Source organism: Nymphalis io, chromosome 10, assembly GCF_905147045.1.
Source record: "Nymphalis io chromosome 10, ilAglIoxx1.1, whole genome shotgun sequence".
NCBI classification, from domain to species: domain Eukaryota; kingdom Metazoa; phylum Arthropoda; class Insecta; order Lepidoptera; family Nymphalidae; genus Nymphalis; species Nymphalis io.
Genome location: NC_065897.1, coordinates 8,973,574 through 9,034,521, shown reverse-complemented (window position 1 = coordinate 9,034,521; position 60,948 = coordinate 8,973,574). Strand labels below are relative to the sequence as shown.

At 32.5% G+C, this 60,948-nt stretch overlaps 1 protein-coding gene across 1 annotated transcript; it reads left to right on the top strand.

Annotated features, from left to right (window-relative positions):
* The first annotated feature begins 3,710 nt into the window (after positions 1–3,710).
* LOC126771135 (pituitary homeobox homolog Ptx1) lies at positions 3,711–54,489 on the top strand. Its single transcript, XM_050490878.1, has 5 exons — positions 3,711–4,042; positions 13,371–13,690; positions 33,065–33,193; positions 39,363–39,601; positions 52,395–54,489. Exons 2-5 carry the CDS (start codon positions 13,495–13,497, stop codon positions 52,986–52,988), a joined length of 1,158 nt encoding a protein of 385 aa, XP_050346835.1. The 5' UTR covers positions 3,711–4,042; positions 13,371–13,494; the 3' UTR covers positions 52,989–54,489.
* The last annotated feature ends 6,459 nt before the right edge of the window (positions 54,490–60,948 follow it).

The window sequence follows — 60,948 nt, the reverse complement described above, 5'->3', positions numbered from 1 at the left end:
TACTAGGATAGTACCTATTATTTACTTTCAGAAAGTAAATGTGTTACAATAAGTCAAAGCTGGTAACAGACATTTCTTTTTCATTGGGAAAAATTCAGTTTTTTTATAACAAGGCTTATTCCAGGACCTTATGCTATAATATAGAGGTTACCTATCTATTGAGGGTTGTGATATACCTATGCATGTTTATGAATTCCGCTTTTACTATTAAGAACAAACAGTCAAGCCCTGTCAAACGAAGATGGTGATCATCTCAGTGGCTGGAAATTAAAACTGTAAGAATTTTTATTAACATTTATTTTACGTTAGAGGGGGACAAACGACCAGGATGCTCACCTAATGGAAAGTGTCTACCACCGCCCATGGCCTTTAAATAATGAATACGCTCTTTTTTTGAAGGTTTCTATGTCATATCGGTTCGAAAAAGTCAGTTAAGCCATCGAAAGCTGATTGCACAGAGTGGTTGTGCGAGCCAAAAAATGCTTTAAAAATCGCGCTGTTGTGGATTTTCAGACATCGAGGTGGTGAGAATGGATTCTCATTGGATCAATTGGTAAACTCCCATTAAAGCTACCAGCTTTTATGGGAGTTTTTTTTTTTGTTTTAGTAGTGCAAACTATCTGATGGAAGTATAATCTTCACCCAGCTTTTGCAGTGCAAGATATATAAACCGCATCTTAGCCATACATTTGACGTGTGTCGCCAACCATAAGAGCTATGGAAGCTATGTCTGATGTGACCCTTGTGTTTCGATATCTAACCAGAACAAATCAATACAAATGAATGTCGTTTAAAGGAGACATTACTGATGACTTAAATAGGATTATACAAAGTACAATTTTTTCATCATTTAACGTAAGCATAAAGGCACTTGAAAGTCCAATGTTTTTTTTTCATATAGTACGAGAATATGGGCCACCTGATGGTAAGTGGTCACCAACGCCCATAGACATTGGTATTGTAGGAAATGTTAACCATCGCTTACATTGCCAATGCCACCAAACTTGGGAACTAAGATGATATGCCCTTGTGCCTGTAATTACACTAGCTTACTCACACTTAAAACCGGAACACAACAACACCAAGTACTGCTGTTTTGCGGTAGAATATCTGATGAGTGGGTGGTACCTATCTAGACGAGCTTGCACAAAGCCCTACCACTAGTAAATGGTATCTTAAATTGATTGATTCAGCTACAGTTTATTTGTGTAGAACCTTACATGTTCCATTTATTAGACCATCTTGGCTCAAAATAAGTATGAGTCGATCTGTAGATGTATTATCGTCGGGGGAATGCATCATAGACAAAAGGAAAGCTTAATGTGATATCATTTTCCATTGCTGGAATATATATACTTAGGTCATATACTAAGGTAGGTACATGTTTTTCCGTTTCTTTTCACGTTTTTCTCAATATCTAATAAAAGAGGTCGAGATGATACTTTAAATAATATTTGTATTTATGTTGCAGATATTCGTAACTAAAAATAAATTTTAGGTTAAATGTAAAAAAAAATTAAGGTTTTTTAACCGTGTGAAGGTATGTCTTAGTAGAACTAATTAATATGTATCTAGTGACAGTTCCTAAGCGTCTCTTTCTTAAATCTCTATATTAAAATATTCCTAATTATTAACTTGGTAATTATAAAATTGAGAAAAAAATTATATGTTATTATTTTTAATAATTATCTATAAAAGTGTAGGAATTAATATATATCTATCTATTATTTAAAATTTACTAAATCGGCTAAAATAATAAAAAAAACAATTAGGAAGCTAAATTAGGATTATTATTTAAATCTCAATGTTATCATTAGATACCTTGTGGAAAAATTGAAAAAAATAAATTGAAATTGAAGGAATGTCGACTGCGCTGGTACGGCCATATCCTGAGACGTAACGATGATCATCCTATCAAGAAAGCCTTAAATATCCCGGACCGACCGCGGGGATGAGGGCGATCGCCCGCAACCTGGTGGTCAAACATACAAAAAGAGGCCCAGAAAGAGAATCTGACTACACAGACAACCCAGAACAGAGCTCTCTGGCGCAGATGTACAAGGAGACCCGACCCCAGCTGAACTGGGAAGAGGGTTTGAACAAAGAAGAAAGAAGAAGAAGTTATCATTAGATACCTTAGTTAGCAACCTAGGAGGATAGAGTGAGTGTGCTATATTACCTACTTACCTACTGGTTTACTTAATTCTAATAAGGTATATTTTTACCTCAATGTTATCTACTTATACAAGAAAAAATTTAATTTATCATATGTTCCCTACCTATCTTTAAAGATAATCTGTTATCTGTTAACTATTACTCATTACAGTTAATATATTTTTTTTTATAGAATAGGAAGGTGGACGAGCATATGGGCCACCTGATGGTAAGTGGTCACCAAACGCCCTTAGACATTGGCATTGTAAGAAATGTCAACCATCGCTTATAGCCAATGCGCCACCAACCTTGGGAACTAAGATTTTAATATACAGGTTTACTTACAATGGGAGAAAGTATATTTGGTGACGTAAATAATTGATCTTACCTATATAATTGTTACCAAAGCATTGTTTCACTGAAGACTGTCTTCAGCCGTCGGGAAACTCCCGTCGGAGCAACTTCGGCGAGGATACAAATAATTGTAGCTTATTGCTTGATGAATTTTCATTTTGACACCGAATAATTAACGGTGGCGTTTAATTAAGCACCATTTAGCACATGTAGTTGACTGAGTAAAACGTAGCACTCGCAGCGTCGGCGAGTTCCCGACGCGTTCGTTTCAAGAAGGTCGCCAGTCTGTCCGCCATATTGCTGAGCGCCCCTCCCACCGCACCGCGCCGCTTTCCAATTGGGCCGTGGATACTCCGTGGGCGGAGCCGCACGCGCCTAAATGTTGCCAGCTTTTTGAATAAATAATTTCAGTAATTTAAGTAATGAAGGCAATTATGGCGTTGTTTAGCTAAGTTTGCGCGGCAGCGAGTGGGAACTTTATATTTATACCGCTCTCTTTATGTACGCCGACGCGCGGTTAATGCGCTCGATCTGTTTACGTTGCGAACACTCGTTTATTTATTGCGGGCGACGCTGCATGGAACGCGATTTAAACTGCAATTATTTGTGTGCTATAAGGAAAACATATTGCACGATTTAAATGAGCTTTGGACGTTGAATAAATTTAGATACATATATTAAAGTATAATCTCATCTTAAGTCTAATTGTTAAGCTTTTTCGTTTAAAACTTAGATCTAAATAATATATCTACCTAGTTATAAAAATAGCATTCTATTTAATACAAACAAAAGCTTAATTACTTATAAGTTAAAAAATAAATTAATTGTAATGCATTTGCTGTAACATTTACAATTTTTATTTAAATTGATTTTTTTCTTACAGCTTAAGCTTAAGAATAATTTTACTACAAATACACGTCCATCCGAAGTAAACAGTGACGTCACTAGGCGTCACAGCAAGCCGATAAAAAGTCGATTTTATCCGCATAAGTTCGGCCAGCTGACTGCGCCCCCCTCGCCCGCACGCACTGAAAACTCAGCGCGACGAGATTTCAGCGCGAGTGAGATAGTCGCAAGCGGGAAACATACGAGCGTGACAGAGATGAGAGTATAGGGCCGCGGCGGCGCGGTGGGCGGGCGTCGCCGGATGATGTATAGAGTGGTGGAGTTAGGTTCAAATTGCGTCGGGAAGTGGCCGAGATTAGAGCCAGTGCGGGCCGTTCCGCGCCGCGTTCGTAAGCCCACTTAAGACTGTTTTTAATACTAGTATTTTTTACGCGATCCCGCAAGGATTTAGCGGATTCCCGTCGCGGATCGTGCGCTTTGATTTATCGGTATCGGTCTGTTCTTGTGTTTACGTTAGTGGGTGACGGGCGGCCGCGTGGACGCGTAATCCAGCGGCTTGGACGAGATTATGACGGATATCATCGGATTTCGTGCACGCACACAGTGACCGTCTTCCTAAGGACTTCCGACTAAATAATCTTATACTACAACCAAAACGAAACAACAGCACTAATATAACACTTTCAAGGTGAGTACTTCGAATGGATGAACTGTGAACTATTTCAGTAATTTTGAACGCACCACGCACTACCTCCTACACCGCTAATAATTAAGACAATGTTTTTCATCGCATAAACGTAAAATAGGTTGCTGCTTTCATTTACTATATTATACAGTAACAGCCTGTAAATGTCCCACAGCTGGGCTAAGGCCTCCTCTCCCTATTTGAGGAGAAGGTTTCGAGCTTATTCCACCACGCTGCTTCAATGCGGGTTGGTGGAATACACATGTGGCAGAATTTCGATGAAATTAGACACATGCAGGTTTCCTCACGATGTTTTCCTTCACCGAAAAGCACGAGATGAATTATAAACAGAAATTAAGCACATGCAAATTCAGAGGTGCTTGCCCGGGTTTGAACCCACATTCATCGGTTAAGATTCACGCGTTCTTACCACTGGGCCATCTCGACTTGTGTTTACTATATTATAGTAAATATATATTACATAAAACATTACATTCAATGCAAGGAATTTATTTCCACAAATACTACCTGATAGCGAAATTATTGAAAAACAAATGACCAAGGAAGTTTCTTGCTTAAGGTATTTCATTACATTTACTTGTAATAAATATTTTGTTCATTGCTCTCTTTCTCTCGTGTTATTAAAATTCTTAAAAATACAAAAATCATAATTAAATTAGCTATAGGTAATATTTTTTTAATTATTTAACCCCAAATAAGCTGCTGGTAATTACGTACTTATTTTATCTTCTCTTTAGTAGGTTATTATTTAATTGATTTTTAAACAACTTAATCATTAATTATATAAATATTTATTTCTTACCAAATAATAACTAATATATACTAAAAAATCAAATAAAATATAAGACTGTTAAAATATAATTTAATTTAAATTATATAAAAAGATATACTTAAGTACCTTACTCAAAGTAAATAATAAACTCAAAAGTAAGTTTATGTTATATTCTATAAAGTAATATTTTCATAATCATCATATTCAACACATTAATCCACTGCTGGACAAAGGCCTCCTCACAGGCGCGCCAGTTCTCCCGGTCCCGTGCTAGTCGCATCCATTGAAGTAATATTTTACATAGTAAAAATAATGTACCTATGGGGTAAGGTTGCCAAGTGTAATATTGAGAAAAAATATTGTTTGGAATTGGCATTATACCTACCTACCTTAGTGAGTAAGTTACTCACTAAGGTAGGTAGTAAACTACCTAAGTTAGTGATAACTTTATGTTTAGCTCTACAATGGACCGCTACGATTGAACTGCTCAGTGCTGGTCCATTAAAAAACCGTAAGCGTATATATAAAAAAAAAAAAGTAAATAAAATATTAAAAAGCATGTTAAACGAATTAAATTTTAATTTATTAACAAGTCGGATGTATATACTTAGGATATTAACTAAAAAATAATTTGTAAATAGATAGAGTAAGCCGAGATGGCCTAGTGGTAAGACCGCGTGAATCTTAACCGATGATCGTGGGTTCAAACCCGGGCAAGCACCACTGAATTTTCATGTGCTTAATTTGTGTTTATAACTCATCTCGTGCTTAACGGTGAAGGAAAACATCGTGAGGAAACCTGCATGTGTCTAATTTCATTGAAATTCTGCCACATGTGTATTCTACCAACCCGCATTGGAACAGCGTGGTGGAATAAGCTCCAAACCTTCTCCTCAAAAGGGAGAGGAGGCCTTAGCCCAGCAGTGGGACATTAACGGGCTGTTACTGTAGAGTGAAGTCGTTTTTTGCATTTCATGGAATTTTGTCTTATGTTAAACTTCTGTAAGGCTAGTTTCATACTTTTACTGCAAACGTATGTGCCCCATTTTCGTCATGTTTAGTATTCAATATAGATTAATAAAATCCATATATTCGTAAGTGCTTATAATTGAATCGGTTCCATCAAAGAGGCTTATATCAATCAATTGATAGCACTTTCGCTTAGTACGTACGTGTTATAATGAAATCACTTTATAAATATATCATTAAATATAGTAATATCAATGAATATGTGATGATATAGAGACGAAACATTTTAAGAATCGTGAATGGATTTTTCTTTTTTTAACCCTAATTGGAAATATTTTTCAATTTTTCTCAACTTACCAAATTCACACTGGCCTCGTGTGCTTAAAATCCCGGATGAGGGATCGTACAAATCATTTGAAGATAACGAAAATCTTCTGAAATTAAACGTTTTCCAAATTTTGCGGACGTCCAATAGAGGCGCTGATACAAAGATCGCTATAATACCCGATATTTGATATAACAAGATACTTTAAATTTTAGCCTAAAATTATTCAAATATTAGCACTACTTTGATACTTATAAAAAAAAAAAATTTTTTCTTATTAATTTTATTATAAGATTATTAATATAACTAGTTATTCAATTGTTTAGCTATATGATAATACTTAATGTCTATTTTTACTTTTTGCCGACGGATATAATTTATTACCAATCATTATTTAAAAAGTAATTAATTTATATTATAAAGCTGCAATAAAAAAAAATAACATGTATCTGCATAAATAATATTTTGATTTTATCTAATTAATTGTTACATTTATATATTATATTTTTTTATTGTTATTATTTTTAAATAAAGGTATTCATTTTATTATTTAAATGAATACTATTATCAAATGTTTAGTGGACTATTAAAACAAAAATAGTGTATATTCATTATTATTTGTTTTCCATTCAAAACCTCATTAAGAAACTGAATAATGGATACATTACATTCATTATATTTGATTTTAAATTCATTAAATGAACAAAGGCGCGCGTTTATTTCAAAATTTAAAACAAATATTACCTACCTACAAAGTAATTTAGGCTACTGTTGATAATAAAAAGTTGATTGCAATGCTGTAATTGTAGATATATTTATCAAAGAACGGAAATCGAAATGATATTGTAATCTAATATAACAAAATACACTAACATATACGTAGGTACTAATCGAATTCGCTTGAAATCATACGTATAAATAATATTTTTATAGTTCTTTATATAATTTGTAGACTAATTGAGAAAATCTTAGGGATAAAAAATTGTCGCGAGATATTTCAGTGTTACCTAATCACTGAAGTCTTATCTACCTCTAATTTTTTAATATGTGGCTGAATAAGAAATATATTTCTAAGCCTAAATCTAATCTACGGCATATAGGTAGGTTCTTATGTACATATAAATAATCTGTAAGTAAAATATTTTCTATAATAGTAAAATTGTATAATGTTCACTTCTCAAATCATATAACTATGTTCATTTGAGTTTTTTTTTTTAATTAAATAATAAGGTTAGCTACATGTGTATAATGTACATTAATGATAAAAATTCAAATGATGATGCTTCTAAATAACTGACGTAGGTTACCTACCTACTCGTAGTAAGACGACATTCGTTTCAATGAAAATTTAACAGGTGCAAATATAAGTGTAAATAAAGTAACGAAACAAAATTCAAAATTAGAATGAATAATAATTTGACAGGTAATAATTGTGTCTTTTTTTTTCGTCGTTTTATTTATTAATATTACTCGTATAGCATATGCCAATCAATTAGGTATTCGATAAATATGTATGTAAGTTATACACACTATCAATGTTTAATGAATTTAAACAAACAAAAAATAATTTTTTCAATTATGTTTAAAATGATAATGATTATAGCGTGTAAGATTAAACTTTTTTAACAAAAAATATAAATATGAACTAACTGTCAGGAACCAAAGTAATATTAAAGAAAAACAAACTTTAACATATAATTATAATGTATAATTTATTTAACTTTTTTAAATTTAATATAAGAAGGCAAAGGGGCAAATAACTGTCGCTTATAGGAACTGACACTAAGTTTGAACTATCATTTCACTGCCAATGCGTCACGGATTATGGGACAGAAGTTCTTATGCCTTATGATTCAATTGCATCATTACACTGGCTTACTTACTTTTTATATTAGAGCACAAATATTGTATTGTTTGGCAGAAGAATAACTAGCCAGCGTGTAATATAAACCTAAAACTTAACACTACCACTATCAAAATATCTTGGAGAATAGATTGATTGAAATCTACACTCCATTGTTGGCTTACACACAGCTACAATACTACACTAAGTAAATTGTACGTAATTTGGTCCGTTGGAAAGTTCTTCAAAAGGATAAATAATACTAGTTGTTATTTTGTAGGCAATAAGTTAAAAAAAATTAAAGTTTTATTAAAAAATTCTCATTACTACTTAATAAAAACAAAACAATAATATAAAATAATACAAATACAGAGACCTTTTTAATGTAAACAGTTACACACGTTTAAAATATCATAACATATAACAAAATAAAAATAAATCACTGAATTTAGAAAGTCCTCCTTCGGTCGGCTAAAAATAAAACAAAGTCCTTAATCATTAAGGTAACTTGATTCTCTGTCAGAGAAAGCCGTAAAAAAAAGCCGAGATGGTGTAGTGGTAAGAACGCGTGATCTTAACCGATGATCGTGGTTTCAAACCCGGGCAAGCACCACCGAATTTTTATATTGATTGAATTTAAAGTCTCGGCATTTAGTAAGTCTTTATAAGTATTAAATATATAATATAAAATAAATGATAAATTTTTAGTTCAATTTTGTTAGGCGAAAAAAAAAAGCCGAGATGGCCCAGTGGTAAGAATGCTTGAATCTTAACCGATGATCGTGGGTTCAAACCCGGGCAAGCACCACTGAATTTTCATGTGCTTAATTTGTGATTATAATTCATCTCGTGCTTTACGGGGAAGGAAAACATCCCGAGGAAACCTGCATGTGTCTAATTTCACTGAAATTCTACCACATGTGTATTCCACCGACCCGCACTGGAGCAGCGTGATGGAATAACCTCCAAACCTTCTCCTCAAAAACGGAGGGGACGCCTTCAGCCCAGCAGTGGGACATTCATAGGCTGTTACGGATTCTAGATTTGTCATGGCCGCATTATAAATTATTCAGGTTTTTTAACCATTTTCAAGTAATTATCTCAATAAGTCATCTAATAAGTGCATAATTGCTCTATGCTTTTGGATACAAAGATTTTTGGGCTCTTAGAAACATGACAATTAGAAAACTGTAATGCGATTTTTCATTTTCGGGCCTAAACCATGGTAAGGTCTCGACTGGACATGCAACTAAACTATTAAATTTATGACAATCGAACGCTAGATTTTGTCGAGTCTTCGTTAAGTGGTATATATGTGGTGGTAGTGGTATATATTTTATATCTGTGGTATTATCTATAGTATTATAATAATTATCACATTATTACAATAAAATGTAGTAATGATGGTTCTATGTGTAACCGGTATAGAGATAAGGTTAGAGCGTAAAGAGGCTTAAATTAAATTTAATTAATTCAGATAGGTTTAACTATTTTAACATTACTGGCCTTTTTTAGTTTGCAGATATAGACTTGACTTTATTAAAATAGCCTTATTAAACCACTGAACCGAATTTGATGATATTTAATACGAACCCCAAGGGATAAAGTTTAGTGTGCTAATAATTTACCTTTGTAGTAGAAAAATTTGAAATATATGACTATGAGGATTTTTTTTGGAAATGCCATTCATAATTTTTAGTGGTCATTGGGGATGACAAATGGTAGCGGTGTTGCGGTTGTCAATTGACAAAAGTCAGATATTTGAACAGTAATATTTAGGCTCTTCGGTACAAATAGCAGATGATTTCAAAGTTTATTGGAGTTGAGGCCCAATGTGTAAAATAGGAGATAATAAAATAAGTGGTCTACATTTTTAAAGAAAAAGTAATACAACGAGACTCTAAGGTTCATGCTACGAGCTGATACTTGATATTGTTGTGTTCCGGTTTGAAGGGTGAGTGAGCCAGTGTAATTACAGGCACAAGGGACATAAAATCTTAGTTCCCAAGGTTGGTGGCGCATTGGCTATAAGCGATGGTTGACATTTCTTACAATGCCAATGTCTAAGGGCGTTTGGTGACCACTTACCATCAGGTGGCCCATATGCTCGTCCACCTTCCTATTCTATAAAAAAAGAGCAATTTCACCACAAAATAGTTTAAATAGTGGATGTAAAGATAGACATATGAACCGTCATGACTACTAATATTCATTTATTATAACAATAAATACATAAAGATGAAGGGTAATTTCAATATCACGATGACAACATTACTATAATAATAATGTCAGCTTTGTTTATAAAGTGGTACAAGTGGGTTATATGGAAGCGTCTGAGGAATTTTTGTCACAAGCCGAATTTACTTACTTATTTTATATTGACTACAATCCATCGACACGGATAGACCGTATGTTTTTATATTAAAAAATATAAATAAGTATAACTATTTACATAAAAAACAATAATACATAAAACCTATTTACAATGAAATAATTTGAATCACTCGTACCTAAAATAACTGTAAAAATGCACAGACACACTCATGACGCTAAGACAAGTAGCGATAACTTGCCTATTTTTATTCACATTCATGAATAGATACATTGAATGTTTCTCACGGAACGCCAGTATCGTGCGTGTCAATATCGACACCGCCATAAAAACTGTTATCAACTGATAGGCCAGATACAAGCAAGATACACTCAAATATTTGCCGTGTTGGATGTCGTTACACATGTTCGACACTCACATTGCATTCACTTACATGTTATAGATATGATTTTTCTATGTTCAGTTTTTGATCGTGTTTGTTTTTTTGTGAAATGTGCCGTTTTGTTCTCGAAGTAAGTGACTTATTTATTTAATCTGTTAAAGTACCCATCTAATATAGTTAGTTATGAAGTTAAATATTCTATTATAGGACATTTTTATTCATGTATTGATTAACTTCAGAAAATAACAACTGTAGGTTGAATGTTACCGTCTACTTTTACAATCATATGATTGTTGTCATATTAGCTTATCTCATATTTATGATTTAGATTTTCAGAGTAATGTTGTTTTTTTTTTGTTTGTGTTGTTTCAGAGTAAAGTTTATGTTGAACATAATAAAGAAAAATAAGCAAACATTCATTTAGAATTTTCTATTTGTATGAAATGTTTTGTCTTGACAGAATGTGTCATATAAACAAAAAAAAACATAACCTTACTTAATTCATACCAATTGAAATTTATACTTGTAAAGAAGTAAAAACATAACTATTTTACAAGACAGAATTTAACTTTAAAAGCATAAATGCTTATATATAGATAATAAACATATTTTTACGCTATATATTTAGTAACGTTGTTTTTTTTTTTTGACAAATTAACAAATTTTCACTAACGTGTTCGTCTGTTCCGTGCCTTTGCTTTATCTTTTTATTATTTTGATGTGCCTTTATGGTTTTATTTCCAGCAAGTATCACAATCAAAATTCTGGGATTACTGATTTGATTTAGTGACGTTTAACAATAATACATTGTCGTAGACTCGAATCTTATAGTTGTAAGTGTAGTTAAAAAACGTTATATTGATAAGGTATAACAATTTTTGTCAAATAATAATGACAGCAACAACGTTTAACAGATTCCAATATATTAAAGGGAGAGTACAACGTGTAATTCTAATAAATAAATGTTTTTCATAAAATAATAACGATTTAATTTTTTTATAAAATGAACCAAGTAATAAGCCACATTGTCGGTACCTATTCTGTTATTTTGTTTATTAAGGAAAATCAAAAAATAATATTTAAATATGGTTGCATTTATAATTTTATTGATACGTTTTAATAAAGTTTTTAATGTTAATAATACTGATTACTAGTGAAATAAAATGGTTAGTTGCGCATTGACACAGTAGGGATATCCAGTCTGACGTAACTGCACTGTTTTTCTTGTCCATAGCAAATGTCTAAACGCGTGTCTTTCATTCTATACTTGTGATATACAATCCAATAATTAATCCATCCGTCAAGTTTCATAGATATTTCTGTCAGTTTTATAATACACCAAAGAGAGATTTAATATTTTATCATTGTCTCACGTGATGAGATTAGCAAATAATTTAAAAATATGTATATATATATATTGTATTTTTACACCAAAGTTTTTTCTCAATTTCTCTAGTATATATTTACAGTTCAATTATGTTTGACTGTACTTTGTAATTCATGCATTTTACTATTGTAACATTACTGACCAAATTAGTTTTAATCAGATATGAGAAAATAACGCAGTGTTATATTTAATAACGAGCTTTAATTTCCACATGTAATAGATATTTTTAAAAATGAATCCTAAATTATAAATCATCTGATTCACTTTTTTCAATTGCTTCGTTTTGATGAAATTACCTAAAAGTGAGTTCAGCATAGATACATAAATATTTTTGAATAAAATATAGAAACTTTTTATAAGCTCTCAGTAAAGTAAGCCTGTGAGTGTACCACTGCGTGACTAAACCTCAAAAGGAGAGGAGGCCTTGAATAAGTAGGTCTTGTACTAGCTTGGAATGGTTGTATTAATAATTATATAATTAGAAACATTATTTTATTAAAACTGTTATTATTTTTGTTTGTTACTACGATGCATTTAAGCTATAAAACATACAAATTTCAATAAACATTCAAAATAAAATTTAATTTCTAAAACATTTTTAGAAATGTTTAATCGTAAATGCCATTTTATCTTTATTCACCGGCACAGATAATAACATCGGAATAAAACTGCATAGGTCGGACAAAACGAGCACGTTAGCGCTTCAGCGCCGACCTTTGTTCTCTTTGTTGAATATTGAATTTCCGACTGAAGTTCCACGTAAAAAAGGCAATTAAACTCATAAATCACTATATTCGAGCATTTTCCACCTACTTCCTATTATTCCACCGAGTTTTATGATCGAAAAAAAACGTCCATCTACTGACATCCCCATTTGAAATATGAAAGTTTGTTAGGCCGTATATCTCCATCGTACGATTATTTACAACGCTTACTTTTTACAGCTTTGTGTACACGCTTTAAATCACGTTGATAATATTTTATATTACGTAGGTGTGATATATTGTCTTAGTTGGAATTTTTTGAATGAGCAACGCTGAGACTAGCAGATTTGTTTTGATAAAAATCTTACTATTATATTGCGTATTCACGACTGGATGATAAAATATGTTATAAATAAATATTAATCCTTTAGATTTATTTCAATTCGTTTCCTGTAAATTATCACTGTTGATACTGATAAAGTACCTTTTAAGTAACAGTCTTATTTAAGAAAATGTTTATTTTAAGAAAAATATTATTAAGTTTCCAAACTATGAGAAGGGTTCATTAGATTAAACCTATTTATTTTTATTTCTAGGTTCACTAATGCTTTACGCTCAATAAGCGTAAAACGACAGTCGCTAACGCGGCCAATTTGTCTAAAGTACGAAGAAAGCATCACGATTCACCTCCGAGTGTACAAGGAGGCGCTGGCGGCCGGTATGGAGCCGCTAAGCGAGAACGGGCTGTGTCTAAGTGAACTGGAGCTCCACGGAGGAGGGCACTTGCACGAGTCCGTTGCGGCGTCAGTTGGCTCAGCAATATCGAGTCTGATGGCGCCGTTACACCATGAACCGCAACACGCCCCGTTGCATCATGCTCCACCCTTACACCATGAGCCGCTTGAAAAATTAAAGCGTAAGTACACACAATTATTAATTTATTATTTATCTTAAATGTATCTTTCGGTATAAATAATATATTTGAAGATAATTATTTGGTAACGTTCGTTAAACCTATAGAATTACCTACTTAAACTTTATAGAAGCCTCATGGGCGTTGTTTAGAGAGCGACCTATTTTATTTAAACAATACGTATTTATTGCTTACAAATGACAATAGTACGAAGATGTATATTGTAACAGGTCGGTTTCCATTAAGATATAATTGTTAAATTCTCTTATTAATTGCATTTCACAAGTTCAATTTAACTGACCTAAAAACTAATTTATTAAATATTTTTTTTTTTTATAAAATCTAGATTTTTGAATACTTATTTACGTATTCGGTTAAGTTTTTTTTTGCATTAAGTAATAAAAATATCGAATCATTTACAAAAGGTCTACTCGTCAATATGAGTACGAAGTGAATATACTCTAATTTTGTATGTATTGATGACGCCCACATCGTCACGCTTGTCTGACAATTCATACTTTACATCTACATTAAATCATCGATCCGTACAGCACGTGCGTTCTCTACGAACACATATATTTCATAAAATGATAACATTAAGATGACATTGCGTTTAAAAACAACACGATCAAGCAAATGATAATAATAAAAAGATATCTTGAAATAGGAAATATACTATTGATGGCTCAGTGGATAAAGAAATGAGATCTAGACCGATGGTCGCGACTTCAAATCTAGAGCATCACTAGTTTTTCACGTTAATTTAATGAATTAATTTTATTTGTTTTTTCTGGTGCTCATCAGTAAAGCTTTTATAAAGTTGCCGTTGCCGCAGTAGAGCAACTCCGTAACATTTTCACTGTAAAGTTTTTAATTGCGATTTTAACCATTTACTTATAAAGATAAAGCAAATAATTATTAATATGATTTCATTTGAATATTTTTCTTATTGAAATACGTATTAAAAAAATAATAATTTTAAATTAATGTTTAAATTAACAAGTTCAAATTGTTTCTCTGTATTCATAATATAAGGTAAGGCTCTATAATTTTGATTTATTTTTTAAATATATTGGTAGACTGCTTAACAAACATTATACGTTTAGCTAACATTATCTTATAAAAAAGTATATACTGTATGTTTATCCATGAGAACTTTATCTGGTGAATGAGATGAAGTTGATAGAGTGTGAAGATAAAGTTTATTAATAATCTCCTGAAAACCTTCTATTTTGGTAACAAAAATATCAAACCGATAACTCAAATGTATTTATTATTTATGTATTATTAATTATATTTTGAAAGGTTGCATTTGTATCTTATCTATGAATATCAATATGTCAATATAAAAATAAATATTATATAAAAAGTATAAACAAACTGAGCAACAAATAAGTTCATCATGCACCTGTTTGATGAATTATTCAGCGAGAAACACGCGGAGGGTGAGAGGGTGCGATCGGATAGTTTTTACAAACGCATCAATATAGGATTACGCGCCCCTGCCGTTTAGTTACGCAATTAGTGTCGAACTGCACACAAATGAACGGTGCTCTACTAAAAGTAGAAAAATACGTAAAGTAAAAAAAAAAAACAAAATAAATGTAATTAATATTATTGTAAGTTATATTTATTAAGATTGGCTACTAACTCGTTCGTCATTTAGAGTTCCTAATTTATTTCATACTTAGCTAATTAATGACATGTAATTGTTCTCACATAATAAAAATATGATGTAAAAAAATATGTTTCATCGAAGTATCTTCTTAAAGTTATTTTTAACAAATACAAATATTATATATTTTTAACAAGTACAAAGCTATTTTTTATTGCTAATGTAAATAACAATAACACCATTAGTCACGGAAGTCCATACATAATGAATTAAGTATAATCGGTAAAAGCGTCATAAATAATGCTCTACTTAAAATACTTTTTTATAAATCACAAATGTGTTACGAATAAATTATGTTAAAGATATATTGTATTATCTTATATTACTTTTATATATATTTTTATATTTAAGTAGCTGAAAATCAAATTAAAATTACATTCCGTACCAATACTCACTCAGTTCTTAAATACTTATAAAAATCCTCTTAACCATTTTGTTTTAAATGTAATATACTCGTAATTACGGTAAAAAATAAATTATTTTTAAAATAAAAATGTAGATGCGATTCAACACACGTGAAGCTGGCGTAAACAAAATGATTCGCAATCCATCACCGACGAACAAAAAAGGCAATCATTTAAAGTCAATCCAAATGAATCGACTTTAACGTTATCTCTCTCTTTCTTTTTATAGTATTTTTGTACATAAAACGTGCGCTGTCTCTCTCACACAATAAAAACGATCCCCCTAAAATCGGTGAACCATTATATTGTGATGATTAGCCCCTACACTTTCTTCGCCATTGAATTTAAATGGGGGATTAAAAAGACTGCATTTTATTTATTAAAAAGCTATTGTGTTTTACTTCATTAGTCAATTGCTGTCGTTACTTTTTCCAAAGGTTTCGTTTTTTGTACAATTTTTTTTTTATCAGCAATGGCAAAAACTTTTTCCTATTACTAATACTTATTAATTTGCGAATCATGTGCAGAACATTATAATATATATTGTAATTATACAGTAATAAAACCGATATAAATAATTTAAAATTAAATAACGCTTGGCAAAATTCTTTCATAAGGAAGTATAAATTGTGTTTAATGTAATCAAAAATTGTTATTATGACAGATAAAAAAATACGTATAAAAATACCTTTTAAAAATGGAATCGACTATGCGTATGGCTTCAGCTTATCCATCGAAGATTGTTCCCATATCCCCAGATTTTTATAAAATATGCGAAAAACACGTTTCGTGGCTTTAATTTTAAATTGAGCTGGTTTTGCGGAATCTTGCTAAAGCCTTCGTTGATTTTGTAGGTTTTTTTTCACCTTCCCGTTAACCCCGCTTCTTATTAGGTTCTGGAGAAAAATGGGAAACTAATTATGTGGTGAATTGAAAGGCTTCCCGGGATTTGTCTTTAAATAATTTAAGGTTTTGTATCAGTTTAGCGGATTTGTCGATTCGAAAGTAAGTGAAAATTACAATGATTATTATTATTACTCGAAATGTCATCAAATTTTATTTGAAAAAATTATGCAATTATTTTTATTATCATTATTTTTATTTAATCCCTTGTTTCCATTTATAATACTTGTTATTTTTTTATAAATTAAACGACTTTTATTTAAACTAAATTCACTTACTGTAATGTGGACTTCATTGCTCAAGGGCTGATCCGTGAACGGCAGTAAATTACAGGGTGAGTGCGTATCTAATCCAGTACCAATATTTGTTTTGTTAGTTCGTGTCCCGGCTCAGATTATATAGTTTATCTCGACGTCTCCAAATCTAACCGGCAGATATCTCAGCCCGTGGCGTTAAGGGTCTCGTATTTTGTTAATGCTAAACGTTATACCTAAACGAAATTCAGTTTTAAAAGTTTCTATTTTCTTCAAAGAAACATAAAGGGACATATTTATTTATTTATAAATAAATAAATAATTATTTATTTATTTATTATATATTTTTTGTTTTGTTAAGTCGATTTATTTATTTAGTATAATTATTCGACTTGAAATTGCAAAGAAATACTTATATAATATATAATATTTTACACTTACCTGATTTGTTAGTGGAAACGAGTGGAATCTGTCACTGAATATTTAATTTATATTAACAACTGTCTTACAATCCACAAAAGCATAAGAAAAATAACGTTACTCTTCTGTACGAATTTCTCGTTATATAATATCCAAATCGAATTTCAACCGTCTCAGCCATCCGCTATTCGAAAATCACTCGCCCCCTTTATCGGAGACGGAGAATGCAGTCGTAAGAACGTTGTTTATCGTTTATTAGTTAAACAATGCTGGGTCTTCTTCTTTAGAATTTGAAATCAATAATCACAGAAGGAGTGAAATCACACGCTAAACAACCTTTTTTTTATAGAATAGGAAGGTGGACGAGCATATGGGCCACCTGATGGTAAGTGGTCACCAACGCCCATAGACATTGGCATTGTAAGAAATGTTAACCATCGCTTACTTCACCAATGCGCTACCAACTTTGGGAACTAAAATGTTATGTCCCTTGTGCCTGTAATTACACTAGCTCACTCACCCTTCAAACCGGAACACAACAATACCAAGTATTGGTGTTTTGCGGTAGAATATCTGATGAGTGGGTGGTACCAACCCAGACGAGCTTGCACAAAGCTCTTCCACCAGTTATTTACTTTTATAAGATAGGCCGTTAAAGTTTCGAATTAATAGTAATTATAAATTTAAGCACTTAATCGGTAACTCTGGAAGACGAAGGTATTCTTGACAAAAAATCACTCCCTCAATAAAATTAACGTAACTGTTCTGATTTATGTTGCAAAAAGTGACGAAAAAAGTTGGTGCCACACTGTCTGCTGCTATGATCCGCCGTTACTATAAAAGTTTTTGTATTAAAAAAAATGGCAAACCCTCGTGACACGACGAGACACGAGAATTTAACACCAGTGCCGGTGTCCCTCGCACGCATCAAAGCAAACTTTTTTCTGTATTTTTTTTTTCGTAACAAAATTGACAGCATTTAATGAGTAATATTATATTTGTATAATACATTCTAGTATTTTTTTAGATATAACCATAGTTTTAAAATATTTAGTTATTTAATGTGGTTATTTAAGTTGCATTTATTCAAAAATTATACTAAATTCAATTAATTACTAATGTAACTTTTTATTCTATGTTATATTTATATATCTAGAATAATAAATATTAAAAATAAGTATTCATATTAAATTTGAAACAATAAAAGCGACTTATATTTATATATTGGAGCAAAAAAGTATAAGAATTACACGCTCAAGATGTTTTATCTAACAAAAAATCGCCTACATCAATGTCAATATTTTCAAAACTCGCTTTTCGCGGAGGGCGTGTATGCATTTTCTGCACGACAGATGTCGCATCCGCCTAAAAAGCCCTGAAGAAGGCGTGGCGGTAATAAATTTTGTCAAAATACGCTTGACGCGTTCGCTTCCCATCTCGCCCTATTAGAATAACAGAACAAATCGGTTTAATTTGTTAACAGCCGTTTCGAATGGGTGTCACATGTCTTAGAGGTAGGCCTATAAATTGTTTAGTCGCGCCTTTACTAATTGCCGATGACAAAGTTTAATAGCTTTAACATATGTCTATCGGTATTTTATTGAAAAAAAATAATTGGGAATGTCTTGTTTTTTACGTATCATTTATTTCGTGAATATTTTAAAAATCCTTATATAAAGGTTAAATTTTAATCAAATGTTAACAATAAAAACTCCAGCTTTAACTTCGAAAATATTATCATTGGTAAACTTTATCATGCTAATATTTTGAATGTAATCCTCAGCGGAAAAATAAAAAAAAAAACATATTAAATGAAACAGTATGCTTAAAGAGCCAAAATTAAATAAAAATATGTTACTTACTCATATTGTAATACATTTGGAGATTCAAAATATACTAAGAAATAGTATAGAAAATTATTGATTTAAAATGTACTTTGGTCTCGTCAACATACATATTCCCATTTATCTTTTATCTTCGAAGGAGTCTCTCATTTAAGTCCATCTAAGTTAATATAAATCCTTATCAAAATAAACGACGAATAATGATTTAATTAAATAATAAATGATAGCCTACTCAATTATTCGACAGTAGACTAAAAAAATGTTGTAAGGCGCTTGTAATACGGGTGGCGGGCGTCCTTTTATAATAATATAATACTGATACTGCTAAAATTAGTTTGTGTCTGTTATATTCGCAGTACCATGTTTTGTAGTGTACTTTCTTAGAAAGTACACTACAAAACAGGTTTTCTAAGCTAAAAACTACAAAAGTGAAAGATTCGAGAATTTATGTAGTTCGTATATATGAGTAAATTACTTGTTTTTTATATAAGCTTGGCCAAAATTCAGTCAGGAGTTTTTATTTTATTAAAAAGTATTTTATTATTAAGTTATACCACACCTATTTTTAAATAAAAATATATATCAAATCAAATATTTGTCTACGTAATATTTAATATCATTTATTTAATTAATAATTATAATCGAATAAATCAACAAGTCGTTATTCAGCCAACGTAGATTCAGAAATATCAATAAGAATTAAGAATTGACATGTATCGGCAAACAATAAGTCGTCGGTACAAACAGTTTTGCGATGGGAATGATTGATAGTGGCCGACAGATGTAGAGCTAACCCTTACACTGCCGGCCCATCTGTCGTGATTTGTGGTCAACGAGAACATATCGACCTTACACTTTTTCATTATACTGACACTATTGGATATCGGTAGTAAATAAACCCTTTCAAAGGTGACTGAGAAAGCTGTAATTTTAGTTAGCATTAATTATTATAAGATTGATGATCAAGGGTGCGATTCTTAACTTTATTTAAAGTTCAGTGTCTAGCCGTCGCGCCTTGAAGAGTACGTTATTTTAATTTCGGTTGTTATCTTCAATATCTGATGTAAGATAAAATTCACAATTTATTTATCAACTGTATAGACTTTTAAGTAGCTTGGCGATACTTATCATTTCTCATCACGTGTTATATAGAACATCCTTTCTTCTTTTTTTACTTATAAAATGTTAAAGATATCAGATAATCATTGCTCTTAAAAATATGTTTTCATATGTGGAAAAAACTCGACGTTACCATGTCTATAATATTTTATGATGAAAAGAAAAATAACATTTTAAGTAATAAGATTAAAAATATTCAGAATTAATTATTTAAAAGTATTTTAGATATTTAATTAAGGATGTTACCGAACTGTTTTAAGTAATAAATATTTAAAGTATATTTAAAGCTCATGGAAATTTCACGTCGTCGACAGTTCGCATTTTATTAGCACTGGCGGTAATATATTTAGAAAACAATGTCCATATCTTTTGTATAATATTACTTTTCTCATTCCCATTTTATTTGTTGCTGTAAAAGGACAAATAACGGTTGTTAAAGAGTAGCTGCGTATTGCAAACACATAGGATAATAAATCTTTTTATTTTATGACAAATTGTTGTCTGAACGTTGCTCAGTCACCCTCGCCGCAACAAAAGATCTAGAACAAATAGGGACATAATAGCCCGTGATGGCCAAATACTGTACAATGTGAAACATACGTAAACATAAACACAATGATAATGTCCTCCTGTGATATTGGATTGACTGCAATTATATTAAATAGTTCATTGTTGGTGTAATTTATGACCGATGGGTGAATCTCTTATACTTACATAAAGTAATTGTATGACAACTTTCAGGCCATTATACGTTGCAATACGCTATAAACGAAGCTCTTTTTTTATTAAAATAAAACCTTTTTATTAATTTGGCTGTATATTTATGAACTATCATGTAATATACTACTTTAAAATGTTTAAATATTTAATTCAGTTTCAGAAGTTAATATTACAGTTATATTTATTTAAATAATAAATTAAATATATCTATAAATGTACGATATATATTAGTTTTCACGCGTAAGGCGAGGGTTTTAATGAATCTAATATGTAAAACTGACGAGGCGTTTGTATAAAACACGTTGACACGTCACGTGATATATGACAGTGCGCAACAATAGCGGATGACATCGCTTTGTGAGACGCGGTCTCCGGGACCCGCCTCGTAATTATAGTGTTATGACTTTACAATATTATGCGTACACCATTATATGACTCGGTCCCCCCGAGATGTGTGATATGTTAAATTAAATTACTCCTCATAATATAATATGTTTTTAGTTAGAATTACTTAAATATAACATTATTTTAAATAACACTTACATGTTATATTCTAATTATAAGTATAACACATTTTTATTTATGGCAAGATTTTCTTTATGACAAGAACTAAAAACTGTAGTCGTACATCATTTTATCAATCCTTTGGCTGTAGCATAATTAACAATTATATAGTATTCCCTTTGTCATAAACTAATAACTTACTATAAACATTCACATCCAATATGTGATATAATAAATTAATATGTGAAATAAACTCACATAGAACATAACACATTATAATAATAACAGAATATTAAACCCGCAAGTAAAATAAATAGTTAATGCGTTTTCGCCCTCTGCATTCGCGGGTATAATTCTGTAATCGCCATAAAATCAGTATCACCACACTAATATATTTATGATATTACAGCTCGCACTAATATTTATGCAAATTGAAAATATACAGAATGGCATCGTTTACGCCACCCCAATCCTCAGCGCAGAATAAAACGACATATGTATGTCAAGTTAAAATACGATCATTTTAATTTTATACGTTCCATTGAAATCTTAAAATTTTATAAACTAAAAATGAAGAGATTTTTGTTTGTATTTCTGGCAACACTACTGTTCAATACTACACTACTGTGCATCAATTCGTAAAAACAAACACAAGTGTTGTTACCTCTGTACAATATCATTAATATTAGATGCGACAAGATAAGAAATCAGTTACGTCGAGACGGTTTTTCGATTATATTGAAAAAGGAAATATTGTTATGTTTATTTATTTTTTAAAATAAAATAAGTAAAAAAAACGATTCCATTTAAAATAACTTGCACATTTTCTTTAAATTATTATTACAGCATTTAAAGATATAAAAAGGACAATCATCTTTGTTTATGATACTCGTATAATGAAAACAATCCACAGTATCAGAGCACCCCATTCCGTCTGTCATCATGGGGAAACCACCATTCGAAAAGTAATTTGTGTCCATATGGGACTGGTGATTACCTTCTGAATACTTTCACCCTCGTTGTCTTTTGCCAATTTTACGTCCCCGACTTATTCTCTAACATATCTTTAACATTATATGTTGTTTAGTTTATAGTTTTGTTGAATTTTTTAATAATTTAATTTGAATTTTTAATAAATATATTGTTCCTTTTTCATTAATTTGATTATTATTCTGTATATATTCTGTTATTATTATAATGTGTTATGGTCTATGTGAGTTACGTTTATTTCATATATTAATTTATTATAAAAATAATTACTTATATACTTTAACGTTTATTAAAAACATTAATAAATAAATAAAGACATTAAAGTTTTTAGTGTTATTATTTTACAAAAAAACTACATAAATTGGTCTTGCTAAAATCCCTAAATTTATTTATCGCATTTTGCAACTACAAGTAAATTTGTGGGGCATTTTTACAAGTCTCAGGTGGTCGGTAATTTGCTTGCGGCATCGGAAGGGTTACACTTGATTTATCCCTGTAATGTGCGCTGTGGGACAAACTATTTCTCCCCAGTGCATCGCATGAAACAAACTCATAAACACTAATTTAACCGCGACTTAACTTCTACTTTATTATATGAGTCTGTTCACAGAGATCGACTATAATGAGATAAAGTTCTTTACCATCGAATAGAGAGTTGTAAATTATTTTAATAAAGATTTAAACTCTTTTATTTACCTAAGTCTTCTATTTATTAGTCGACCCTGAATATGAAAGTCTCATATTTAATAGACATCGTATAGCGCTCTCGAGGGATACATGTCATGTCGCTGTTCTAAAATAACGAAACATGAAAAATTTCCAGACGCCCACATCAGACTGATAAATGGCTTCCGAAAATCCAAAAGGAAGTTACAGCTTACTTGGGATTTGGTCTAGAACCTCTCACGTTCCATAACTGGTGCACTCCGCTTTATTACAATTACTATAAGCCTCAAAGTCCCGCACTCTATGCCGATTGGCGCGACTTCATCACTTTGAACCTACTAGCTAGAGCAGTAAGACGGTTATTGCTTGGGTGAAATAGAAACCGAGCTTGGTGTGAACTCCCAGAATAATACAGGCAACTTTGGCACTTATGCTAAACAAGTTAAGACTTAAGTTTCGAATGTAAAAGTTTGCAGTACAAAAGTAATGCGACGTTCGTGCCACCCGAAAGGTCCACTCTTTACATTTATGTGTACAATATGTCGACGGCTATTTGGAATACTAATTGAGCTTGTCTGTGGACTTCGGTACAAAAACTATTCCCTATTTTTTATTCCGATTTTTTTCAGCAGATTTGTTTTAAATTATTTACTTCTAGTTGTCTCATTCTCCGGAACATATTTGTAAAATCTTCGTTACTGGATTTTTATCGAATAGAAAAGGTGGTTCATTAATAAATCTAGCCCCTTTTCTTTTGAACGAAGATCTTTTGAATTTGAATGGAAAACCAGTAAACCGCGAAATGATGATGAATCGTGGCACAATTGGGGTTGTCAGAACGGAACAGACGTATGGTGAACGATGCGTGCGAAAAGGAGAGAGTTAAGGAAAATTAGCGGATGTTCCAGCAAATTTGTGTACGTTTTCAATGAAGGTTCTTTACGGTAGGTAAAATAGGAATAAAATGGTGCGGCCCTAATCCACCGGCCATTTATAACTCACACGCCATTAATTCAAGCGATAATTCGCGTTGCGATGCGATTGGTCGGGCAGATACCGCGCACCACCAGCTACCTTTGAGACGTGCCTACTGAGCACTAATCACAGTAGCATTCGATATCTTTATCGCACGTGAGTTTTATTACTTGGCCAAATGATTTTTGTGATTTTGTTAACTAACCTGTTATTATTTTGTATGATAGCAACAATGGTTTTACGAATATATATATATAGTAGTTGTTCTGATTTCATTTCCTATCATTAAAATATTAAATATTTATTTAATAAGATATAAGCATTGTAATTTCATAAGACACTTGTGCACACCAGCGGTTTCGCCCGCATTTGAGAGTGTTAGGTACTCTATATCCTCTTTTGTACCCCTAAAAATGTTTAGGTACGCAAAACACATTTTTTCAATTATAATATTCGTTAGGATTTTAAGTCAGGTGTCGGTAATGATTAAGAAATGTTTCCATGAAGATTTCGCATTACGTAAGCTAATCTCCGCAACAGGTCACCTCCACGTTGTACGAGGACATTATCTTTATACAATTTTAAAGGTATCGGCTATTCCCACCTTCGCGATAATATTTAAAGATGTAAATGGTGTTTAATAATTTGTAATATAATAACAACCTACCCACTTAGTTGTATTTAATTTAAGGTTACAAACACAAAAAAATATTTAAACAAGTCATAAGTCTATACGAAAATTGAAGCGTATGTAATTATAAACAATTCAGAGAAAATTAAATTTGGTAAATGTTTATTGATTCTTAATTTTGTAACTGAATCTGGCTCTGAATGTTTCATATTTATAATATAAACATAACATGAACTAAATAATTCAAAATAAGTTATAATTTAATTGTTTCGATTTTACTTATAAACGTTGCTTAGCGGGTGATTAATTAAATAATGTTGTCTCTTTTACAATTATAAGAAAGACCGTTTATTTTTAAATACGGGTAATACGATTATTTTCGAAGCTTATTACGTTGATGATGTTGGTTTGTTGTAGGCAAACATCTCATGTCGGAAGCGGGCACTCCTGCCCTTCCGCGTCAGGATTATGGCATTAAGCAGATACAAACTCGGTGGTCCACACTCGTGAGATTAACAGCTATTTGTTCCGATCTCATTTAGATAAACGGAACGAATTGGATGAGTTGATTGTAGTGCTTTTAATTTTAGTTAAGAGTATTGACCAATAAAATTTATCAATTTATACGTTATTAGTATAATCATAATAATATTTAAAATCGTATTAATTTTTGAAAAATCCATTTACTCGATACTTTTAAGAATCGTTAAATAAATAAAGCGAGCACCAAAAAAGGAAATATTGTATAATGTCAATAGAAATAAATAGTAACTTTATTTTTTTATAAGTTATTATGTAAATTAGATAAGTAATTAAGTTAAAATAACGTTAAATTATTATTATATACGTGTACATTTGACATTTGATACACGTTATGTTAAATGGCAAAACATTTGTTTCATTAAACGTTTAAGAACAATCATCTATATTAATTCGCTGTTTGTAGCGCAAGCATTTGTTATGCTGTCACAGGGAGAGGATCGCCAGAACCGATACAAATGAGCGATTTAACAACTACAACTAATATTTGTCCGTTATTATTTACATGGTATATAATGCAATTTATCGTTTATTGTTTATGATAGAGATTTATTTCGAATCCAAATTATGCAGATGAAGATGACCGAAGGTAATATATTATAAGATGCATTTTCTCGAACCGTATACTAACTTACAATTTGTGAGTTATATTGAGAGTTTTGAAAGTATTCTTGTTAGGAAACGTACGTGAGATCTTCAGAAATGTTTTAGATATTACTTATTTTTCAATAGACTGTCAGTGGGGACGTTTGTTTATTTAAAAGATACATCAACTTTTCTTTTGACTAGTATTTTTTTAGTAAAAGATTTATTTTTTAAAACCGAATCTGTATTTATTAATTAATTAGATTAAAAGTTAAATTATATTTAAAAACATCAAATGGGAACATGTTGGTTAAGCCTGATAAATTTTATTTGTTTTAGTTCTGATTTCACAGAACTTGTTTGACCTCCTGAGACCTCTTAAGCGTAGAATAGCGGTAACGATTTGACTGAGGAGTTTTAAAGTAAAAAAAACGGTTGTCATAGGTACATAAATTTTACATAAATAACCTGAGTTAAATTGATGACCTGTACTCAAAAATACTTACAACAATGTGTGCAGCGTAGCTAAGTAAAAATATGATGCACGAGTCTTTGATTATTTTGCGATTATGAGATCGTGGCATCCGGCATTTTACTTCCGCACAATCGTGTCGAGAATGAGATCATGACGGTATTCTCCGAGTACCTTGATACTACGGCAAAAAGTACTTTTTGAATTGATACAATAATCGCAAATAGTTAAAAGTTCGAACCCAGTTCATGGGATCATTTCTTTGCACTTGACAATAATTTTTAATTATCTGTTTAGTTTTGTGTTGGTACTTATGTTCCTACGAGTCAGTATTTGAAACAAAAATGATAATAATAATGATTGTTTGTTCTGAACCCTCGGAAATACTCGGGACCGCAAAGAAAAAGGGTCGGTTAGAAAATCTTCAATATATTCAAAAGTACCTCACCTAGATTTATGAAATAAAGACTAAATTAAAGAATATTTAATGCCACATAAAATAATATATATAATAAACCTTTTTAATCATTTTTGATAATTGTATAAAAAACTGAAAATGTAAAATAATGGTCGTTTTTGAATTTAGTACCAAAAAATTCAAATCAATTGTTTCGCGTTTATTTTAGTTTTGCAATGACAAAGTTATAAATATGGTATCATCATGTCTTTAACCCCTAAAGAATGTACCAGGATTTTGACAATGCTTGAAGATGGGTACAGTCAGCGAAATACAGCGAGAACTGTTGGTGTGACTCTTTCTACAGTTCAGCGAAAACTCCAGCGTTTCCATAAAACTGGATCCAATCTTCAAAGACCAGGAACAGGCCGAACAAGGTGGATGACGGCGCGGGAGGATTGCTAGAGCTAGTGGTGATAGAAAATGGAACTTTAACTGAAGAAAGATAATTATATCACTGAAATTCTGAATGACTACGTTGGTCCACTGCAGTTTTTATGCAAGACAAAGCCCGCTCGCATACAACTCAGATAGTGTTTGCCTATTTTTAAGAAGTTGGTATCGCACACATGGAGTGGCCAGCACACAGCCCTGACTTAAGCCCCATTGAGCATGCACGGGACGAACTGGGACGTTAGCGGAATCTGCCGCCAATCACGCTACGTGAAATGAAAGAAGCTCTAATAGAGGAATGACAGAAAATTCCGCAGCATCGCCTCAAAAACGTAGTAGAAAATACTTTCTATTGCGAGCTCACGGAGGCAACACAAATTACTAAAATGCGTGAAAACGGCACATCTATAACCAATCTACATTTACGAAAATACTGGAAAAACTACGCATTTTTATTTATTTTACATTTATTAAAAATAAAAAGTTTGAATTCATTTTTTTTTTCATTTAAGCGTTTTAAAATATTCTTTAATTTAGTCTTTATTTCATAAAGCTAGGTCAGCTTACTTTTGAAGATATTGAAGATTTTCTATCCGACCCTTTTTCTTTGCGGTTCGGTGTACCATCTGAAATGTACTTTATATAAAAATTACTATCAAATCAACATTAGTTGTTAGTATATTTTCCTTAAAAAATATTCCGGGTTTCTCGCTTAGTACTCATGGCCAAGATCGTAAATTACAAGAACTTATCTCTGTTTGCATCCGAGACTATCAGCCGTTGTGTAAATACAACATTTTCTGTATATCATCTTAACACTTTTTAACTTGATAACTTGTGGCACCTCATCCTTGGATTTTAGAATGTCTGTCGCTTTATAATTTTTATTATATTATTATTAAATAGTATTTATTGAGGATAAATAAAATGTCTTTCAAAAAATCTGAAACGGAGATGGACTGATTACATAATAAACTTATTAATGCCAATTTTCTACGAAGCTAGCTTATTAGGCTGCAGTTCCTGATACCCTGGGGTCGATACCCATATCGGGTCGTCAAAAATTTACTGTTTTGTCAAAAAATTCTCCGCACCAGCCTAGAGTTAGGAAGTTGGCAATGTTACACTGCCGTGAATCGGAGATCGTGTAAATCTTTTGCTTTTACGCCTGATCTCTCTCCGGTCGTAACGGATTGCCATCTTATCGGACTATGAGTGTTTGGAAATAGATCGTGCCCGTTTGAGAGAGTTTGCAATTACACGTTATAATATATCCTGCGTGCTTGGTTAGCCATTAAGATTTGCCGCCGTGATCGAAATTAGGACATTATAAATAAAATATAATAATAATAATGAAAAATAAATAAACTAAACTATAAACGAAACAATAATAAAACAATAAAAAAGGCAAATTATTTAAAAAAAAAGTTACATACAAGGAAAACTTAGCTATTTGATTAACAGAATTGCAAAACATTTTGAAACAATTGAACTGTTAAGAGAATTGTATTGAAAAACGACTAAATTTGTTTTGCGGAAAAGACACATTTCAAGTCTTATTTAAGAGGTGATTGATATTTTAAAGTATATTTTTACCATTCTATTCTTCATTGATTATCTATATTTGATTACCGTTTATTATAACCGCTGTTAATTTTTTAAAAGTGTTTTATTTAAGAAGTATATTGTGCATAATAATCTGCTGTAAACATTATGGAGTATCGTACGTATGATAATAATACAATTACTATTACAAGTACGGTACAATCGCGTACGAATACTGTATTTTCGCTTCTATACATTTATAAGTTATTATTAAAACTTATTTAACTTTTTTCTTCGTCTAGGTATAAGGAATAAGTATATACGTAAGACATGAAAGGGATAGGGATAAATGGCTAAACGTAATGAAAATCTTTATATATATATTTATATATATATATGTCAAATCTATCTATCAGTTCAAAATTTCGAGCACGTTCCTAGTGCATACGAAAGATAATATTTTATTTAATCACTCATTACCTCTTAATTTATATAACGTAAATACTTACGTTATGTACATTATATACAATTTTGCATTATTCCATTAATAGAAAAGTACTTTTTAATACTTTAAGCCTGTTTAATAGATAATTAATATCTTCAAATTGTTGTCTTTGTGTTGTAAATTTAGCTAAGCTAAAGTCATATAGCAGCGCCATCTATCCGCGTATTACGAGAACACCTCAAGTAGTAATTAACACTTTTACGTGCGACTGTCAGCAGTCTGTTGTAACTGAGACGCTTTACACCCCCAATAAAACAATGAAGGCGCTTATCAGGCGTTATCAAAGCAGCAAACATAAAATTTATTTGAACGAGTGTCGTCTGTACGTTTGTACGACCCGACGTTTGTTCCAGTTATGATCCGATAAGACAGGACAATTAACACTATCCATTATTGTTTAATTTCATTTTATCCATTATCTTCTTGTTAGGTACACTTTAATAATTAACGATTATAAAAGGTCAGATATTTTTTTTTAGATAGGTAAGTGGTGGGGCATATAGGCCACCTGACCAGTGATAAGTGGTCACCATTACATAAAAATTGGCGTTGTAAGAAATATTAACCATTCACTACATTTGCCGATGTGCCGCCAACCTTAGAAATGTAGGATATTAAACCTTAGAAATGTATGCTCGTTTTGCTCTGGCTCATTTACCCTTCAAACCGGAACACAACAACATGAAATATTGCTTCTTGGCGGTAGAATATGTGGGTGGTACCTACCCATCCTACTACCAAGTAAAAGTTATATCTGTAGTACGATAAATTCAATTATTTAAAAAAGGACTCTTATTATTTTTTTAAATATTACAGTAATAATTTATCGACCCGCCTCGACTTCGTCAGTAACAGCCTGTGAATGTCCCTGCTGGGCTAAGGCCTGATCTCCTTTTTGAGGAAAAGATTTGGAGCTTATTCCACCCGCTGCTCCAATGTGGTTTGGTGGAATACACTTTGTTAGATTTTCAGAGAAATTAGACACATGCAGGATTACGTTTTCCTTCACCGACACGAACGAGATGAATTATAAACACAAATTAAGCTTATTATTATTGCTTATCTAGGTTTGAAGCCACGATCATCGGTTAAGATTCACGTATTCTAACCACTGGGCCATCTAGGCTTTTTTTAACTTCGTCCGGATTGAACAATTATCTATTTTAATAGATATTAAGTGGGTATAACTTACTTAAAACTAATTCATCACAGCAAGTGTTTGACGAAAATCACCGGCAAAACACGAAGTTGACTTCTCCCATAAGTTTTTCTGAACTTATTCGTAGATATCGTACATTCGTCCCACATTATAAGCCAGACCTCTTCAAAAAGTTTTTTCGTATGTCTGTTATTGTTGTGAGAGACTTTTAATTTTGCGATAACTCATAAAATATTAAAATATTTAAAGTATATTAAATAATATTACAAATTTACTACTCAACTATTTCTAGTTTATAAAATTAAATGTGTAAGTATATAATAGATTAACAATAGTGCTGTTCGTTTACTTCGCGGTATATTTCTTACTCTTAGCAATTTTATACCCGTCGTAACTTCTGAACGAAAGGTTTGATTTGAATAACTTAAAGAAGAATTTACATGAACACAATCGACCTTCATTATGTAATCGTTTAGTTGGATAAGGATTAATATAATGATACGAATGCCATTATCTTTCGATTCCACCCGTATTTTGATTGAATTATTTGAATAGCTGTTATTGTCACTTAACTAAAATAGACAAACCCTCGCAGACTATTTTGTGTGTAATAATAAGTACTATAAACATGTAATACATTATTTCAGTTATCATCAATAGGTTTCACATACGCCGATATTATTGCAATTTTCGCTCTAATTTTTTTGAAAATAAAATACAGCCCGTGTTACTCGCTGATAATGTAGCTCTTTGTAGATGAAAGATTTTTTTAAATCGGTTAAGTAGATTTACAGTTTATTTATTATAAACAAACATACAAAAAATCAATTCTTTTCTCTTTATAATATTATTATTATAGATTTACAGTGACAACAAAATGTAATTAATAAATTCATTATTTCTGATGAACAACTTTGCGGTCACCGCAAATACACATTGAAAGATATCTGTCCAATTTTTATCAATTAATTTTAAATAAAAAAACAGTTCGATATTATTAGCTACTTCGAGTTTTTTTTTAATTGTAAGACAGAAAAAAAAACATGTGTTTACATTTCTTTTTTAATTTTACGAGCCGTCGATTTTCTGTACGTGACTTTTCCCAAAACAATAGAATCAGTCTGTCACAATAAAGATGTTAGCTTTAAAAATAACATCGAAGAGAAACAATTGATTAAATCGTCTGAGAATTTGTGGTACGCTTTTTCTTTATAAATGTAATGACGAAAGTTATCTGCATTTGTTTGTTAAATCACAAATTAATTCGTGAAGAATATAATTTTATCATACTTACACCGTTGAGTTTCATATATGATCATAATAACAATACCGAGTAAACGATATGATTGTATCTTTGTATTACATTATATACACGCGTCTTTCATGAGTTTATTTATTTACGATTTCAGAACGTTTAATTACAACAAAGCGACAAGACGTCAACATCCCTAAACGTATACATTGTAACGTAAAGATCTTAGAAATTAATGTCTATTTAATTGCTTTAAAACATATTATCACTTAACCATTGCCAATTATACACTTATACATATATCTTAAAATATGAAAATATATATTGATTTTTAATTTAATTGGTTACCTTATTTTATTTAGTGTTAAGCTTTAAAGTAAAGTAAAGTATAAGCCTGTAATTATCCCACAACTGGGATAGAATAGAATAGAACTAGAATGTGCTCCTCGAAAGGCGAAGTTTTGGAGCTTAATTTATCATGCTATACCATCGCGTTGATAGATACATATTTGGAACATTTTCATCCGACAGATGCAGATTTCTACATAGTTTTCTTTTACTATTGAGTACGAGATGAACTTAATTACAAACACTAATTAAGAACATGAAATTTTTGGGTTTGAAACTACAATCTTTGGTTAAGCTACGGTATTCTTAGTCACTTGACGTCTCTGACATTAAAACATATTAGATATAATTAATAATTAATTTCCTAGATTGACCCGAATATACCTAATACCTATTTATGCCATCACATACAACTTGATAATTTAAAAAATAACAAAATTGTATTATCACATGAAATGCACGTTTTGACATTATAAATTGCTTTGGTTTATATTCGAATAAACAATGACTATATTTACTGAAATAATCGGCGCGTAATAATTATTTTGTCACGTGCTCTGCGGTAGAGTAAATCGTTGGCATGCTCAATATCGAACCGACGCGGTATTATTTAGCAGTTTAGCTTAGAATCAAATGTCAATAATAGAATTGTTATCAAATAAATTTACGCTATAACTAAAAAGAAGTATGGACTGCTTATATCAATTATGAGGGGCAATATAACAATCAGCTTGGAGTTGTTATTTCTTTAGGTCCTATTATGACGGTGATTTGTTGTTTCTTTGTTTGTCAGTATGATTAACAGTCTGTCAATATCCCAACTATTATGAAGATGGCTTGTCGCCTATAAAAATAGTAAAAAAACATGAGACAGAATATCATGACATGATACACAAAACATGCAGGCGCTCACATGAGATTCAAACAATACAAGTGAAAATTTAATAGTGGTTTGTCTGATTTGAACCCGTGAGCAGTTAAAAACCATGTGTTAATAAAAGGTGTCTTTTTTACAGTGTGGGCAGAAACTGGTGAGTTTCGGGATAGCGGGCACTCGTCACTCGCGTCTGGTGGCTCGGGCGTTGATCAGTCCTCTCTATATGCACCGCCACGGCCAAGACGCGATCGAAAACTTACAGACGACAGTGAGTATATATACATTTTCTATTTCTTAATATAATAATGTGTGATTGTGTAATTATTGTGGTGAAGAAAAAAATTCAACTTCATTGGATTGTTTGTTCCTAACCATTTTGATTCCAGACTTTATTTAATATCTTGAAGAAAAGTTTTTACCAGAGCATTATGTTTAGAATTAGGTATGGTACATTTTAAAATTACAAAAGCGATTTATATATGTTGCTGGCAAAATTGACGAAATTAAAACTGCGCAAACTGAGCGTGAGAGTGGCGGGAAATCTATGAGTAAATACGACGCGCGTTCCTCTAATGCTCCGACAAACATTGGCACACATGCAGCCAGCCTCACGCGTGTTAAAATGGACCTGTAACGTGATGTTTGTTGCGTGACTTTTTGTTTATCGCGAATGATGGTTTTAAAATATTACACTATTATATTACTTCTATTTATACTGAATGATTAAATAAAAGCAAAGTTAATTGAGAAAATATAAATCTAGATCCGCTTGATAGTATTGACAATCATATTAAACGCTTAAACTATAAGATAACTGAGATGTATATATAAGTATTTAAATAATACTTTTTAAAGATTTAACTCGTGCATTCCAAAGCGAAATTTCATTTGAGGTGTCGGGTCCCATCCCGGATTAGCATTATAAGCTAAATCTTTATTATATATAGATAACAATTTAAAGCTAAATAAATAGATGCATTACCAACTCGTAGAGGTGAAGGAAAATATATTTTGAAAGAGATTCTAAAACATTAACAAATCATTTCCATCATCTAAAGAATTAAATATTATAAAATAATCATCAACGCCATCAGACTGCTCAGCTGCGAGACATTTAATTCTTATTAGTTTCTACTTCCACAACTTGCGCACTATATAAAGGAGCTTTCTATATGCGTATCCGATCAAATAATATATTTGGATTAAAATCGATATTAATACATATATGTACAGAACTATGTATGTAAATAAATGTCATCGCAAGGAGCACACGTTACATAACCAGTTGAAAGCAACATTAAAGGAAATGTGTTATCAGAATCGAGTGTCGGGCGTGAAGTGGATTCGTGTATCTTTATATCGAAACACATGTTAACTGCGCTATTTACCTTTGCTTGTGTCGTCGGCCAAACGCAAAGGTTGTTTTGGAGTGATGGATGGGTCGGCGGGCGCACAAAGCGTATCGATGATAACACTTATCAGCTGTATCGACTATCGACTCGTATCGTAATCGCCCGCGAATGCAAGCGGTAGCGTCCTGTCCAAACTGAAACCTTAATCCCCACCTTGTTCATTATACATGATGACTACGCCTACGGATTGATTATTTTTAATATAGTATACAAAAATGGTTAACTTTATATTAAAAAACTACATAAATTTGTTTCACTTCCATACCTGCTTTTGGAGGTTTTCGTAAAATTTTAGGATTTTTTTTAGTAAAGCTAGGAAAGTACATTGTTAATTAATATAATCATTAATTGGACTTTAATTAAAATTAAAATAATGGGAAATTGAAAATCTTCTATTGACTTCGTCTTATAATTTTATTTGCTTTCGAAAATCGAAGCATATTTTGGTTTATTATTATTTACAATAAAAGTTTGTAATGGATGAAAATTTAAAGGTTTTATTTTTATTTAATTTCCAAAATGCATCAAATTTCAACTCACAGCTAATAGTGTTATATATATAGATACTTGCACTCAGTACAATGGCTGCTGCGTCTATTTGTACATTCTTTGATTCCAATTTCAACAAAATTTTTACAAATAACATTTTCAGTTCTGTTATTTTTCTTTTAAATATCGAACATAGTTAAAAAAGTTATATCCTAAATTAGTCACAAAATTAATTGTTTTAGTTTGACATATGTATTTGTATTTTATATCCTATTTCTGAAGCATCATACCTATTGTTCGCTTGCTCTTATCACATTGATTTCAGGTCGGAGTAGTTAATTTTTTCAATATTTCAGCTAGTATGTTGCTTTCTTAATACCTTATGGTCAGTCCTTTTAATCATTTATAAAAGATCGTTTATTTTGATAGATGGCTGTAACGACAAAAATAGCTATATTCTACACAGTGAACAAAGAGATACAATTATGGTCCCTTCAGGCACTCCTATTTATTAAATTTGTTTAATTTTCATTAAATTAATTTAATGACTTTTTACTCTTAGGCTAAAATAACGTACAAGTTATAAAATATATTTTGATTTGAGAACCCTTTGCTTAGGTAGATTTCCTCATAACACTACTCCTAAAACAATTGCAAATTTACTCTCAATGATCCTATAAGTTAAACTCGTGTTCATAATTCGCAATAAGAGCGGTATCGCGTTTCAAAACTGGAAATAAATACTGATAACATTGATCGTATACATCACATGCCGGTTTGAGTCAATTAGCAAATTAAGGTGTCTGCATTTTATCTTACGTAAACGGTTTTGCCATTCCATGCAGCCATTATTAGTCATACGTTATCTATACAAAATTTTTACACGAGTATTTTGCTTAAAATGTAACCGACTTCAAAGAAATGGTGTAACCGATGGTCCATTAACAAACTTTATTAAACAAAATAATTATAAATTTTACGCATAAAACCACAAGGATGGCTAGTTTATGTATATAATTATTGTATTCACAGTTTGTTCAAAACACAATTATAAATAAATTAAATAATTTGTCTTCAATCAAGATAAGCAACAGCTATAAAATTACCGTTATTAATCCGATTATAATATAAAATTACAAATAAAAACAGTTCAGCGAGATATGTAATGTCTTTATCGTAAACCCACAATATTTATATGTTCATATTATTACGTCTTATTATTATTATTAAATGCCTAAGAGATTATTATTTAAATTAAATATATTAATTATGATGAAAGTACCTTCTCTAAAAATTTAGTTGCAAAAACATTCTATGTAAATAATAAAATTTGTTCACTTATTCTAGACACAGTCCTTAAAATACTGTCCAAAAATCTACATTTTAACATTAATTGACTTTGTTTATAAAGTAAACAGTAACACAATTGTACGAAAGGAAAAAAAGGTAAAATAAAAAATTAAAAACATATCACTTGACATTTTACAAACTTAAAAAAAAATATCTAAGAACCTTTCCTTTTAGTAAGTTAAAGGTTGGAATTGTACAAGAAAATCATTACGACGGTCGAGTATCATCGGAAAAAGTAATTAATTAGTACGTACCTCGTCGGTTTTTAAAGTAGTATCTCAACTATTTTAAACAATAAAATACTTTCCATTTCGCTTTATTTAAAGACTGAGCGTAAAAGTTATAAAAATAGAAAAATGAAAACAGGTACTTGATATTTGATTGAATATTTGTTTTTTTCATTTGTCTTGTCACAATGTATATAAACTTTGGACGCTAAAATATGTAAAATAATGTAAGTAAAGGTTAATCGTACAATCCATTACTTTTATGGCGATATGTGATTAAGAGTTTCATCAGTCTTACTCATTGTACTGCTAAACAGTAATATTTAACCAGTGTAACTACAGGCGCAAGTTTACATCTTAGTTCCCAAGGTTGGTGACGTATTGACGTTGTAAGGGATAATTAATATTTCTTTCAATGTCTATGGTGGTGACCATACTTATCATCAGGTGGTCCATTTGCCTACTTTTTATTAATGAAAAAAAAAAACTTTAAATTTATACCTGGTGTTTCCGCTATAAAATAAGTTTATATTTGTAGAATTCATTTATAGCTTCAATTCCATTTTACCGGAGTGCAAGCTACAATACTATCTCCTCAGTATGACTCAGACTCGACGCCTCACTCCTTTACTACTGAGTCACATCACACGAGGTATATTAAAGGCGGATAGATGGCTGATGTATAATAGGCTTATGAGCGGCTGCTGATATCACATTCGTTACCTTAACCCAGTTAGAAGCTAAAACAGAGAGTAATTAAAGCATGCGAGCGGTTCATTGACACAGGGATTTCGACTAAGCCAATACGTGTTGATTGCGATCGCGCTTATCAGGTATTGATGTAATAACTCCTATCAATTGTCCCCTCGCCATAGTTCCGATGTTTACTCGACATTTGGTCTGACATAATTACCCTTAAAATATGTTACGTCCAATTTGGCAAATCAATTTATCAGCTTATAAAACGAACTACATGATATAACGATATGAACTAATTTTACGTACATTCTATCTAATATTCCTGTCCAGTGTTCCTTGTCTTCCTGGTCAATGTTAAAATAAATACTAGAATTTTAGTTTCTTTAACATGTTTACTTAAGGTAAACATATGACGCTTGTTTTTTAGTTTACTTAGTATTATTTAATATAAATGATTAAATAATGGTTTTCAATTCAATATTCATTTTAGTACAAAAAATTATAAACTAATGACCCTGTGTGGTTGTGTGTGTGTTGGCTTTCCTAACCAATGGTGAAAAAGCAATCCTCAGTACAAAAAGACAATCATTGGTCAAACATAGATGTTGGCGAAAGATCTCGCAACTGTCCAACTGTCGGGCTTTCAGTCGACTCAATATGTAAACCTGTCTTACTTATTTTCAAAACAATATGATTGATTTTCAAATGCTGTTTTTAATTGAAAAGATTAAGTAGTTCTAAAAATAAGTTAATTAATTCGATAACTCGACAAAAACATGCAATTACCTACGTCATACGAACATATTATAATTGTTGTTATTTTTATATTATCGATTAGTGTTACCCTTTTAAATAAAAATAGGCAATACGAAAAAAAAGATAAATTTATTATCTTCGTCATAAATTACATTATGGTGTGACGTCGATCATTGAGAACAACGAATTTACAGCTGCGTCGTAAAAGTTGGGTGCGCCTGCGCCTAATCCTTAGTATTAGCGGCGCGCTACCGTCGGTCATGATTCAATATTTTTTATTTGTAAGCAGTTGAAATTATTTTTATACTGTGGTAACACTTGAGTTTATTATGCCGCATTTTAAGCTTCGCGGATTTGTGACATAGATATGTCGAAATATAAATACGATTTTTATGTATCACGCGAACTTCACTTAAGAAAAGATTAAATTTTAAGCTATATAGGATTAACTGGCACTTCACAACAGTAAAAAGAGTAGATTGATTTGGACTAACAAGTAAATCGCGTATGATTTATTAAGACGAAGAAATAATTCTTACTTATCATAATAATATATAATATGGGTAAGTTTTCATTGATTGTTTATATTTCTGATTCATGCAAAAATACTAATCGGATTGTCATATAACTTTAACATTATGATAGGTTATAATTTGAAGACAGAATATAGTACGTATATTCATTTTATTTTTTAACACCTATACGTAATTTATTGCGTTAATGTAGTGGGAGAAAAAGTCCGAGAGCTTTCCCAAACGAACCACAGACGACGAAACTAATTACGACTAGTAAAAGAAAACGTAAATTGTAAGATTTATAACTATCTTTATATAACTCCTAAATGTAAACAAATAAATCAGTGACAAAACATAATCATATGCTATGTACATTTGTATCTTCTATAGATTACCCAACTGTGTTCAGTTATATACACGACATAATTCTTAAAAAAAATTCACATTCAGTTTAAGGGTTTTCTTTAAATAAAAATTGTAACACACTCTCCAATTTGGGCCAGTAGTTTCAGAGATATTTGAATAAACGCACGAAAAGGATAGTCGGGCATCTAATAATATAGTAATGTATCTTGTATTGCAGTAGGTACAAGCATATAGATCCATGGTTATGTATATGGCTTGACCGAGTGATTGTATTAAGTGCACTATTTGTTTGTGTATTGTTTATTAAAAATATAGCATAGGTAGTTTGAATTTCGTTTTGGGTAACATATAAATTACCCTTATTAAAAAGGAACTAATTACAAACGAGTTGTAGCTTTATAAAGGTAATGTATACAAACGAATTTTCTGACACAATACCCATTTCATTTTATTTCACCAACAAATTATAAATTTGTTGGTGAAATATAAAAAAAAAGTTTTTTTAATTTAATTTGTAAATATGCTCACAATACAAATACTATGTTTACTTCTAAATATTTTTTTACAATAAATATTAATTCGTCTAATTATTAGTCGATTTATAGTAGTGTCATCATTCCTAGGTCGTCCTCTAACAGAGCCAACTATCAAGACGGAGTCAACAACACCTGGCGTGGGTCCCGATGAGCCCCTCGACGACAAAGGCGACAAGAAAAACAAACGACAGCGACGGCAGCGCACGCACTTCACCAGCCAACAGTTGCAGGAGCTGGAGGCGACCTTTGCGAGAAACCGCTATCCTGACATGTCCACACGCGAGGAGATCGCAATGTGGACTAACCTTACGGAGGCAAGAGTTAGGGTGAGTTTAATTTGTGTATTCTATATATTTAAAAACTTAACACAAATTGATTGTAATTCAAGTTAGCATATTATTCGAACACGCCGTTTTTACACATTGAAAGCATATCAACGACCTCGACCAAGACGGTTCAAGAATATATTCATAAATATTTTAATTCTAATTTATATTTATTTTGATTGCCACCATTCCACGCGGTCATAAATTGTACAATAGCTACTTTATGCTTTCATTCATTTAATTCATTATTTAAAGCAATTAATTTTATTTTAATATGTTGTGCTGGATCTGATATTTTTATGACTCGAGTAAATTGTGTTAAATAGTTTGCACGATCGTCACTAGGCCAGTTATTGTTTTACAGCTTCAGTAGGTGTATCACAATATTAACGAGCGAGATGTTTATACTAATCGTTGCATCCGGCGCGCATTCGATATATTTTTGTAGCTCACCGTCGAACGGAACACGAAATCCTTTAATCCTTGAGGATTTGAACCGTCTATTTCGGTCTTTTCATAATCCATGGCTTAAATGTGATCGCATCCACACACTGTCAATAGTTTTGGAAGGCCCTGTTAGAGATTCTGCGGTTCTCGTCGTGTACTATTTACAATGTTCTGAATACGTAGAATATTTTCGGTTTCTTCGCAATGTGGAGTATTAATGTCATCTTGTTAAGCTTCGAAACGTGCTATTTCAGCAAATTCTTGATAATGTCACATTAGAGACATTGTAAAGAAGTTTACGATTGTTTTTTTAAGGGAAGATAATCAGCAATATAATGTTTTTTTATATTGACTCGTGTGGTTTAATAGTTCTATATTTAGATAATTACATTCCGTTATCTGTGAGGTATCTTTTTCTAAAATAGTACCCAGTGATAATATATTTAAATGTTGTATCAGTTATGAAATGCTATAAACTAAGGAATGACAGAGTATCATTTCTTCTTAACTGTTAAATACTTTTTTATACCTTTTTTATACTTAAATTAAATTTTCGCTTAAATAAAAATGTCATCAAGGTATTCATGGAAAACAGTATGACTAAATATAAAATTATCTTGTTTACATTATTGCTTAATAAATATTCATTTAGTTTATATATAGTGTATACTTGTAGTTGAACATATATACATATATTTGCGTTTGCAGATATGTGTAAATCGATATATTAAGAGATGAAACCGGTACATTTCAAGTGTTAGATATTAATTTCGAGTCGTTGCAGTCTGTACTGAAAGAGCGCATGTGCTCTTTAAAACGTTATTTCTCCTTGTTAGTAGGGTTGTCAATAACTTAAATTGTAATGCTAAGCTCTAAGCTTTACGAAATTGATAGAAAGAATTTTCAGTTCTCGCTCACTTCCACGCCTTTTATGAAATTTCATTCATTTTCTTTATTATGTATGTACATATTGCCGGAGTTATCTTGTACATAAATAAATAAATCAAGCAGCTTAATAAAAATCTTGTTGAATTTGAAGTTGCGTCTTTTTTTAAGACTTTGGAAATCGAATTCCTTAATATTGGAATGCAATAGTTTTATATAATACTTTTTTCAGTATTATATAAAACTATTGCATTCCAATATTATGTCATTTTATTAGTTGATTATAATCAATGGTGCTCTAATGCGGGTTGCATTAGAGCACTGTTAAAGAGTATGCTATTAACCCCCTTCTTAAAAAAGGAGAGGAACCTTTATCTCAGCAGTGGTGCATTTATAGGCTGTTTCTTACTTTCTAGCTTATAAAATATACTTATCTTTAATTTTCTCATTTGTGAAGCTGCAAACTACCGTTTTAATGCAAAGTTATAGACTGTTGACATAAAAAAAAATTAAGCAGAAAATCTAATTCAGACATTTTAAACAAGTGACAGCCCTGACACGGGGATTAGCGTGCGCTCGTCTGCGCATCTCTCCAATAAATCTGTGCGCGCGCGCACCGATAAATCGCCCGACATTATTTTTGTTACCCACTCATTAGGGTCATTGCCTGCTTATTGGCTCTTAAAATATGATATGTTAATACGATGTTTTCTTTACCACACTTGCAAATTACGAGTGACACTTCGAACCACGCGTAATCATTTAATTCAAGTATTTACATTATATTTAGTTTAGTATTCATAAATTCTTTCTTCATAATAAGGTGCCCGCTGTTTCCTTAAGTTTCTGGTCTCGTTCATGCTTTTGTATGATAAAAATATTTTTAATAAACATCGATGTACTATAAAAAAAAAACAATGATCATCGTTAATACTGATATCACTGTTTTTTATAATACTTTGATATTTGTCATTCAATAGTGCCGAAGAATTGTATGTCTTATAATGTTATTGTGTATTCGGTCTCTATGATTATACTAAACAGTTTCATGTGCTTAATTTTTGCTATAAACCTGCAAGTGTCAGGTTAAATTACACCAATCCGCATTAGAGTAGGGCGATGGAATAAGCTCCAAAGGGAGAAGAGGTTTGCATAGCAAGGTTTTGTATATATAAAATATACCTAAATATGTATATACTTAAAATGTCCGTGTTTCTGGTAATGAAATACGTTTTCAATTATTGGCTATTGAATAAGTCCTTGTTTATCATTTCATTTCTAAAGTTACAAAATTATTAATGAATAATATATACTCTTAATATTAAGGTTTGGTTTGCAAAAAAATATAATTTCACTACCATTGTTTAACACCTACAATATTATTATTATTATGCTAATTAACGAAATTATTGTATATTATACATATTACACAACTTTACAAATATTAAACTTGCATATTAGTTATTTATGTATTTAATTCTAAAAATAGGAATACAATAAAATATTAATATAATATTTTATAAGACAATATTGTATCTTAAAAACGATTAAAATACCTAGGAGATAGCGGTAGAAACTACAATTACATTAAATTATTATTCTTGATCGCACAAAATTATGTAACTACCAAAATAAACGTTGCACAACTAAAAGCGATGTTTGTCAATGTGTATCAACGAAAATCGCTCCCAACGTTCTGAGAAAACGCAAATGGGTCTAGCCGTCAAGGCAATCGTCCGTGAAACGACTCCCGACACGTTTCATTCGCTACAAACGTATCTTATTCCGTGACAGAGTATTAACCCATCGATCCTGATACAAATACTAGTAATTTTTGTATTACATTTCGTGTGTTCTGTTGACAGGGATAAAAACCATATTAACGCGTGGATTATTTCTGTATAAATGTTTCACGACTTTGTACTCTTTTTAGATAGTGATATTTTTAAGGGTCGCTTAAAAAATAAAAAAAAAATCAAAGTTTATACTATTTATTGACAAAATTGCATTAAACCAGGTATTGTTTTAATAATCACAGATCAGACCTTTCCCCCGACAAATATTTGAAGTGAAACAAAATTTCTGTAGAAACATTAAGACATATCGCAGGCAGCTAACGCATTGTCACTTGACAGGGCTTCAAAAAAAGACTGGCACCAAAATGCCTTTTACATAGACCGTAATTGACTGTGATAATTCGATTAGTATTAATCGAAAACCAATATAAATGTTCTGAGCGTAAAATTAGATAAGCTTGTAATTTAACCTCGTTATATAAAGTTATAAAGTTTTTAGACCTATTTAGTAAATTTAATTGATTTTATACTTTAAATTTTACTAAACATATCAATCTTCTCATAAAAGAAATCTACTTATTAAAAAAAATAGATAATATCTTCCTAATATATGTATATTCATATTATACACAATATAGTTAGCAATGACGATTGATATTCAAAAATTAATATGTAAAACTTTTGTTTTTGTGATATGATATGCAAAATGTTATCTATTTATCCGTTTCTATCTATCTATGCTAATATAACTATTTACGTAAGACGCGAAAACATTTTATGGCTAGTAAAAAAAGTTCAGTTACGCATCCGCCGACAGGGCAGCCGGCACGTAACGTTATTTATTTTACGTGGACCGCTCTAGTCCGGTATTTTACAATGCTTTTAGAGCATGTCGCCTGTCGATGCTCGCACACAGTTTAGCGAACCAACCTTTTTTTCTAACGCGATATTGTAACGAACAATCGATTTCGAGTAACACAGTTCGAATATACGAGCTTGTGAAACGATTTTGAAATTTTGTTGAAGTCAATTTGATTTGTTCTTTATTTTTAAATATACAAGGCGATAGACAAATTGACGCATTGGTTTTTGGAAGTCCAAATTGAATTAAAAGTTTTCTTGTTATGACATTCTCAAATTTTGATTACTTGCCTTTTGGGTGGTTTTATGAAGGACTATTTTTTTTTTTTTTTTTTTATATTCGCCGGGAGGGCAAATGACTCTACTCCACCTGATGGTAAGTGGTAGTACAGTCCAAACGCGACGACGGCCAGTACAGACGGGAAAAACGTTCTGCACTAGCCGCCTTCGCCTTGCCGGCCCGCAAGATGCCTCTTCACGCCTCGTTTGAAGGAACTCGGGTTGTAAGAGGAGGGGAACACGTGAGCTGGTAAGGAATTCCATTTTTTGGAAGTGCGACAAAGAAAGGAGTTGCCAAATTTCTTTGTTCGTGATGGAATTGATGTCACAGTTAGGCGGTGACATCGAGAACCAGCTTGCGTGGACTTAAGAAGGAAGGGGGAAGCAGGAATTAGAGAGAATAATTCCTCAGAGCACTCGCCGTGATACAGTCGATAGAAAGCGCTCAGTGCTGCTATCTCACGACGCAATTGTAAAGGTTCAAGGGTCTTTGTGACCTTTACGTCTCCAATAATGCGTACGGCACGTCGCTGCAACCGGTCCAAGGCCTCAAGTAGGTACTTAGCGGAGCCATCCCAAAGGTGCGAGCAATATTCCACGCAAGACCGTACCTGTGTTTGTACAGCAGGCACAGTTGTGGCGTGAAAAAGCGCCGCACCTTGTTCAGAACTCCGAGTTTCCGTGAAGCTGTTTTTATAACAGCCTCGATGTAATCCCTTGGACTAAGGTCGCAGCGAACGTCAATCCCCAGCATGGCGATTTTGCTTTGCATCACCAGCGGAGTACCACAGAGGGAGGGAAGAGGGGAACATGTTGACTTTTTCGCCGTGAGAGCGCATACCTGTGTTTTCTTGGCATTAAACTCAACAATATTATCAGAGCCCCATTTGGCGATGAGCTCTAACGTCCTATCGAGTTCAATGACAAGATCCTTCCGCCTCTCCTCAATTTCCGCTCGCCCAGCCACTGCGCGTCCGTGGTATCCACCATGCACTGTACTATCGTCTGCATAGCAATGTATGTTCCCAAGAGAGAGCATATCATTGATATGCAAAAGAAAGAGTGTGGGAGATAGCACAGATCCCTGGGGGACCCCAGCATTCACTATATAGAATTGTGAAGCGCAACCATCAACTAAAACACGAAGGCTACGCTTGTGTAGGAAGCTGGCAATCCAGGTGCATAGCTGAGCAGGCAGACCATATGCCGGTAGCTTGGAGAGAAGACTTCTGTGCCAGACCCTGTCGAAAGCCTTGGAGATATCGAGGCTGAAAACCAAGGAATCTCCATGCTTGTCGATAGCTTCACCCCAGAGGTGCGTTACGTACGCTAGAAGATCATCTGTGGACCGTTTTGGTCGAAACCCGTACTGACGATCATTAATTAGACAGTGATCTTCTAGGTAATGGATCAGTTGGTTGTTTAGAATCCGTTCCATCACCTTACAAAGTACTGAGGTGATAGCTATTGGCCGATAATTTGCCGGGTCAGACCGATCCCCTTTTTTGGGAACCGCTTGCACATTAACTCTTCTCCAAGCCTCCGGCACACTTCCCGAAGAGAGAGAAAGTTGGAACAGGCGCGTTAACACAGGAGACAGCTCCACTGCGCACTTCTTCAGCACTATGGCTGGTATTCCATCGGGACCGCTAGCTTTCCGTACATCAAGTGATTGCAGCTCCGCACGCACATCACGTTGCCTGATTTTAATGTCAGGCATCGTATGGCCACATGTAGGTATTGTAGGTGGCAGTGCACTACAATCATCGATGACGGAATTGTCGGCAAAGAGTTTAGCCAGGAGATCAGCTTGCTCTTGCGGACTGTGAGCTAGTGATCCGTCCGGATTTCTGAGCGGTGGCAGCGAAGGTTGGCAGAAATTGTTTTGCACAGACTTGGTCAGACGCCAGAAGCTACGGGAGCCCCTAGGATGCGAAACAAGGTCATGACCAATCTGTACAATGCGCTGTGCATCCGCTCTCGTGTATGCCTTTCTACAGGACTTGGAATTTTTATTATAGTTTGCTTTCAGTGAGTCAATGTTAGATGCCCCGATGCAGCCGTTGATCCACTTGCGATATGCCGCCTGCTTAGATGATACAGCATCGGCACATTCACGAGTGAACCAACGGTTACGCGTACTCCTACTGACGAGATCTGAGCTAGGAATGTAGTATTCCATTCCCAACATGATCTCGCCAGCAACAGCAGCGGCACCAGCTGTCGGGTCATTCCCACTGAAGCAACGTTCCTTCCAAGGGACCGACGCATAGTATTCGCGCATACCGTCCCAATCCGCCGACTTATAGTGCCAAACGGGACGTTTGCATACCGCTAGTGGCGGCAGCTTGGCCTGTGGCACTCTGGTAGAAATAAGGCTGTGATCCGAAGAGCCAAGAGGAGCCTGAACCACAACCTGATATTCCACCGGGTGAGAAGTCAGCAGAAGGTCCAGTAGAGAAGGTGCTTGCCCATCAATGTCTGGGATCCTGGTGGGCTGATCAACCAGTTGGGTCAAGTCATGTGTGAGAGCAAAAGCATGAACAGTCCTTCCAAAATGGTCAGTTTTGAGGGATTTCAACCAGGATTCGTGGTGAGCATTAAAATCCCCCAAAAACACCAATTCCGCGTTAGGAAATTGCTCTTGCGCAGCATCTGCCACCCGATTAAGATGGTCAAATAATCGGCTTGTCTCCAAGTCACCATTGTGGGATCTGTAGAGGCACACGTAGACTCGGCTCTGACGAACCAGGTCCACACGTACCACCAACATGGAGAAGGAGGGGTCCTCCAAGCAGCGCAGTCGGTGACAGCAAACATCCGTCCTGACGAACAAGCATACTCCGGCTTTCGCTTTGAAGGATTCTTCAAGCGTGTAGCCGGGATAATTAAGGTAGCTGGTATCGGCAGGACGGAGTATTTGTGTCTCCGTGAGAAACAAATTTATACACATACATCGTATGCTCGTTGAAAAAACAAATGTTAATATCGAATAATTAATCGAACGAAACGACAAAAATCGCCTAAACATATTTTCATCTTCTCACAAATTGATTTAACTTGTATCGAATAAGATCTGGTTAGCTCCCAGTAACATGCATTAAGAATATTAAAAACAAAATATTTTTTGAAAAAAGTTCCAAGTTTTCTGATTTATATAATTTGTACTCCTACAAAAATCAAAACACTATAATTCCGTTAAGTAGATACATATATAAATCAAATATAAACGAAAAAAAAAGAAATCCTGTCTATATAAAAACATTTATAATTAATATTATATTATATTTTATAATAAATATAATTCATGTTCGAATGATGATCAACATTAAATTAGAAATAGTCGAAACAAAATAGAACAAACTTACAAAGTATCAATTCCTGTGTTGGGTAGGGTATGCATATTAAGGACGCTGATTTCAAATTTATTTGTTACTGCAAATACTGCCAACAAAATCACACTATTGTAATCTGTACTTTATATTGAAGTAATAGAGTTTAATATTGTAAAACATAGTGTAAATGTAGCGAGGTAAGCTTCTAGAACACTGAATGTCTAATTGATACCCTCCTCCTGTTTTGATAGACCGAATGTTGAGTGTTTTGATCGGTTAGATCTCGTCCGGATTTATCGATGAATTTATTTCAATGAACTGCGTCGAAACCGAACCGATCTCTTATATATTTTGTAATCACACATAATCTTTATTTATTGACGCTATGTTTTCTTTGTTAGTAAATAGGAGTCATAACACGTTCGTTTGTGGGTAGAGAAATATTGTCTGACAAATATTCCAGATGAAGCTTTTGAGTTGTTTAATACACTAGAACTCGTTATTAGTAATAAATAGCAGGATTACATATTATTTTAATACTTCGAATTTACAAAGCATCTTATAGTGATATAATAATATATTAGATATATATTCTTAAATACCGACATTAGTAGTAATAACCCGAGAATGACGGTGAAAGGAGAAGTTTTGAAGGTTATTTCTCCAAACTGCTCTATTGCGGATTAGAAGATTATACACATGTAATGGAATTTCACCTATGCAAGTTTCCACGCATTGTTTTTTTCCACTCATCCTTACCGAATTTTGTACTCGACAGACACATGATATCCACATAGCCCAGTAGGATAGGGAAGTAAGTACTTTAAGGCGCTGGAACAACGAATTTGTTTACGTGCTGTCCAAGACACGGAAGTAACACAGTGAACTGCCTAACTCCCGCTTTCTACTGAGCTTAAGCTACGTTATATAAATAACTTATTTGTGAAAATACATAATATGAAAACAATTATAAATTAAGGAGTGAAAATTTTATATTATTAAAATGCTGAAATGTCAAATGTCGTGCATTTGTGTTGAAATATTAACCGGTTAAGATTTTTTTTTAAATTGCTGAAACATTTTGTTTCACTTTATAATGTTCGAATTTTATAATGTTCCTATTATAAAAGTGAAAATGTAATAATAGTTGGAGGCGCGAAATTTTCCTTTTCCGTCTCCGATTGAGGAAGTAGATCTCTTCTCTGCAGGGTGCATTTAATAACGTGAGGGCTGTCACAGTTGGTAGTTCCAATGAAGAAATATAGACGAAACTTATATCTTATAATATGTAATGAGCAATTCTTGTATATAGAAAATATATGGGCTTGCATAAGCCCATCTGGTAGTACCCACTTATCAAAAATTTTACTTTTGTTGTGTTCCATTTTGAAGTTTGAGTGGACCAGAGAAACTCCAGGCACAAGAAACATTTAAGTTATCAAGGTTGGTGGCGTATTGACGAAGTAGGGAATGGTTAGGGAACCATCGGGTTTGTCCCCCCATTGACTTGTCAACATACCTATTTAAAAAAAATGTATAAATTTATTTCGTGTATCTCGACAATGAATATATATATATATTTATAGAATAGGAAGGTGGACGAGCATATGGGCCACCTGATGGTAAGTGGTCACCAAACGCCCTTAGACATTGGCATTGTAAGAAATGTCAACCATCGCTTATAGCCAATGCGCCACCAACCTTGGGAACTAAGATTTTATGTCCCTTGTGCCTGTAATTACACTGGCTCACTCACCCTTCAAACCGGAACACAACAATATCAAATATTGCTGTTTTGCGGTAGAATATCTGATGAGTGGGTGGTACCTACCCAGACGAGCTTACACAAAGCCCTACCACCAGTAAATGTAATGTAATATATAGGTATATTCATATATATATTGCGTTTTTTATAGATGTTTTCATAAAAAAACGCAATTGTTATTTATAACAATTGCGTTTTTTCGAATTCGCTTCGCTTAAGCTAAGCTCAGTTTTTAACCTTTGTTTAATCTCTTGTTACGTGATTTTTGCAATAGATAAATACTATGAGTTCAAAATCAGAGATATCCACTAAATTATAAATCCATCTAGTAACAAGAAGTACTTAAAAAAGTAGGAAATAATTTATCCTAAGCAAACATGTGGCAACCCTAAATTCCGCACGTGTCAAACCCTGGTTCATATCCATTTATTCGAGCCCATGTTTATTTGACTTGCGAATAGTGGCAAAGTAAATCAAATTACAGTATTATAGCCCCAGTTACTAGGGTAATATATACCATAATCCTTTGCCAAGGATCTAAGAGCACCGGTTCTGATAGACCGTCATTTGATTGATGATCCTAATAAAACTGTGATTCTAGTTTAATTTAAATTTAAGGCAATTTAGCAGCCCTGCTCCCGCTGACCGTAAAATAGGTTTATTATTCGCATAGTGCGGTCGCATCTTTCATTGTGGCGTTTATTATGCGGACAATGAGACTAATGTTTTTGTATAGTTTGATATAACTTAATATTTCATTGTTATTCAGGTTTATACACTAGCGTCAAATACGTGATGTAATAGTGTAACATTTGTCTTTGTTTTAGACGTATAACTGTTTTAATATATATGTATATAAGTTACTTTACAATACTGCTAGTAAGCTGTCAAATTGAGTTTTTACTGCCTCGTTTGTCGTTTTTGTAAGTTCAAATCAAAGAAACGGTCAGTAAAAGTTATTGCTTTCGTATGAAATTTTCAATAATAGTAGTACTACAAGCCCGTGCCTTATAAAGCACATAAACGTCCAGCGTACGAACTTTGGTCGGTAGTGTCAAAATGTCGCCCCAATAAATTATAAGAGGCAAAAGAAAGTGCACATTTATTTGCATAAACACTAAACTGTAATAGCTATCTCCTACACAATTCCTCGAGATTTAATTGTTGAAGCCGAATGCCGTCAACATTTTGAGTCACTTTCATGCTTTACCTACGGTTACATCTAAGTTGAATATAGCTCATTAATACTTAACTTCTAACTGTCATATGATATGGCTACTTTAGTATAGATTTTAAAATGTTATGACAGTAAAAAGAAGTTATTTTATGAATTATTTTAAAATCTGGCTCTCTCTCTATCAAAAATAATTTGAAAATGTAAATACTTAACGTTTATAAAAAACAATTACATAAAATTAACGAATATAAAAACTTTTTTGATATGATATACATATGTATAAAAAACAATGGGCGAAAATTTAATACTATGTTTATAAGTGGATTGTTTCGCTGGAAAACCAACGTAAGACATAGTCGCTGTCAGGGTCGATGAAGGTATTAGCGGTGATGGGACGCATTAATCTTGCCCTACGCGCCCCGCATGATAACCCGATGCCACAGTATCCTTGAAACCACTGATGTTTTTTTTTCTTTTGTATTAAAAAATATTCCATCCACCGCGCAAGTTACACGAGTAATGTAAGTAACTTACGACAGATAAAAAATGCCCAAAATCTTTTATCACATAAGAGCTAAATTTATATTTAAGTACTGATATTTTGATTTGAAAATCAACATCGTCAATACCGACTAAAAAAAATTCACTTGACGCTGGCAGAGTCATTTTTTTTAATTGGCCCATATTCTCCAATTAAATGATTACTATTACCTTAACATGTTTTATTTTATATTCTATAGATTTAATGACTTTCTTTTTACAATCTTACTTCTCCGTACTTTTCTGTTACTTTTTTATTAGTTTTATATCGTGTCTGCATAATGCATTATCTAAGAGTGGGTCCCAAATTACATGCAGTCGTAATTTAAATAGTGTCTTTCATATTTAGATTATTATTAAAAATGGCCCGGCCCTACAGTCGCACTGGCTCACTCATCCGTCAAAAAAAGACACGAAAATGACTAGCTGTAAAATATTTGCCTGTTCCTTATTGAACTATGTTTAATAGTTTTGATTAGATTTAGTTAACCAGCGAACAATAAAAGTATAATTATTATTTTTGACAATTAAATCAGATGCATATTAAATAGTTTATTAGTAATTTTAATTTGATTAACGCGTTTTAAAGAGGGGTGCTAGAATGAATTGTAAGAAAAACATTATCGATTTCGGAAACATTAAAAACTTTCTCCCCTTATGCCTGTCGGAGGACGGCCTCAACATCCTACAATAATATATTTAAAGGATTAGCCCCGTCGCAATATCGCGACCCTCCGGTCTCCTACGCCCCGCTGCGCTGCCCGCTATTCAAATAATGGAAATTATTTCCACATATGTGCACCTAAATAAATATCATTCCACTGTCATTATTGAACACCCTAATATTCCTGTAGAGCAATTTTCACCCGTTCATCGGTAAAATGGAGGAAAAAATAATGTGTAATATGTAAATTGATTTTCTTTTTAGTTTTCCTTTGAAAAGTAATTCTTCAAATATAAAAACAAAATTAGGTAATAATATATCTGTTGGTTTACCTTTATGCCAAAATACTCGTCCACCTGAATTTGTGAAATTTATGTTTCGAAAAATAAACGCTCGTATATGGGGTGGAAACGACCGTTTATGTTCACTTAACCGAGGAAAGAGGGTATTATTTACCGTTTCGGCTGGGTGAACACGCCACAGTGAGTGAGACAAATACCGCTGCCGGCACAATATTTATTGCAGTCGCTACATGGATTGCGCAATTTATCGCGGAGGTGTCGTCGGCGATCGATCGCTCGCTGACGAACGCGGCCATACATCAGCGCGCGCGTTATCTGTGCTCACGGCGACTTATCGCGCGTCACTCCGCCTTTGGCTTCGGCCTCCGCTAAATAACAACATCGATTCACCGAAGGCTTCGTGGTATGTCCCGTCGACCTCTCATTTATTGTGGCTAGAGCGCGTTCCTGGCGAACGACGATGCAGAGGCGCCCCGTCCAATCGCGATGCTCGTTTATCTTCATTTCGCGACCGCAATTAGACGGGTCGTTGGCTGCGGTCGGGCGGGGCCCTCGCCTCCTCTGATACTACGTGGCTCGAATACGCCGATGCTGCGCGTCTTTCTGTCAACTTCGTAATGAGTAAAGTTAATGGGACCCCACGCAACAAAGTCCGTGTTCAGATTCTGAATCCGGTCAAAACTTTTCTAGCGAGTTACGGTTTAATTTTACAACTTGAAAATAATAAGCAATTTTGTTACAGGTGTGGTTCAAAAACCGGAGAGCTAAATGGCGGAAACGTGAAAGAAACGCCATGAACGCAGCTGCTGCTGCCGCTGCAGATTTCAAGAACGGTTTTAGTACGCAGTTTAACGGACTTATGCAACCGTTTCCTGATACAGATGCGTTGTATTCCTCTTATCCTTACAATAACTGGGCGGCGAAAGTACCTAGTCCGCTTGGTACGAAGAGCTTTCCATGGCCTGTCAATCCACTGGGATCAGTCGTACCGGCGAGCCATCATCAAGGTTCCGTAAACTGTTTCAATACCGCGACGTCAATGGGCGGAGTGGGAGGAGGTGGTATGGGTGGCGTAGGCGGTTCTGGCAGTGTCGGTGGCGGTGTGGCACCTTGTCCGTACACGGCACCACCAAATCCTTATAGTATGTACCGCGCGGAGCCGTGCCCAGCGATGTCGTCATCTATCGCATCCCTCCGACTGAAGGCGAAACAACACTCATCTGGTTTTAGTAGTGGATACGGTACGGTGTCGCCTGTGTCGCGCGCGGGCTCGGCCCCGTTGTCCGCATGTCAATACGCGGCGGGCGGGGTGGGCGTGTCAGACCGCGTGCTTTGAGACGAGGCCCGCGGCCGCGACGAGACGCGATCACCAGCGCCGTTACTCGCAGCCGCACGCGCTTCCTAGTCGCCGCCGGCGCGGGCGCATTCCAGTGCCGCGCACGCGCACGGTCTTTACCGCCACCTCTGGGAATGGTTCGACTAATGAGTCAATATCGGAGACTTCACTCGACCTCATTACGTGAGATCCCATATGATAGGTTACGAAACTACGGGCAATAAAAACTAAACGATTCGTTCTAGACGTTATTTTGTAAATATGTAGCTATGTATGTACGTATACCAAAGCGATGTGTGCAATTTTTACAAGCTTAAATGTACCTATGTAGATTATTATAAGAATTTTACGATTGTGTAAGTTGTATGACGTTCGTTGTAAATATATTTAGGTTATTTATTTTTACTAAATTTACTTTGTTTCGAAGCATTTAATTGTAATGTAATGTTCTGTTATTTCAAATTTATAATTATATATATTATATTGCATTTGGTGACATTCACCTCAATGATAGAGAAGCAACTATTTTTAAATTATTTTAATAAGTATTCATTAATATTTTAAAACATTACCCGATCGATGTTACAATATTACTCTCAAAACAAAAGAAAAACTTAATTTATGACATTGTAAATACTTTATCAGTTGAATTTTTAATTTATTTTTCATACATTGTAAAAGTCAAAGATTTTCTATTCAAAACGTTTAAAGTTATCGAGCCCCGTCGTAAATAGTGCAACTTGAAAATAATGTGAAGATATTATTCAATGAAAATAATTATTTAACTTACATGTAAATATAATTAATTAAACCAAAGTCTTAGTAAAAATACCAATATTTTATATTTTAATATAAATCAAAAGAACACTACGGGTGTTAGGAAATGTTTATAAAGGTGGTCTTCCACTGTGGTAACAGAATACATTAAATATTTGTAAGTTATTCCTATATAAAAGTGTATGTAGTTTTCTTTAATGTTATCAATTAGAAACATAAAAGACTGACGTGCACACACTGAAATGTGAAACATATTAAAGTTGACATTGTAAATATATTCCTTCGTAAAAAACAATTTTTCTTATTTCATAAGTTTTTTATTTCAAATACTAGCTGTAATAATGTTGCCAGTGGAAGAACCTATTACTAAAATATTAAAAACGATGCAGACGTTTGAATGAGATTAATGTAACCGAGATCTCATTATTAATACGAGTACTTAATATTTATTATCTTCCAATTAAATTGTAAATATTTGTATCTATGTAGCGGTTGAATTTTATTGTCAGTAGAACGACAAAGAATAACTATTCTCTGAAATCTTAGCGCACTGTTAATACAGTTATGACTAAAATATAAAATGAGTAATTTATGATATACAATTCAATCCATACTAAATATATGTTCAGTTTAAAACTGACATAATATAAAAGTAACGTATAAAACTCAGTTATTTATTGTAATTTTATTATTTTACAAGAAAAAACTCCGTAAAAATGAAACATAATATATTTTATAATAATAAATTTTAATATCGTATCATAGCGCTATTTTTCAGAGAATATTTATAATAAATTAACACGAATTAGTAAAACCTACTTCTGTGTGCCTAATTATATAGTTGTACAGATTATAATGTAAATAATTATTCAAAATGTAATAATTCGAGGTTTTCATTTTATACATATCAAACAAAATATATACGAACTAAGTCGTTTCGCATTATTTTGTAAATGTATTTAACGGATAACCGATTGTTTTGTAACTTAAAAAACCTCTAGTCATAATAAAAAAAAAATATCACCGAGTACTGGATTCGTTTTATTTCGAACTTTTTTGCAAGATCATAAGCTAATCACATAAAAAATATTACATCTAAAGGCTACGACAATTTAAGTCATTTTATACTTAAGAGTAAATAGCATTTCGGTCTATAGTAGCATAAGTATTTTTTTTTTTAATTAGATAACTTATTTGAAATTAGTCTATTGCTTATTTTTAAAAAAATACTTAATTTAATTTTCGTTTTCCTAATATCCAACCCAAACATAGACAGTTACTTATACATTACATTATATAAACTTAATATTGTAAATGAATCATTGCTTGTTTTATAAACACTAATTACAAATTTAAAAGTATATAATGTAAAAAAATATTCTAATATTTAATGAAAATTTTCAATACAATACAAGGACTTCTGATTACTGAGCTGGCGAATAGTCCAGTATATGATTTATTAATAATTTTTCATACCAAGGGGCTTAATTTTAGATGACAAAAAGTTTCTACGTCGCTGCGTTTCTGCATGCCTCAGTTTTGTAAAAAATCCAATGCTGGATGGATTTTGCGGAGGTTCTGCTTTATCAAGGGAACTAAGTGTAAAATGTTACAATCTAAGCTCTAAAAAGTGACTCATGAAAGACATTACTTATTACAAGCTATTACAGATGGGCAATCTGTAATTTTTCAAAATGTCTTAAAAAAATTTGTACATTTACTTTTTAAATATTTTTAAAATTGATTACAAAGATTACAAGTTACGGATTTTCTTCTTTTTCAGAACGATTGTGAATATCAACCGCATAGGCAGAAATAAACATATTATAATGTACGTTTACCCGTACCCGTTTTTAGCTAAGAAGCGCTTAAACACTATAATTATTATAATAAGTACACTTACGAGAATTGCGAGAAACACTATAAGAAGTTTTCGTAGAGTACAGCTTACGTTATAGCGTACATATTATCTATGTCCGTTGAGCTTATAATTTGTGAAAGTTCTATCTCAATTGAACTTCTCGAGTAATTCCGGAAAGACAACATTTTCGCTTCATGATATTGTCATTTATTTATGTGTGATTATATTTCCAACAAAACCTAGTTTTACACATTCATTTCTTAGGCAATATTTATTTGTACTTAGTAATGTTAAAACGATTAGGAAGCTGGTTGGCAAAATTTTACCATTACTAAACTGTTAATAGGCAAATATCAATTTATTAGCGATTATTATTATTATTACCGTTCAGTTGAAAAATATTTTTGGTAGAAAAAATAAACCGAAACTTATACTTTGAGGCAGCAATTTCAGATATATTAAAAGACGTAAATATGCTGATTAGGCAGGCCAGGTGCGAAAAACTCGCTTGAGGTAATACTGATTGCGTTTTAATTATTGCTTACACTAATATCACTATATTAAAAAATAAGCTTTAGGGTAAAATCTGATGGTACCAGATGTTTTAGCACATTCTGTTATATTCGGCTTCAATTAAATTCTGAAAGTAGATGAGCCTAGAAACTCGTATAATGAAGCCAATACAATTTGGTGACTGTTTGAACTTCTTATTTTAGATTAGACAATTAGATACATATCAAAAAATATTTTAAATAATGATACAGATAAATCAGCTTTGAAACGTTTTTACGTGTGTAGTAGTTTAATACAAACAGTGACTAAAACCGCAATAAACTGGTTTGCGCTAGATAGATACCACGGGCCTCGACCTCTTTGTTTATTATTATTTTATTAGAAGTGTCATTTTGTTTATTATTATTTTCGTACTAATTTGTTCATTATAAAATAAACGGGGAAAAGAGAAAACTTACAACGTAAAAAACTGTCATAATGAATTTGAATTTACTAAAGACATTAGCTGAGGAAACTTTACTGCTATAGCAGTAGAGGAATAGATAAATGTATGTCTATATGCTTTTGAAGAAGAAAATTAATTTCAAGAGACGAGGGCTTGGATACAATATCAGAACGAATTATCATTAACAAACGTTTTATCGGATGAAATCAGGGGTAAGGATGACTACGAAATGTCTAGACTTCTGAAATTCATAAAAAATTAGGTTTAATATGTACAATATATTCAAATAAAGAAATATAAGAGTATTTGTTTATTTATTTATGTGGTACAATACAACAAATGCACAAACATCTCCAAGATATTGCACCTTGATTTGGCTTTAGCTGTCGTTCTCTATTGAATCGTATCTCGAATTAATTAATTAATCGACGCACGACCCAGCCTTTGACAATTGAATTAGAGAAAATAAGACAGGGCGTTATTTTTATTTCTGTATGCACTACTAAGGACCAAGTATTACTGTAAAACATATTTATATATTATTTTAACCTATAAGTAAACAACTATCAAGAATGGCTTTATAATATATTTCAAAACATACTGATGAAATACTTTTAAACCCTTTCATACCTGATGCAGAACAAATGGGTATATATGTATCTTTAAAAAAAAAACATGTGTCTATAGGAATACATTTATTTACTTTAATACAAAATATAGATTTAATTGATATAATTTATACTTTCATATCGACGATGTTACATGTTTTAAAAATAAAATAAAATGTAAGAACTTTTATTTTTATGTTGTAACAAGTAATGTAGTCGTTTTTGGACGTTACATAATATTTTTTTAAATAATATCTAATAATATAATGATGGAAGGTGTATGTTTAAGTAAAATATTTATTTATATTATGGCATTTTCGTTTTTAAAAATCATTTCATGAGTACCATAGATTATGTTGTATGTATAATCAGTGCAGTTTCTAAAAACAAATACAACACAACACAAATATAATCGAGCATATATTGTAGGTACAGAACAAAAGCAACACAATCAAAAATCATAAGAAAAAAAACTTTCCTTTTTAACTTTTAAAAAAAAAAGAACTCAATTCCTATGCACACATAAGATTGAATCCACAGGTTGAATTCCTAATGAAACGCTTCATAGTGATACTTTACGAGTAGAGTGATCGAACTCTAGGTAATAGATAGAATGTTATATATATATATATATATATATGTCGCGAGCAAAGCGATTTCTCTATTTACACATCATATTGAGTTTTTATTTTTTTTTCTAATTAAGGCAAAAACTTATATAACTTATATATTATGTCAACGTAAGGGGTAAGAAATATGTAGTTTAGGACTTGCCAATATTTATATATGTTGATCTCCAAAATATATATTGAACAAACAATACAGCATCATATACTTTATAGATGTCTTACGGCATTCTTCTCTGGGGAATGGCGGATAACAAATGAAGCGATTTTCATTCTTCAACAAGAGCCATACAGATTATTTATAATTTAGGAGCTAGAACTTCCCTCAGACATGTGTTTAGGAATATTGGTATTATGACAGTTGCATCACCGTGTATTTATGCAAATATTTTATATATATGTAACAATATTAATCAGTATACAAAGAAAAGTGACATACATAAATTTAACACTAGAAATAAAAATAAAATAATCATTCCAAGTTTCCGTCTTAATAAAGTTAATCAATCGTTTTTAAGGCTAGGTATACGCATTTATAATAAAATTCCGCAGTTTATACTTGAGTTATCACAAAGCAGACTTCAATTAGTTATAAAAAATAATTTTACTAGTAAAGCCTATTACTCTGTTACAGAATATACGTCAGACAAAAATGCGTGGATTGAATGATTGCTGAATCTCATTCAGGAACTAAGTGTATGTAATTGATTTTATTAACAATTAAAGTAAAATATTTATTTCATCTCTTTTTTTCTCATATGCGTTATTGAATTTCGAACAAGCTATTTATCATTTAAGCCATGAAATATAAATACATAATGGCACCACAATATTTTGTACTTTTAAGTCTACTAAATCTAGTAATAACTAAATAGTAATTACTGATTTTTTTTGAGCCGGTTCTTCGCATAAAATCGACGTCCATATCAATGGTACCTTTATATATTATATTCAGTACTGTAACATGACGACTTAAAAATGCTTTTGTGAAACTACTATACAATACAAGAAAATTAATTTTGTTTTTACTTTTTTACTTTTACCGGCAAGGCGGGGACGGCTAGTACAGAACATTCTTCCCGACTGTACTGGCCGTCATCGCGTTTGGACTCTACTACCACTTACCATTAGGTGGAGTAGAGTCATTTGTCATCCCGGCGCATATATAAAAAAAAAGAAAAAAACAATTAAAAAAAAGAGTAACTACTGAGTTTGTTGCCGGTTCTTCTCGGTAGAATCTAAATTTTGAACCGGTGGTAGCACTTGACGATTCATAAGTACTTGTAAAAGTCTATTTGATATAAAAAATATTTCGATTTGATATAACTTAGAATAAACGTTTGTAAAACAAATTAGAAAAAATAAACGATAACTTTATCTTTCTCTATCTTTTGATCTATATTAACATAAATGAGAACTTAATTCAATAATCATTATAAATTATATTATTCAAATTACAGTTAATAATTTGCAAATTAGAGCGATATTTTTGGAGTTATTGCAAAATTAAAAAGCAATCTTAGTAATAAAGACGCTTAGTATACGATAACATATATAACCACACTAAAAGATAATAAAGAGCTGGATTTTATGTTAATTAAAATTAAATTATTATTTTTTTATAAAATTATTTGGTTTTTTTTTATTAGAACCTTAAATTTAAGCTGGCATAATCGGTACATGGTGCTAATGGTTATCCTGTTAATGTCTTACTACGAGGATAAGGCCTCGTCTTGTTTGACGAGAAAGTTTGACGCTGCTTCGATGTGGGTTGTAGATACATATGTGGCAGTTTTTTTCGGCACATGCAGGATTCCTCACAATAATGTCCTTAACCGCAGAGAATGAGATTAATTATAATCACAAATAAAGCATATAAAAAAACACAACAATGCTTTCCCTGGTTTAAACCCACAATCTCCGGTTAATAATATAGATCAGAAAGTAATTGATTTGAATATCAAGGCATTCGAAAGAAAGATTCGAAAGAGCATTCGATTGTCAAAGACGAATGTCCATGTAGCATTTATAGTAGTCGAGGCACGGCTTTTATAAATTTCCGATAAAGGTGCATTAAATTGAATTGGTATAAATTTCGCGTTAGCATAAGCCTTTACCATGGCGGGCGGGGGGAAATAGATTACGTTGTCGTGGTTACAACTACTCGCAGTGATGCAGGCGCTCAAACATCTGAATAGGCCAGGCAATATACGAGATTTGCAGGATAATTAATACTCAAAAAGCTTTAAACCGTTTTTATCTTTTCATTTACATGTAAAAGAAGTTTATTGAATATCGCACAAAAAAATTTGTTAGCGCTGTATGGGATTTCGCAAAACTTTTATATATTTTCAGTTTTAATCTAATAACTAATATATACATATATAATCTCTAATAACTAATAACTATATATAATATCGTTAGGTAATACGAGTGTAAAGAACGACCGTTTTTGAATTCAAAAGAGAAGAAGGTTCTAAACTAGTTTTTTATCTTTTTTTTTACTCGTCTTCACCGACAGTGAATATATTTTTATGATTCTTTTTTATTAAATATGATAGCTTGGGTACTTACCATTTAGACCTTAGACTATCATCATCATCATCACCAGCCGAAAGACGTCCACTGCTGGACAAAGGCCTCCCCCAAGGATTTCCACGTTGGCCGATCTTGCGCTGCCCGCATCCAACGGCTTCCCGCGACTCGTTCTAAGTCGTCGGTCCACCTTGTAGGGGGCCTGCCCACGCTGCGTCTTTCGGTTCGTGGTCGCCACTCGAGAACCTTTCTGCCCCAGCGGCCGTCGGTTCTGCGAGCAATGTGCCCCGCCCACTGCCACTTCAATTTAGCAATTCTTTAATATAATATTAATACAATTCTAAGGCTAGAATAAGGGTTGAAAACTATGGGATACATATGGTGTATTCTACGATTTATCTAAAACTTTCGATTGTGTTACACGCGAAAGTAGCATCACATTATATTCATAACTATATTAATTACCACAATAATATTGATTACTATTATTGGGGCCGTAATAGCCCAGTGGTTGGAAGACGTGAATCTTAAATTCTTAATCAATGATTCCGAAATCAAACTCGGGCAAGCACCACTGAAATTTCACTTGCTTAAT

Coding starts and splice junctions, on each gene's coding strand:
- LOC126771135 (XM_050490878.1), top strand. CDS start 13,495: ATGGAGCCGCTAAGCGAGAACGGGCTGTGTCTAAGTGAACTGGAGCTC. Junction 13,691..33,064: donor GCCGCTTGAAAAATTAAAGC/GTAAGTACACAC, acceptor TCTTTTTTACAG/TGTGGGCAGAAACTGGTGAG. Junction 33,194..39,362: donor TCGAAAACTTACAGACGACA/GTGAGTATATAT, acceptor CATCATTCCTAG/GTCGTCCTCTAACAGAGCCA.